Source organism: Arvicola amphibius, chromosome 12 (genome assembly GCF_903992535.2).
Source record: "Arvicola amphibius chromosome 12, mArvAmp1.2, whole genome shotgun sequence".
Taxonomy (NCBI): Eukaryota; Metazoa; Chordata; class Mammalia; order Rodentia; family Cricetidae; genus Arvicola; species Arvicola amphibius.
The window spans coordinates 17,091,477-17,163,565 of record NC_052058.2 but is presented as its reverse complement, the minus strand read 5'-3'; positions in this window follow the sequence as shown (position 1 = coordinate 17,163,565).

Here is a 72,089-nt window from a genome sequence, read left to right as displayed (position 1 = left end):
TTGCACAGGTCTCAAGGAGGTGGGCCTGGCAGTGGGGATCAGGCGTCTTCCATGCAGGCTCCCAATCTCCAGGAGGGCGCTCACAGGCCTAGATGCTGTAGCAGAACCCCCCACCTCTCCATCCCCCTTTCTTGGAGTTGAGGGGGAGGTGAGAAGGGGCTTGGCTCTGTGCCTGGCACACAGCGATCCTCCGGGAAGGTGCCAGCTATTACTACAGCTACTGTCACAGCTTCCACACCTTCTGCACCACCCACAAGCTGCTTCCTGCCAGCGCTGCGACCTGGAGGGAAGGGAGCGAGATGGGAGCTAAGAGCCATGGAGTGTGGAGGTCACTGCCATCCCAGGCCTGGCCTAGAGAGACACCCTGATGCCCTCCCCAGCCTCCCTCGTTCCCTCTGGGCAATCATTCCTACACACCATGGCATTCATTGCCCGGAACCTGAGTGTCTGTTCTCACTCACTCTGGGACTGCGAGAACTACGGCCACTTGGGCATTTGACAGCGACTCTTAAATTCCTACATCAGCTTCAGGACCTTGGTGGTCCTCAGAACTGTGATACAGAACAAGCAAGACTCTAAGGGTGAGGTGACAGGCCCAAGGTCACGGCAAAGTGATGGGTTAAGTTCTGTCCAGCCGCAGAGCTGGTACTGCGTCTGTTTGCTTAGGAATACCTGCTGCCAGTCACCGGACACAGTCACCAATATGTTACCACCTATAGGGGAGTGGATGCTTTTCCTTTGCAATTCTTAGATTCTGAGCGTTCCAGATACTTTCCAATGAGCCTGCGTTACTTCTGTGAGTGGAAATAGTGTTAGTGGTCACAACAGTGTCCTAGCTGTCTCAGGCTTTCTGTTGCTGTGAAAAGAAGCCATGACCAAGGCAACTCTGTTTTTCTTTTTTCTTTTTTTTCCCTCGAGACGGAGTTTCTCTGTAGCTTTGCAACCTATTCTGGAAATTGCTTTGTAGACCAGGCTGGCCTCAAACTCACAGAGATCCACCTGTCTCTGCCTCCTGATAAAAGGTGTGCGCCACCACCACCCAGCAAAACCTCTTGTAAAGGAAAAACATTTAATTGGGGTGGCTTACATTTTCAGAGGTTCAGTCCATTGTCATCATGGTGTGACATGGTGGTGTGCAGGCAGACATGGTGCTGGAGAAGTATCTGGGTGTCCTATATCAAAGCCCACCTCCACGGTGACATACTTCCTCCAACACTGCACCTACTCCAACAAGGCCATTTATACTCTGTGTAACCATGGGTATGGCTTCTATACAGGTACTGTCCTATCTTGGGTTTTCTTCCTCTTTTTCCTGCACCCTCCCCTGCCTCTCTCTTCTCTTCCTCCACTTATTTTGTTTGTTCTTTTGAGGCATGGAAAGCTATATGTAGTTCTGGCTGGCCTAGAACTCATGACAATCCTCCTGTCTCTGATTTTATAATCTAGCCCCATTTCCTGTTCTTCCTCTGCTTCCTGACTGCTGATAAAATATAAGCAGGCAGTCCGCTGCTCATCTCACCATTCTTTGTCCACTAGAAAGGAGCCCCACCAATTGTGAGCCTGAATTTGCCCGTCCTTTCTCAAGGTGTTTTACTACAGCAACAGGAGAAGTGACTAAGACAGAGAAGGCCATGCACACAGTGACTGTCTTTAGCAGTTCATGCTGATGGTGGGTTAAGGTGGGTCCCTTCGGAGTGGGGCTTAGTAGGAAGAAGTGAGGCACTGTGGGTGCAACCTTGAAAGGGGACTTTGGGAGCCTAGCTCCTTTTCTAGTCCTTCCACTGTCTCACAATTATTTGAGATGCCAAGCATTCCTGCCAGGATGTGCCAATCCCTCACAGGTGCTAAAGCCATGGGACTGGAGATTTCAAAACTGTGAGCCAAAACAACAACAAAACAAAACAAAACAAAACAACAACAACAACAACAAACCTTCTCTTGGTAGAAGCTGATGATATCAGTGTTCTTGTGACAGGGTTAGAAAGCTGATGGGACTCCCAATGGGTATCCACCTTTCTGTATTTAATTGCTCACACAGCCCTGACCTCTTTCTCATTGTCATTCATACATACATATATATATATATGAATATATATATATATATATATATATATATATATATATATTCATTCCACCTCCAAATGCAGAAATGTACCCTGATCACACGAGGTCTGGAGGTTACCTGATTTAGAACAAAAGAATGCAAAAAAAAGTATTACTTGGGGAAACCTCACAAAAATACTTGGAGATGTGAATTCATCTCTGTGATCCCTCCTAGGACCTTGGCAAGGACCCATGGTAGCATGGAGCCCTGAAGGCTCACCTGCACAGGCCTTAGAGTACACCCTCTCCAGTGTTGCAAGTCGATCCAAAGTTCAGTTTGATCAATACCAGGAAGTAAAATCAAACAAAGACAAAAGGCTCAACCAAACCGAAAACTCCTTCCATGAAACCTCTTGGGTCGAGAGGCAGAGAGGAAAGCTCTGACTTCTCCTATGATATGGAGGCGAGAGCCTCTATTACCAGGCTGGGAGGAGTCAGTAAGTAATGTGGACGCCCTGGCCTCGTCCCTTCCTCATAGCTGCTGAAGAAATGAAAAGATGCATGGACCTTTAGAGTCCTCTACAAAATCTAGGCTCGAGTCTTGTATACAACTGGGCATTCCACAGTTTGCTGACTGAATGGGCGGGTGGATGAGTCATTTTGTCAAGAAGGAAGTTCATCCTTGGGAGACGGCTTGGGACTCCACCTAAATGAGATTTCCAGTGGGGGCTGTTCATTCTTAGTCCTTCATGGGTGGCAGTCAACAGAAAGGCAGGAAGGAGGCGCATCTGGCTCAGGAAGCAGAGATCAGCTGGGGTGGTGGGAAGCTGTAGGACAGCATGATCGGGAAGCCCTGCTCGGGCTAGCTGAGATATGTCAGCATGCGCCCAAACCAGACAAAGCCATCAAACGGTATGCAGGAAGCTATGTCTGATGACCATGTCGTGTAATAATGGTGAAGCGCCCATGTTATTCTTGACTATATTGCTTCTTGCGGAGCAGTCATTTCGTAGACCTAATCTTGGGGAAAGCACCTTTCTGTTTGCTTCTCAAAGGACTATTATAAAGATTAAATGCAAAAGAAATTATGTAAAAATGTGTTGTAAACTATAAACATCACATAAAGGTTGTACGTTATGGTCACTATTTTCACCATTTGGACTCATTCCTCTTCCTCTCCCCCTAGGACTCCCTCCTGCACCTCCACATTCTACTTTAGAGACTCTGTGTCCCATCAGATCTCCTGACATGTCAATACTCCTCAAACATATGTGCTCCTTGACCCCAGTGACCAGTGTGACCAAGGTTGTCTGTACCATATGGTATCGGCCTATTCAGATCCTGGGCACCTTGGTCAGCTTTCTACTATTGTAACAAGACACCAGCGCTAGCTTGAAAGGGGGAACGGTTTTTTTTTTTTTATGAGCTCTTGATTTCGGAGGCTTCTGAACCTTATGAGCTGGGCTCATTGCTCTTAGGGAAGTGTGTGGTATAAGGCAAGCCTGCTCCCGTTAATGTAATGAAAGGAAAGAGGTCCTTCAATCCCTACCTCCAAGCAGACCCTGCTCTTAAAGTCCCCACCACTCAGCAGTGTCTAGCTAGGGAACATTTCTAAACACGGAGAAAGGGTCTAAATACAAACTATGGCACCGAGATCTTTGGGAACAGAAATAATAACAACCGACTTATTTTCATCCTGCAGTCTTGAGAATAATTCCTGGCGTATAGTGGAGCTTGGGAAAGGGCTTGCTGGGTAAAGAATGCTCACTTGTGATGGAGAAACGGCTCTTGTTTCATTTTCTCTGTGTTCTTCGGTTGTACGGTCTTCTTGAGGGAGGCAAAGTTAGTCCTAAGCCACTACTGATCATCCTTTATTCCTTCTAGGTCAGCAAGGCCACGCGTATTTCTTGTTACTCAATAAATCTCGAAAAGAGACCCATTTCCCTCTAGGTTCCCTTCGAAGAAAAGAAAAATCCTATTTTTATATAGCCTTAGAAGTGCCCTGGCTATCACTTGATGCAAGAAGCAGCTTTAGGCATCAATCAGATTTCTGAAGATATATGACTGCGGGTCCATGTGGTACCTAGAGCACTTTCCTCTCAGAATCTAGGTTGCTTGTCTATGTGTAGGATGATGAGAATTGTTCTGTCCAGCCTCCTTAAGGGGTTGCAGTCAAGATCAGTCGAATAAGGGTGTATTGCCCGGCCTTGCAACCTGAGGCTTCCTCAGCATAGTGCTTTGGAGACAGGTCCATGGTAGACACAGAAACATTTCTTGAGAAGTGTTAGTGAAAAGACCACAAAAGGCAATTGTAGGAAAATGTACAGTAATAGTGGACTTGGGAGGAGGGTGACTGTTGCAAAGGGTGTTGTAATGATAGTATATGGGATTATTCATGTAGCACGATGGGGCACAATACTAAGGAGGGAATTCCAGCACTTGTGCTACTAGGCTCATCCCTTCTTCATCTTCCAGAGAAGCCAGAACATCATGGCATGGCACGTGGCTCTAGACTCATCGCCTCCATATTCAACAACCCCTGCAAACCGTGTCCTTTCTCCGGATGTGCTCACTTCCACCTTAAGCAAAGCAAACAAAAACCTCCCTCGACCTCTTCAAGCCTCTGTCTACTTCTTCCTTTTACAGTTCAGCAGCTTTGTTTGTTTGTTTGTTTTGTTTTGTTTTTAGAGACAGGGTTTCTCTGTTTAACAGCTCTTGCTGTACTGGAATTAGCTCTGTAGACCAGGCTAGCCTTGAACTCACAGAGATACACCTGCCTCTGTCTCCCAAGTACTGGGATTAAAGGCATGTGCCAGCACCACCTGGCACAGTTCAGCATCTTGATGAGGCTGGGTCTGCACTCTCTCCAGGACCTCATGCCTGTCTTTGCCCACCTTATCTCTATCACTGTTATCCCGGATCTTTCTGTCTTTCTTCCTTCATGTCTTTGCTTGCTTGTTTTCCTTCCTTCCTTCCTTCCTTCCTTCCTTCCTTCCTTCCTTCCTTCCTTCCTTTCTTCCTTCCTTCTTCCTTCCTTCCTTTCTTCCTTCCTCTTTCTCTCTCTCTTTTTCTATTACATCTCTTAGAAGAACCATGGTGTCCACATTTCTAAGTCCCACCAGCATATTTCCATCTTCCTCTTATTTATGACAACCACACTTTTCTTCTCAAAATGTGCCAGTGGGTGAGTCCTTGGGGTACATGTGACAACACAGTCGCTTGCTTCTTCATTTTCCTGTGGCTGTGCGTCCTCATGCCCTCTCATGGTTTGGGCTGCATTCCTAAAACGACAGACTTGAGTCCTGCTACCTGACAACACGAACTCGTATGGAAATGGAAGCTTTACAGATATAATCCAGTTAAAATGGGGTCATTCTTACAGTCCAGCGTCTGTAAGAAGAGGGACATTTGGGGGAAGTGATGATGGAGGCCACAGCTAGTGGAGCCCCCAGAATCCAGGCAGAGGCAAAGTAGGGTCCTGTCCCGAGTGCTTAGGGAAAGCACACTCAAGGCTCCAGCTGGGGTTCGGACCCCCTGCTTCTGTCACTGTGGGAGAACAAATTTCTCTCGTGCAAGGCCCTAAGTTTGTGGCAATTTACTAAACCAGCCTTGGATAGAGTCTCCTTCCAGGATCAGCTGACAATGGATGTGGATTGTCACCGGCTATGTTGGTTTGTGAAGGGTTCATTTTGACTTACGACATCAGAGGGTTCAGTTTCTGGACAGTGGTGAGGGACACCGCATCATAGAACCAGATCTGTCTATCTCATGGTCATCAGGTACCAGAGAAAGGTCAGGGGAGAGGAAGGAGCCAAGGTAAGGCCCAAGGACGTGCCCCCAGTAACCTATATCCTCCAAATAGGCCCCATCTCCCCAGTTTCCCAGTACCTCACAATATAGTGCCACCAGATGGGACCAAGGCTTCAGCACTGAGCCTGTAGGGCACATTCCGGTCAAACTGCTGGCCTAACGTTTCTCTGCACACCTTCCTCATAGGCGACTCCCTCCTCCTGCCCTCCAGAAGCAGCTTCTCTCAGGGGCAAATCCCATCCTAGTCCCACTGAGACCTTCCCCACAGGGAAGCCTTCTGTATCAGAGGGTGCTGGCCTTCCTCCCTCTCGGCCCCCTCCTTCCCGGGCCTGCTTCTAACTGTAAGCTCTTATCCTCTGTTCTAGAGCTTTCTCTGGCTTGCAGTAAGTAGTTTGGGGTCAGGCCAGAAGGCTGTAGATTTAATGCCGCCAGGAGCAGCCCTGTTAAGACAGTGGAGTTGGAGACATACGACCCGGCATCCTTGCCCTTCCTATGGTTCCTCACTATCCCGTCCTACCCTGCTTACTAACTGACTCCATCCTGACCTTTTCTTCCTTTCTCACACCCCACTCTTTTACCATGCTCCCCAGTCAAGATTACCTGCCCAGAGTTTGCTTGCCCGGATCTCTGTTATCTTGGGGTCTGTTTGGAATAAGGGAGGGCACATTTAAATACCTCATCTCATCCAAGTTGCCAGACTGTGGTGGGCTCTCGGATGGTTCTTTCCAATAGAACACAAGACTCAGCCACTCAGACACAAGGGCAGCTGGTACACATTCTTGTGTGGTTATTACCCATCAGTGGTGTAAGAACAAGGGTCAGCAAAGACAGCTTTCTGGCCAAATTCAGCCATGACTGTCCTTCTCCATGTTGCCTGTGGCTCCTTGTTGGTGGCAGCATCAGAGTCAAATAGTTTCCACAGAGGACTGATGGTGTACAAAGCTAAAACTGTCACCACCTGACCCTTTACAGAAAAAGCTTATTAGCCCTAGTATAGGCTGAAAGCTTGTACCAGTTAGCTTTGGCTGCATAAGAAACTGCCCCCAATACTTAATTGTTTAGAACAACTACAATTTTTTAAGCTTAAAAGTCTATGAGTTGGTGTGATATATTTTCAGATCTAAGCCTAGTTAGCCAGCTTCTGTAGGATCTCTTATGTGTCTGGTAGATGGACTAGCAGTGATTTTTTTCTTCTTCCTTTGAGACAGGGTCTTTCTGTGTAGCACTGGACGTCCTGGGACTCACAACTCACTATGTGGATCAGGATGGCCTCAGTTTCATAAAGATCTGCCTGCCCCTTATTTCACAGAGAGCTGGGATTAAAGGTGTGTGCCACCACGCCTAGTAGTGATTTTAATGAAAATAGTCTTGTTCTATCTATCTATCTATCTATCTATCTATCTATCTATCTATCTATCATCTATCTATCTATGTTGATGGTTGTTGGCCAATGAGACCATGGGGCTAGCTTGGCTTTCTCATGTGGTCTTGGTGGCTTTGTGAGCAGCCAGACAGGACAGCATGCGGCATGCTTCATGTCTGTATACATTGTGTTGACCAGAGTCAGGGTGATGGCTGACTTCATGTTGGGTGGGGGGAGGTAAGGAGGAGCATTAGCAGGGGACGCCAGATGTAGCCAGAAAGTGGCTCACTTTCCAAGTTCAGTGGGAACATAGTTGTGCTTGGTTACCTTCCTATGGAGAAGTGAGCAGCATAGTGCCTGACCCAGAGGCTTTGGACCCCCTGCAACTGGAAGGTTGCACAGGAGGTTGTGAAACAGATATCCACTGTAGGTTCTGGGAGCTGAAGCAAGATCCTCTGCAAGACCAGTACCCTCTTCCAACTGCTGAGCCATTTCTTTAGCCCTTATACTTTAAAAAGGATTTATTATTTTATTTTTAATTGTGTATATGTGGGGAGGTGTAGCACACGAGTGTATGTGCTTGCAGAGGTCAGAAAAAGGCACCAGGTCCCCTAGAGTCAGAGTTATAGGAAATTATAAGCTGCCAGCGTGAGTTCTGGAAACCAAATTTGGGCCTGCTATTAACTGCTGAGCCATCGCTACAGACCTGTGTCTTTCATTGCAAGTATCTTCGACTGAACCTTGTTACACAATTGGCCTACCTTAGCAGCGTAACGTGCAGTCTCTGATGCTTGCTGTGTTGCTGTATGTTGCAGTCTGGAACTGAATGTCCCTTCACATGCCCGTGTGTTAAAGGCTGGGTCCCCAGGATGCTATTCCTAGGAGGTGGTGAATCCTCTAGGAAGTGGGGCCTCATGAGCAGTGACAGGCCACTGGGGGCGTTTCCTGAAGGGGATTAGGGAACAATGGCTTTTTCCTTTTTGTCTTTTGTGTCCTACCCTTGAGGTGATGCTATAGACAAGCCCCAAAGCAAGGGAGCCAAGACTACAGACTGAACCCGCCAATGGTGAGCCACAACAAACCTTTTATTTTACAAACTGGATTCATTTCAGATACTTGATATAGCAATGAAAAGGGAATAGATTGTTTGCAGTAGGTTTTATCAAGACCATCATGAGGGAAACTCTCCCTGTGTGACAGATGAAGGGACTGAAATGAACCTGTGGAACTCCCAAGCCTGGGCTGTCACCCACTACTCATAGCTCCACAATGTTGCAGTTTGGGTTTTACTAAAGCCTTCACGTTCTGTAGTTTAAAAAGTCACCCTTTATTTTGCCATTAAAACTTTTAAAGTGGAGCATCATGTTCCCTGTTCCTGCTAACCTCTTCCGCTCACCCTCCTTGGGGACCCAGAGGTCCTGTTAACACCTCATAACAAAGCTCCCAGTCCAGAACCAGGTACAGCCTTAGGTTTCCACAGTCAGCTTGTGTGGCCGTCAACAGCCCCACACTTAAAATCACTGGTTGACCGAGCAGCCAAGTTGAGGGCCAGCACTGCACTCCAGAGGGCAATAAATCCAGCCCCACATGGGCTGCTGAAAAGTGGAGAAACCATTGTATTATCTTATCACCTGGACCGTTCAGGTCTCGCATGAAGGAAACCCTGGACCAAAGTCAAAATTGTCTCCAGCCAACGTGTCTTCTAAATACCCATTGTTTATTCAGAGTTTGATAATTAATCAGCTCCACAAACATTTATTTAGTACTTATAGTATTCCAGGCATTCACTCTTCACAATGGGAGAACGTGGGTGAACAAGAGTCCCTGCTGTCAGAATGCCCAGCTAACCGGATAATTAATTATTTGACAATGTATTGAGTGTGCCGGTAGAGACATGCCCAAAGAGTGCACAGCGAGGGCAAGGAGGCTGGGTGTGGTGACACACACCTGTAATCCTAGCCTTAGGAGGTGAAGATAGGAAGACCACGAGTCAAGGCCATCCTCAGCTACAAAGTAAGTTCACGGCCAGTCTGGGCTCCTTGAGACCCTGCCTCAGTCCTTCCCAGTGCCTTGCCAAAAGGGAAAATGACCTCAATTTGATTGAGGATCCCCTGAGGGGACAGGGAAGCCTCTTGACACAACTTTTGGAGTCCAATTCAGGTTCAAACAAAACCACGTTTCTTGAACAGTACAGTTAATTGAGAGGTCAAACTCATCAACTGAGGGGAACAGATAGACTGCTATTTCTGATACTCCGGAGTGACTTTGTATTTAAGATAGAAAAGTTCCATACATTTTAATTCACTCTTTACAAAAATGAACTAAGAGAATCTCCCTTATAAAAATGTTTGTGAGGATCAATTAATATATACACACACACATATGTATACACACACACACACACACACATAAGCACATTATGCTTAATACAGTTTCGGGCGTGCAGTAAGTGTCTCACCATTGACAGGCAGTTACTACAGGCTGAGGTTAGAACGATACGTCGGGTCCCACTTCCTCACTACTTCACCCATTGGGTATATATTTGCTGAGTGTCTGCCGTAGGTCAGGCCCTATGGGGGCACAAAATGACAAGCTATGACAAAGGCTTCAGTCACTGTAGAGAGGACACACAGATCAAGTGCTGTGCTCCTGTCAGATTCAGTGAGCACCTATAGGAACAGGCCTCGGACGCTCCCGCATGCTCCGCGAGGAATGTATCATCTCATGCTTGGCGGTCTCCTTCCTGGACCATTGGGTGTCTTTCTCATTGCTCTTTACCTTATTTTTGAGGTGGGGTTTCTCATAGAACCTATGGCTCACAGATGTAGCTAGGGTGACTGGCCAATAACTCCAGGGATCTGTGCTTCTCTGCCCCACCAGGCCTAGTGTCACAGACCTCTGCAGGCACACCTAGCTTTGTATGTGGGCACTGAGAATTTAGACTCAGGTCCTTATGCTATGCAACGGGTATTTTAGACACTGAGACATGTCCCCAGCCACATCTGTGTGCATGCATGTGTATTTGTAAGTTTCTGTGGGCCACATGTGGGTAGTGCCTTCGGCAGTCAGGTGAGGGTTGTTAAATCTCCCGGAACTGGACATACATGCGGTTCTCTGAGAGAGCAGTAAATGCTCTTAACCACCGAGCACTCTTTCCAGCCCCATCGTCCTTTTTACCTCACACGCATTCCCACGTCTCATTTGCAGTCTTTCTGTTGTTTATTTGTCTCGGTGCCTGATGCAACTCCTTCTATGCCGATCAGTGGCGGTCAGGCTTTCATCTGGAGTCAAGGTTGATCATGTGATTGGAGGCCACTCTAAGTAAACATTTTACCTGATTTATCCTGAGAGGAAATCTGGCCCCAGATTCATGCTGATAGTCAACCAGAAGGCAATAAAGCTAGAGATTTAAGAGACCTGCCATCTCTTAAATTTAAGGAGCTGGTGTGATGACTCAGGGGTTAAGAGCATTTGCTGTGTTCCAAAGAACCAGGGTTTGGTTCCCAGCACCTATGTGGCAACTCACAGATGTCTGCAACTCCAGTTCCAGGGATCCAAGACCCTCCTCCAGTCTCCGCAGGCACTGCAGGCAAAGCCCTCATACAATCAAATAAAAATAAATAAATCTTGTTTAAAAAAGACTTCGCTGGGTGGTGGTGGTGCGCACCTTTACTCCCAGCACTAGGGAGGCAGAGACGGGCTCATCTCCGTGAGTTCAAGGCCAGCCTGGTCTACAAAGCAAGTTCTAGGACAACCAGGGATGTTAAAGAGAAACCCTGTCTTGAAAACAAAACAAAACAAAACAACAACAGAAACAAAAGCAAAACAACAACTAAAAAGACTTCCAAATTGGGTATGGTAGTGCTCACCTTTAATCTTGGCACTCAGGAAGCAGAAGCAGGAGAACCTCTCTGAGTTCAAGTCTAGCCTGGGCTACATGACAAGTTTCAGGCCAACCAGAGCTATGTAGTAGTGAGATCTGTCTAAAAAAAGAAAGATAGAAAAAAAAAGAAAGGGAAAAGCCTCTTCAAGGAGGAATAAGAAAGTGCTGAAGGGGAGCCAGCCTGGGGCAGACATCGCCACAGGAGATGGGTGGGTGGGAAGTAGTAGGCCCTGTGGGTCATCCATTTCTGTGCGGCCCAGAGCTCCTATTCACAGCCTCCTAACCGCCCTCATGGGTCTCTGTATTACACACACTTCTCACTAACGTTTCCACAGAGCCTTCTGACTATAAGCTGACAGTGTCTAAAACGCCATCAATTCACTTATTAATTATAGCAAACTCGTTTCAATCGTGGGAAATTAGAAGCTAATTTTTCAATAAGCCTGGTCTCTGAGGACAGTTCACAGAATCGAAGAAGAAAATACCTGGCCAATCTAATTTATTATCACAATCAAATAATGCTAACTGGCTATCTGTGGGATAAGCTTAAGCTAGGGGAAGCTAGCAGCAGCTCTCATCATTAACTGATTAGTCACTGACTGGCCAGTTTTAAATTGCCTCCAGTTTTGAGGTTATAGGTCAAACTGAGAGTCTCAGCATCCTTCCTTGATTCACTCTGCCCTGAAACAAAACATATGGCATTGTCAACCATCTGAGGTAGATTAGCCCCTTTCTCTCGGTCTTGAGGGCCTCATTTATGAGTGGAAAAAGTAATACTGGTTTTGAGGAACGGCAGCAGGAATGAAATGATATAGCACATTTGAAGGCACTGCCGATTAAGACACGCCAAGACGTGCTGACGACCGCTTAGCAAATCCTGGGAACATGAGTTCCTAACACCGCTAGGTCAGGTCCTAGTTAGCATTTAATTTTCGTAAGGCCCTATGGAGCCAGGGTTTTGCTACCATTTTCCAGATGAGAAGATTGAGGCATCATGACCTTTAATAATTGAATCCAAATTCTCAATATTAATGAGCAGTACAACACACTTTCAAGTCTCACTGTCTTGTTATCATTGGTGCTATTTGGAGATAGTCTGGCAAGTTTAGGAGGTGGGGCTTAGCCAGAGGAAGTAGTTCATTGGTCTGGCTCCCCAGAGGGAAAGATACCTTGTTCTTAGCTCCTGCCTGTCTCCTCTCTGCTTCCAGGTGAAGAATTCTACCCTACACTTCTGCTACCCAGATGTCCTACCCAATAGACTAGGACTAAGCAACCATGGACAGAAGCCCCTAAATCCATGAACCCAAACAAGGTTTTCCTCACTTAGATTGTGTCTGTCTGGCATTTGGTTCCGAAGACAAGAAAGGCTGATCTGGTGCTGGAGAGGTGGCTCAGCAGTTAAGAGTGCACGTTTCTGTGCTGCCAACCTCACTGTTTTAGGCACTCAGGGTGCTCAGGAATCATACATATAGCCAGCCCTGGGAGTCCTCGACAGATCTGTAAGCTCTCTTAAAGGCGCATGGTGACCTGAGCAACTGTCCTTCACAGTTGACAGCCTCTGGGTTTATTATAACAGGAAGTGTGTGTGTGTGTACATGTGTACTTATGTGGAAGTGAGACTCAAGGAAGGATGGTAGAAGAGAGAGAGAGAGAGAGAGAGAGAGAGAGAGAGAGAGAGAGAGAGAGAGAGATCAGCTCAAGCTTTTGCTGCTAGCATCAGCAGCCCAGAGTCTAAGGATGCAATCCTTAGGCAGCCTTTGTTGAGAAACACTTTTTTCTAATAAGCACTTTGTAAGTGATAGACTAAACTCCACTTGGCCAGCCCTGGTCTCAGAAATCAGGCCTGTACCCACTCTTTTTGGGAAATACTAGTAGGTAACAAAGAAACAAAGTCGGAACAGTTGGTGAGTTAATATCTGAAATGCAATTCAGATGAAGTCATGTGGGGACTCTGCCAATTTTCAATTGCTTCCAGCATCTTACACACCACACACCAAACCCTTCCATCCACCTCGCTCACCACACACCTCACTCCCCCAGCCACTGCGCTACAAACCCACTCTTTCAATCTCCATCTCCCCCAGCCCCCTGCCCCATCAGCTCAGTGCCCAAGACCACAGACTCAGCTTTCTTGACCATGACTGAAGGCACCCACCTTTCTTCCTCCGCGTTGCCTGCAGAGGTTAAGCCTCCTCACAGTTGAGCCTCTGCGTGGCCCTGCCTTTCCCTGATCATCTCTGTGCTCTGATGTTATTTTCCTCACTGCAGCTTGAGGCACTGCTGAGAGATACCCAGTGGATCTCGGTTGTCTCCTGGCTTGTGTACGCCTTTACCTCCAGCTCAAGAGGCTTTTATTGGACTTCACTGAGCAATTCAGGCTCTATCCTCTCTGCCCCTCCCATATGCACCTTCCACACTCTGCTTTCCCACCCAAGAGTGCTCTGCACAGATCTCAACACTTGCTGTTTCCTCCCTCCTGGTCCCTGAAGATGTGTGTAAAATACAGACATTTTAGTTGGCTAAGTTTCCATTTGGAATTCTATGATATATTTTTCCTTAATACATATTCATCTAGGTTTTCAAGATTTTTGCCAGAGAACTGCAAAAATTTGGGGACCACTAGGCCATGGCCACTTGCGGCTGTACTTTCTCATCTTATGGAGGAAAAGACGATTCTTGCAGAGTAGAGTCCACTTGTGTAATTGCAGTATCACAAGTAGACTTTTTTTATACAGAAAACAAGGAATGAGATCCAATATCCAGAAGGAGCTCCTCAGCCGGGCGGTGGTGGCGCATGCCTTTAATCCCAGCACTCGGGAGGCAGAGGCAGGCGGATCTCTGAGTTCCAGGCCAGCCTGGTCTACAAGAGCTAGTTCCAGGACAGACTCTAGAAACTACAGGGAAACCCTTTCTTGAAAAACTAAAAAACAAAACAAAAAAAACAAAACAAAACAGAAGGAGCTCCTCCTCCACCGTCTTCAGACCACATAAGTCAGCTGACTTTCTGTGATTACCAGTATGTTTCTAGCAGTCAGCCAGGAGGCGGTGGCAATGGAAAAATAAGGAGATTAATAAAACCAGGTTTTATTAACCTCCTTCAAAAAGCGTTACAGGTAATTCTTGTGACAAGTGATAGTTATGTTTGGTAACTTGCTGTAAACATTGCATTCAATGAGGACTGAGTAATTATTCCAAGCAAGAAATGTCAGGTAATATTTCTTCAAGCTTCTCACAGTTTTGCCAATTGATCATTATATTTTGTGATTATTAGCTTTCATTGTCAACTTTGTACAACCTAGAATCTCCTGGGAGAGATTCTCAAAGAGAGATTGTTTGCACTGGGGCATCCTGTGGGCATATCTGTGGGAGGGGATTGTCATCATTAAGTTGATTGGTGTGAGAATACCCAGCCCACTGTGGGTGGTACAGTTCCCTAGATGAGGGAACTTCAACTGTCTAAGAGTGGGGAAATTAAGTTGGGCATAAGCAAGAAAGCTTATCAGCACATATACATTCCTGTTATTCTTCTCTTGAGTTTGGATGTAATATGACCAGTTAACCCAAGCTCCTGTTGTTACAATGTCAGCACAGTGATGGATTACAGCTTAAAATTATGAGCTGAAAGAAACCCTTTTCACTAACGTACCTGTGGTCAGGGTGTCTTATCACAAGAACAGAAAGGGTTCCAGGACACATCCTTGTTGTAATGCTTTAGGTATATACAAATTAATTCATATATCTATATATAGTCATAAAGTTATCAATTCGCTAACTTTGAGCTCATGGCCAGCAGTGCTTTAACTCTCCTGGCTGAGCTGAAACTGGACCTAGAACAGCTGTATGAAAGCTGGGACTCCAGTGGAGTTTGGGAGAGTAGCTTCGCCGAATGGGGAACATGCTCTTCACAAAATACCTGGTAGAGTCTGGATGTGTGCCAAGGTCTCTGGGGTACAGATTTGTGTCCTTTTTGCTGGCCTGACCACCTGCCATTTGTGTGATTACAGTATCACTGGTAGTGTTGGACTGTATCGACCATCAGCAGTGAGATCCAGCATCCAGACACCAGGACAGAGGCTTCACACACATTCTCACATTTAATCATGTCCGTAGGGAACGTCATTACCCTCGCCCAAGTACACTTTATAGTAAAGGAAATTGTGCTGGCCAGTCTTTTGTCAACTTGACACAAATTAAGGCCATCTGGGAAGAAGAAACCTCACTTGGAACAATGACTCTATCACATTGGCTTGTAGGAAGTCAGTAGGGGCATTTTCTTGATTGATGATTGATGTGGATGGGCCTAGCCCACTGTGGGAAGTACTACCCCTACCCGGGCGGACAGTCTTGGGTTGTATAGCAAAGGAGGGTGAGCAAATCATAAAGAGAAAAGAGTAGGTAGCATTTCTCCACGGTCTCTAATCCTGTTCCTACCTCCAGGTTCCTGCTCTGGCTTCCCTCAATGATGGACTGTAATGTGGAAGTGTAAACCAAATAAAACCCTTCCCCCCACCCCAAGTTGCTTTTGGTCATGGTGTTTTATCACAGCAATGGAAAGCAAAGTAAGACAGCAATGGCCATTGTGGGGATCAATAACTTATCCAACTTTGCATGGCAAGGGACAAAGAAAGGTTCTGAATTCCATCTCTGATCCCCAAAACTTCCATTTGATTTAAGGTAATTATTTACTTTGATCCAGTTCATAGTTCTTTAATTCATATGAAATTGACTGCCTGATTCACCCATGGAGCCAAAGCCAACAGTCTGACGGAACCAGGTTAGCAGACAACCGTATCACATGAGACACGGAAGGGGAAGCCTGAGATGGAGGGGATGCGGATGTCCCTTGTGTTTGGCTAGCCCAAGTGCTGTCTCTTGTGTTTTTATGTCACAGGTCCTTGTAACAGCCCGGGCAATTCCTCCCTGGAATTTACTAATGGGAAATTCATTTTGAGGGAAGATGAGTGACAGATCCCAGGGAGACAGGTGGGCAACCAACGAAGGCAGGGATGGGAACTTCCTGAAATCCCAGCTCAGTGTACTCTGGCCTTGGCACTTCAGCCATCCTCCAGGGCCATTCGGAGGCAAAGCCAGTCGCCTTTTTTGATCCACAGATTCACTTTTTGTGGTTTCAGTTGCCCACAGCCAGCCACAGTCCAAAAACAAAAATGGTACATTCCAGAAATAAACAATTCATAAGCCGTAAATGGCAAGCCATTTTGAGCAGCATGATAAAATCTCTAGACCGTCCACCCTGTACCCACCACCCACCTGCTAGTCACTCAGAAGCCATCTTTGTTGTCAAGTCAACTGTCATGGTCACGTAGTCCTCAGGTGACCCTGTCACAGTCATTTCTGCCATAGCATGATACCTCCCTCTGTCATTTAGCTCCCATCTCTTCACATAGCTGTTGTATCAAATCCTATCACAAGGAGGGGGATGGGTGTGTCTCATTAAGGTATCTGGAGAGTGAGGAAGGGTATATTCCCATAAATGTAGCTTTAAATTATGGCATTTGTTCCACTTGTTCTATCTACGATTAATTAATGTTTTTCCAGGCCTAATTTATGAACTACTTTTTCTATAGTTGTAGATACATGAACATCATACCTGAGATTTGGTGCCATCTGCAGTGTCTGCATCCACTGAGAAAGTTATACCGTCTGTGTGTATGTGTGTGTGTGTGTGTCTGTGTGTGTCTGTGTGTTTCTTGTGCTTGTGTACATCTCCGCACAGGTGATCGTCTGTCTCAGTCTGTTTACTCTCACCTGGTTCCCTTGAGACAGGTTCATCATTGAGCCTGGAGCTAGGTGGGCATCCACCCAGAGATCTCCCCAACTCTGGACTCCAGCCACAGTTCTGGGACTACAGGCTTATGCAGCACCTAGTTTGTCTGTCTGTCTGTCTCTGTCTGTCTGTCTGTTTTCACTAGTGCTGAGGATTTGAACTCGGGTCCTCATGCTCAAGTCCTTGCCTGTTAAACTACTTCTCCAGCCTGACCTTTATCCTTTCAAGCTTGAGTGTACAGGCATGCATTGGCTCCACCCCCTCCCCACTCCAAGCCTCCATGGACTTGCAAGGGTTTGCTTAGCAAATGGGTATTCCTCTTAATTCTGCCCCTTTAATGGCAGGGTGGGCACACAGAGGGTTTGGAAGTATAATTAATACTCTGAATGGCATACATGACAGGAATCTGCTGGCCGTTCAGACTCAATTTGCGGGCTATTCAGCTGAGGGGATTTTCCAGCATCTCAGAACAGGTTAATTAAGTAAAATTGCTGGAGGGGGCTCCCTTGGTATGGGGAAGGGGAGGGGAAGATCACAGCAGTGTTTGAAGGCTCCAGCACCGACTGGCACCCTTACCCAGCACTGGAAGGCTCTTTGGATCTGAGAAAAAGGAGCTTTCCTTGCTTCTTGCGGCCTTGGCTCTGACCACCTCCCTCTGTCTCACAGCCAGAGCGCTGAGGCCCTCATGGGCCCCTGTCCTGTAGACGTGAAGGGACATGGGGCTCCTTCTCCTTCCAGCGATAGTGGAAGGAGTGTGAGTAAGACCCCTCCTAGTCCATGAAGATATGGTCTATTGGGGAGGGAAAGACTAGAACGGGATGCCAGCTCTGTTTCCCGGAATTAATGGTCGGCTTCTGCTGAGGCTATTTGCACTGTAAATGAAATTAAACAAAAAGCAGAGATGAAACAGAACAACCGAAATGCTCACAAAGCATTCTGGCGGTGGCTGTAAAACATGCTTCCCCGGCAATGCAAGCCCAAGTGTGTGTATCCATTGGAAGACGGCTGCGGAAGTACCCCCGAGAGGTCATTTGTCAGGGAGACAGCAGGAGCGCGCATTTAAAGAGGCGCCGGCCACTCCACGCACCAGGAGCTGTCACACATCCTAGTAGCATGGTGTGAGTTTTACACGGGACAGACAGGACCGAATTTAAAATGTACATCACTGGAGATAGATCTGTAAAAATTATCGAAGGACATGAGTAAAAATCTGGCGATTTTATTCCATTAAGTAAGGGGCAATTCTTAGCATCCTTCCGTCGCATCAAGCAGTTTTGTGATAGAAGCAGTCTATGGTAAGTTGCGTCTAGTTTTCCGTCTGCTGGGGTAGCTGCCATTAGTCAAGCTGTGCGCTACCATCCCGTCTTGGGCTGGGACTTCTGTCAGTTCATCAATACTGGGTCAGGACACTCGGGAGGATGTGCCTGAGGGGCTCTGAAGGATGACCTCCTTACACTGGGAAGCAGACTCTGAGATGGTGAACTTCAAATCTCAAAAGAAAGACCCAACAAAATCTACAAGCATCTTCTCTCTTTTCTGGCACCCTCCCTGCCCACGTGTGTTCATACTGAGGGCACCTAAGTCTCAGCTCTCATCAGCAGAATTGAGCATCATGGTCTGCACTGATATTGGGCTTCTGTGGTCTCTTGAGCACACTGGTGTTCTTTCAGGAACTCCAGAATCGTGTGAAGCCAATTTGTCTGAAGTTGCTACAGCGAACTCTCTATAGCCCTCTCACTAAAGCCTTTTCTTTATTATTTTACTCTGGTTTGAGAAAGTAATTTAAGGCTCAACAATGTTTTAAAAATGATTTGAAAGGGATCAGTTGATAAAGGTGCTTGCAGTCAAGCTGATGACCTGAGTTCAGCTCCCAGAATTCACATGATAGAAGATGAGAACTGATTCCCACAAGTCTTCTGACCTACACACACACACACACACACACACACACACACACACACACACAAACACAGACACACATACACACAAATATATACACAGATATATACAGGAACACACACATAGACACAGATATACACATATACACACACAGAAAAACACATACACAGGCACACATACACAGAGACACACAGAAGCACACACACATACACACACACACACGAATACCACATGCACATGTGCGCACACACAGAGAGAGAATTAAATAAATAAATACATTTAAAAAGAAAAGAATAATGTGAAGATTTTATGCACACATGTGCTGGACTACCTGATTTCATGGCACTATTGTAGAGAGAATTAGAACCCCAGTCCTGGAGGAAGGAAAACAGAGGTGGTAATAGACTTTCATTTTATACTTAGACAATGACAGGAAGCTTCTAAATGTGACTTAGAGGTGAACACATAATAATTTATCATATCAGAAACATCAACAAAATGATGAACTTTAATCCTATCTGCCTGGAATCCTCAACTGGTCAAATTCCTTCTTCTGCCTCTTCCCCTAATATATTCTATATCCAAGGCAAAGACAGTTGAGTCCAAGAAAGCAGATTTATCATAGCTGTGACATGGGAAATGTGTCCAAACTGACAAGTGCTTGCTTCCTGTCTCCTCATAAATAATAATGATGATACATCTAGGTTTTGTCGGGCAGTTGTTATGTGGCAGACGCTGCTGAGTGACTTACACCACTGCCTGAGACTAGCCTCATGGCCATCCCCCGGCTTAGTCATCGTTACTATTGTCTTCCGTGCGGTTGAGTTTTAAGCAACTTGCTCAAAGACAGAGCCCAGGTCTGAACCCAGGCTGTACAGCCCCAGAGCCCACATTCTGTCCTTCAGCACCCTCAACTACAGAAAGAAGGTTCTAGCGACAGGGAAGAGCTGAGAATCAGGAGGACTGAGGACTTCAAGAAAAGCATTCAAAGGCTGGGACGACAACTCAATTGGAAGAGTTCAGTCTGGCAAGTTGGCTCAGCAGGTAGAGGAGCTTGTTGCCAAGTCCCCACCTTCAATCCATGGGGTCCATCTGGCACAAGGAAAGAACTGACTCCCCCCAGGCTGTCCCTGACCTCTGCGTGAATATGATGGTATGTGTGTCCTTAGACACACAGATGAGGAAAGAAAGGGAGGGAGGAGGAAGGAAGGAAGGAGGAAAGGAGGGAGGGAAGGAAGGAGGGAGGGAAGGAAGGAAGGAAGGAAAAAAAGAAAGAAAGGAGAAAAGAAAGAAAGAAAGAAAGAAAGAAAGAAAGAAAGAAAACGGAAAAAAGAAGAAGTGTAATAAAAAAAGAGAGAAAAGCATTCATTATATTCATTTATCTGGGCAGTCTGAGGTTTCCAGGCTAACTTTGACTTACTCATGAGATGGCCAAATAATTCAGATTTATTAACACATATCCCTTTTGTTGTCTCTTTTCTAGCGTCCCTCAAATCTTAAGTATCCAGCTGGGCATCAAGATTACCCTTTCTGATGGGGTCTGACTGTTCTTCTGACTTTTGCCACCCTGAAAATTTTGTTGTCGTTCCTTCCATGGTTGTCTGGAACATCTTGGCACATCCTCACTTAGAGAACTGTTCCTTCACATTTTTTTTTTTAAAAAAGACTTATTTAAAAATTTTTTTCCTCACTAAACCAAAATTTTTTCCCTAGAAGGCAATATGGCCTTTTGTCTGTTTTTTGCTATTGTTTTGACCCTTTTCTCTCCCTGTACCTCTCCTGCCTTCATTCATCTTGTTCCTTTCCCCTCCGCTCCTAAATATTTAAGCAAGCCTCTTAGGAAGGGAACCCCCAGTTCTGGCTGTGCTTGCTAAGTCGCTAAATTCAGCATGGCTGCAAGAGATGAAGCAGCACACATCAAACTAGCTGGTAGGTTAGAACAAGCTTGTAAAATGGAGGAGAACTGTGAGGCCCCTGCGTTTTGTGGGCGAGGGACGGCTGGTCACCTCTGGGAGGCAGAGGGCTACTGATAAGGGAATGGATGGCGCTCCCTTATTCTTATGGCTTTCTACGGCTCTGTTCTGTTACCTTAGATACCAAGTTGAGCATCGCGTGCCTGTGGGGGAGGCTGCTGCTCCCGCTGTGGCTGCCCTGGCACAGCTATGACCCTTCTCTCCGTATCAGCATCAAAAGGATGTGGCTATCTCATGTGCCCAGCAAAGTCTTCCACCCCACCTCTCGGAGCTCCAGGGTGCCCCCAGATCTCTGTTCACCATGGAAATGGAAGTTGATAGAGGTAAATGCAGGAACACATCTACGCATCCCCCCCCCCCATTCTGCTTTTAGTGCTGGAAGTGGAACCCCTGGCCTTGTGGCATGATTTCATCCAGCTCCATCTTGTGCTCCGGTGAGATTTCTTTTATGTGGAGTTTCTTTTTGCTGACTATATAGTTTCAAATTCTAATGTTAATGTAACTAATTCCTGGCAGATGATGGATTTTTTTAAGCACAATTAAATTAAAGCAGATTTTCTTTGGTAAACTATTTTTAGTAAAATGCATAGGATTAAAAAAAAAAAAAACCTCCCCAGTGCTAACAATATGCTCAATCTGGATGTGAAGGCATGCTGCTAACTAAGATCCTTGACACATTTTGTTAACTTCGTTTAACTCGTGTACTGAGGTATTAATCCGAGGACAATTTAACCTTGTATAAATAAGTATGGCTGTTAAAGACTTCAAACTGTTAAAAATGTGAACAGACATTAAACAGTAGATGCACTATTTAATTCATGTAAAAATACTATTCAAGGGGTCAATATAGAACAGAAAAGCAATGTCTCGATAGAGACACTGAAACATCCAGGCTCAGAAGACACTGGGGTGTCAGGTGCACACTTCTCTTTCATCTCCTTTGGGTGGGGAGCAGTGCTGGGCAATGGTCCCATCCTCCAGAGTCTACTCGACCACCACACTGATCCTCCGGCCCTTTTATTTTTCCCAGAAGAGATGGAGTCTTAATATGTTGCCCAGGCTGGCTTCTGAATCCTGAGCTCAAGCAATCTTCCTATCTGCTTTCTCAGTAACTGGGACCACAGGTTCAAAGTCATTTTTATGTTACATGAACTTTAGGCCCACACATCCCAAGGCAGTGTGACTGGGACTTCACGTGCCTAACTGCATGCTTAGCAAAGAATAGTAAGAAGGTCCTTCCTTACAAGTTGCCCATAAAATAAGCTCTCTTTCCTCTCTCTCTCTCTCTCTCTCTCTCTCTCTCTCTCTCTCTCTCTCTCTCTCTCTCTCTCTCTCTCCCACTGAAGAGAATTATGAGTGAGAAAATGCAACCCACTGAGAAGCAAGTCCTCACTGTAAAACGCAATGGTTGGCATTCCTGACTTGATTGATTATACTGACGTCCTCCCTTCTCCCTGCCAGAAGCATCCTCACCCTGCTTAGGACCACAGGGCCATCTCTTCTGAGCTGCTCGCCAGACCCGCTATCCATTATCCCATCCTCTCAACAGCTGTTTCTTGCTTGCACTCCACACACCATGAGGTTTTTTTTAAATTTTATTTTAAGCCTTAAAAAAAGAGATGTTTATACAGTTTTTATGATTTCATTTTGGGACTAACGAAGTGGTTGTTCTCATTACTTTATTTGACACTGCATGTCTAAGAATCTGGCTGTCTCGGGGCAGATATCTCAGTGAACTGGACAGGTAGAAATGGGCCACTGAGGCTGAGGAGGGCACAACCCTCTCAGCCCTGGCTGTCGTGCCAGCTCCGTGGTCTGCATTGTGCCGGGTCCTTGCTGGAAAGTGGGATACACAAAGCACATGTCCGGAGCCATGTGAAAAGCAGGCTGCTGTATTTCTTTCCTTCCAGACCACTCCAAAAAGGGAACAAGTAGGTTCTTAAAAGAGAATAAACAGCAGAGTTGTGTGGGCTTCCTGTTTCAAAAGACTGAACACCCTACACAGAGAACCAGAGAGTCTCCATTGAACAGAGACAGAACGGAAAGCTTCCAAGTCTGTGCCAGTGTCCCTTCTTGGGAAAGAGAGTCTCCTGGTGTTTTAAATAGACTACAAGCACTTGTAAAAAGCAGTCTGACTTAAAAAAAATCATTCCAAAGTTTATCCAAAGGACATATATCTGGTTATGGTAACTTGTTTTCTGTCTGGTAGCTTTGGGAGATACAGAAACAAACTTGCTATTACATCAGCAGCCAGCAGACAGGATTGAATTTCAAGTGGATTGGTGACCCAGATCTCCCTATCCCAGCTGCTTGTGAGCTGAGGCAGGAGGGTCCCCTGAACACAGAAGTTTTTCTATGCATTTGCAAAATGCAAATGGAGTGGACATTATGAATGTAAGTCTTACCTGATAATCATTCTTATTGTCGAAAATTTTATTATGTTAGAGTTAAAACCTTTCCCTTTTATTTAGACCAAAAGGGGAAAATGTTGTAGAATAATCTTTCTGTACACTGTGGAATGATAAGTCACTGTGATTGGTTAATAAAAAACTAAACAGCCAATTGCTAGGCAGGAGGTATAGGCGGGAGTTCTGCACAGAGAGAGCTCTGGGGAAAAGGAAGGAATTCTCAGCCAGATGCAGAGGAAGCAGGATGGGCGGTACAGAGTAAAGATAGCTGAGCCATTAAAAAAACCCACACTGATTAAACAATATGGATTAATTTAACTTATAAGTTAGGAATAAACCTAAGGTAAGGCTGAGTTTTTTAATTAATAATAAGTCTCCATGTCATTTTTTTGTGAGCTGGTAGTCTAAAGAAAAAGCCTGTTACATAATTTGGGCCACATAGTGAGACCCTGTATCTAAGATAAATCAACCAATAAATACATAAATATACAAATAAATGATAGAAAAGATGAATTGGGATTGGGAGGTGATTCCTTCCACATTCTCCACTTTGATGATGCCTGATGAGCCCCGTGGGCACTAATGCTTCATAGCCTAGGAAGCCTGAGCAATGCTGCCTGCAATTCCCCAGCCTTGTATATCTTTCCATAGATTCTGAGGTCCCTTCTTGAGCAGTTTGCCACCAGATGTGTAAAGTGAGACCATTTTCCTCTATTTTCTTCCAACCTAGACATCAGATGTATAACCCAGACAGTATTTCACTACTTTGGGAAATGATTTTTTAAAGTTCTCCTTGCAGACACACAAAAACAAACCCACAGCCCTTGAGTAACTATATGTGTAATGCATGTAGTGTAGGGATTGCGTACTGAAGTGTCAAAAACCCAAATCCTATCCCTGAGTGCTTGACAGATTATACAGCTGTCGGAAGATTTAAAGCAATACAGATCATCGGAGCCAATAAGTTGATTTGGTAAGAGGAAAATGCTAATGAGCCTTTGATCTATGCAGAGGCCGGTGAGCTAGGAGCATGGCCTCGCCTCCACCCCTCACCCTGCCAGCTGTCTCACAAATGCTTGCCATTGGTCACAGGGGGGACCGGGCAACCTGGGAGTGGAGATGGATCAGCTCAAATCCATCATCTCTCCGCAGGCATCACTCAGGCGCTGGCCCTGATCGTGGCAAGCCAGCAGCATCCATTCCTAGCAGAGAGGCACACGCTGCAAAGAAGTTGGTTATTTTGTAAAATTTTGTGTTTGTTTTTTAAAGGAGACTTTTCTTGTCCTGAAAATAAACATAGACTGGTTTTTACTTCATGGCTTGGGGTTTCTGTAGGGCATATGTATGTATGAACACAGGTGGTGTTTATGGGATAGAGTTGATAAAGAGGATAAGTATCACATTTCAGGGAATGCTTGCAGGTTCTGAGACCTGATGGTACAGATGAAGGATGCCGGGCACACAAGGGCAGCAAAGAGCAGCTGGGCTCCAGTGGGGAGGCAGACACAGCCGCAGCAGCTGGACAAATGCAAGAGGTCAAGAAGTGTTTGTGGACTCTGACTTTTTCTATTCATCTCTGAACCATGGGCGCCATCAAAGCCCTGTAGCCAGGAAGGATGCCCAAGGCGGTGTCTGTGTGTAACACTTCCCACTCCCGAGGTGCTGTTCCAGTTCCACATCCAGAATGGAGCCACCTTCTAACGTGAGCTATTTTTAGAAGTAGGTTTTGATGCTGGAGAAAACAGCCCATATTCCAATCATATCAAAAATGTAAAATGTGAAAGAAGTTTTCTTAGTTGTCCACTATCTTCTCTTCTGTTGACAATGCCTTTTAACATTCATGAGATTTTGCTTAGGTTCCTATAGTATATCGGGTATGAAGGGCCAGGGTGACAATACAGATTCTCATGTGGGTTGGGTTCTTAAAGATTCCCATGTGGATTCCATATTATATGCCCTTTCCCTTATGACTACTTATTTTGATATTATTTCAGAATATATAATCTTGTATGTATTTACTAACTGGAGACCTATTATAAGGATAATCAGGAAAACAGTGTTAAAGAAAGGCTAGGGGTTAAAATGAATGATCACCTTTTTTTTTCAAATTGCTTATTGTCCAAATAGATGGAAATGATGGAGATACACAGGGTAATAGGTAGAGACCAGCGCCCAGGGACACAAGAACAAGAATTAAAAGCAATATTACAAGGTTGTGTGCAAAGGGCTTGAACCCAAGATAAGTCAGCAGGTTCTGGCCTGTTGTATAACTGAACCCAGTTTTTGATGAGCTGGGTTCCAAGACCTGGCTTGGGAATCTGTTGTGTGGAAGTTGAGAAACATACACGTTGTCAGGGCTTCTCTGACGATACCTGAGGATGCCTTCTTCCTCTCTGGCATGGCCTCAGAACCCCACGCCCCACCTCACATACCCTTTGTCTGCTGTTCCCTAGCTCATGCTGCCCCAGCTACGCTGACTCAGTGTCTCATAGTCTCACTAGGTTGTCTCCATCTCAGGACCTTGTCCTCAGCCCCATGCCTTTGGTGTGAGTGCCTCTTTCCCCCTCAAAAAGATTTTCACTGGGCACGTCGTACCTCAGCTCTGACATTACCTCCGGTCAGCTCCTTTCCACTGAGGCTTTTTCTCTTCTTGTCACCACCCTAGACACTGTCTCTGTGTGCTGCTGGTCCCTCCCACCAGATGTGGCTCCCATGGCAGAGGTGCTGCTCCAATGTGTTCTCTGCTTGCTCTCAGCACATAGACTGGTGTGTGACATGAAGTAAGTGTCCAGCAAATACTGTTGAATAGACCTGTCTTGAAAATATATCTTAAGCAAAACTTGGAGCCCAAAAACCCACCTGTGTGGCCCTGAGCAAATGGCTCTTCCCACATCTGTTCTGTCCCTGGGGAAGCAGGCGTTTTCAGCCGGCCACAAAATCTGCTGAGATGAACAAACGGAGTCTGTTTGTGAAATGCCTTGACACGTTCCCTCTCCAAGCCACGGGTCTTCATCTGTAAAATCGGAGCATCGCGTTAGCTTCTTCAAGGTTGCCTAGTGCTATTTACACCGCGGTAATGGTGGGGGCAGAGTGGGAGCCTCTCTCCTGTTGCCTGGCACTAGCTATAATGACAGGTGATGGGTTGAGTGGTATTTTTACCCAGAGGTCTCCACTTCTGTACCCTACAGGTGTTAGGGTTCTCACTTGTGTTTTTCTGGGGTCCTCCCCACTTCCTGCATCCCTGTGCATGCAAGCCTGTATATAATGGTTGAATATAGGCTTCTGCCAGGCTAAAGTCTCCCCTGGATACACTGGAGTAGGGCCGGGGCACTGGGAAGGATGGAGGCCTTCTGCCATCTACTGCTTCAACAGAGTTCCTCTGTGGGTAGAGATGAGGCTAGATGTATTAACAATGGACTCTCCAAAGATAAGCAAGGAGTTGCATGAGAGAACAATGGGCTACCTAGCTGTTCATAGCTTCAAAGCGAACTGTGTCCACCAGCCTCGATCATGAATACTCCCTTTGAACTCCTCCGCTGTGGTGACCCCTCAGCCAAAAGTCCCACCTCTCCCAGTCACCTGGAATGGCCCAGGGGAGCCGCCCAGGCTGCTCACCAGCCCCGACATCTCAGCTTTCACGTTCATCTTGTAGCCCGAGCATAAATGGAAATTTAAATTCCTAAGATTTATTTTAACTTTTCTTTTTATATGTCAAGCAGACTTCCCCTTATAAATCCTGAAATCACCTTTGAAATTTCAGACAAGGGCAGACGTCACTTAGTGTGACCAACAAATGTTCCACACGCCATTTGTTGTGTGCGCTCCTTGTTATTCCTTTTGCTTCTTTTCCCCTTTTTTTTTCTTTCTTCTTTTTTTTTTAAATAGCCATCACACTATAAAACCAATTAAAACAAACTTTGCAAAGATTCTCATTTCTGGCTACGATATTCCAACCTCTGACTTTTTCTGAAACACGAGATAAGACTTTCTGATTAACTGGGGGTGGGATGTTTATCCAATCTGTTCATTTTATACATTATGAATACTGCTTTTTTTAAATTTTTATGCCATGCCAGTGGCATATACTTTCTGAAATTAATAAATACAATACATGCTATCAATGTGTGAAATTTAAAAAAACCCACAGATTTCCATAGTTTGACATACAGAAAATGTACTCACACACTCTTGAAATCTACTGTCAAATCATTCCACATCTGCACCTAAAGCAAACAGACATAATGCTAACAGCTTGTTCGAATTCAGAAATGCCACCCGCTAATCAGCCCACCTGTAGCATTCTCGGGCCATCTTGCAAGCTGCGTAGCCGGCTGCCAAGAAGCTTGACAAGAAAATGTATATTAAATTATTGAATAAGATTGGGAGTGTTGTACAGTGTGGGAATAAAGAGAGTGTGCGGCGTGTGGCCAATGAACACACTGTACCCTCTCGCTCTACTGTCTGCTTGGAGGTGACCTAGCTCCATCCCTGGACGCAAAGTTAGCAGCGAGGCCTTTTGGTTTCATCATTCCTGGGGGCGGGGGTTGGGGGGGCAGGTGATGTGTGACTGGCATTGGGTAAAACAGAAAGCGAGGGGAAAACGCAGAAAACAAATTCCGAACTGAGTTGCATAGAAATCGTCCATCTTCACGAAGAAACAAACCTCCTTGCACAGTGAAGACATGAAAACAAAGGTTTTTACCACCCTGACAATCTTAGAAGTCAGAGCCACCGATACTGCCAACCAAATCCAACCATTTTAGATATTATTTAGAATCCTAGAAGAAAATGGCCTTTTGATGTTTCTCGTGCATGCACGGCTGCGGTGGAGGGTTGGGGAGGGGGCGCACAAATAAATGTAAAAGTGAAATAAATCTGCTGGGACGCTTGGAGCAGAACGGGGGCATCAGGACCACCAAACAGACCATGGGGACCCCACTGGCCACTGGGACCCGGAAGCTTGTGAAGTTGGCTTGTGAACGTGACATTGCACAAACCCGTTAGATTTTAACACATGATTAGTTTCACTACTATGGACTGGGAGTGCTCTCCGGAATGATCTCTGGGGGTCTGTGGGTAAGAAACGTTAGTTTAGCATCTGTTCTTTTAAGGCTGTTTGCTCTGGGAAGGCAGTGTGTTTTGCCATAAATTTAGGTCATTAATTTGTATCTGTTCTTTGTTTATTTAAGAAACAGGACAAAAGGGCAGCTGCTGAAACATTTGGCTGTGCCGAGGGGTAGTGGGCTGACATGCTGGAATTCCGCACATGACCAGCTTGAGTTTGTATCCACAGCTACAGGACGGAACTTTACGGAAGCACTTTGCCAAGCCATGTGGTGCTCTGTTTCCCTCTGCATCAATACCCTTTTAATTACCTGATCCTGGGGTGGTGGGGGGAGTTAGAGAAAGTATCTGAGGGAGAGACTGGGACCTTCAGAAAGTCAGAGTTTTCTCACTTCTAATAATAATAATAACAAACCACTGTGATCCAGCGTCTTGTAATTATTCTACAGAACACTGATATAAATTCTGCAACTAGCCGGCAAAGGTAACACCGTGACCTCTATAATTTGATATTTATAAATGGAAGCACAGTGATATCCAGTCAATTGATTGTTAACAACGTTTAATGCTCTGAAATTGGCCATTAAGCGCAGAGTCGTTTGAAAGGCGTTCCTGCTATTATGAGGTATTGCAGAGGTTTTATTTATTATCATAAACTTAATGGATGCAGTAAATTGGGTGTATTTAGAAAGGTCACTTGGTGCTTGTTGATACTGAATTCTGAGCACTTTAATTCAGATGAACGGTGAAATGGAGCAGTGTTTCTCAAGGATAGTCCATGCTGAAGCCACTATGAGTGAACGGCAAGGAAGCTCAGAGCCTTGAACTTAAAATTAATAATAATAATAATAATAATAACAATAGCAGCAACTATCACCATTTGGTAAGAACAGTAGGACTGTTGAAATTCCATATTTCAAAATGATTACGTTTTTAACCTAAAACTATGTTTTAAAAACAAAAGAAACAAAGCAGGATTTGCCTTGAAGGGATTCTATGCAACAAAGGAATCTTCACCCAGAGCCCCGCTTCTCGTGAAGAAACTGTGATGTCCTTCTTCTCCTACAGGCTACCTAGGAAACCCCTCACAAGAGGGTGTGGTCCCTCTGCCACTCTCTCTCAGGCTGCTTGTGTCACTTGGGGACCCTTAGCACAAGCCACTTATGGTGTTGGGGTTGCAAAGGCCTGTGGGAACTCAAATACTCCGTGGGCTGAGAGATGTGTATTCTTTCTGTTGAATATTTCTTTTTGTGTGAGGAGAAATGGTTTTGGATTTTTTTTAAAAAGGAAACCTTCATGAGGAAATTGTAAATGAAAATTTGGTTAGAAATGAGGACTGCTTTTCCAGAGCAAAAATCACCTTACAGGCCAGTCTGTGGAACTCTCTGGAAGCTGGCGGAGCTTGAAGGCATTTGTGGTGAGGAGCCTCTGGGTCACTTCAGGCAGCTGTGTGTATTCAGACATGAGGCTGTGAGACTCACACCTCAGCGAGACCCAGCTTTTATTTTTTCTCCCTCCACCTTTGGACTCAGCTTGGAAAGAATGTTCGCTAGTTCAGAGGAAGAATGTGTTCTTTGCTGTCATTGCATCGCTTTGTGCTCAGGTGGAGGAGACGAAGATCTATGTGTCAAACTGCGTTACTCTCAGGAAGAGCTGAAAAGACTCTTTTCAAGGTGGGTAAAAGAAAGGAAGGAAAAAAAACTGCAATCAGTTAGATGTGAGATCTGACTGGGTTTCCTTCTCAGGATTCTGGGTGCTCTGAGACCGTGTGAGCAGGAGAAAACCCAGCAAGACGCTCGGGTGTGTACAAGTAGATCACATGGTCTCACGTGGGTGCTAGGTTAAGTCCTTTAGCAAAGAGTTGCATGGCACCCAAGTCAGTGGCTAGCTCTTCAGCACCTACTGGGTGAAGAAATATACTACATACTGTAATATCCACGGACACCTGAATAATAAGATAATTTTATCAGGAACCTTGGGGCACTGAGAATATCTAGACTTTGGTGGCATGGTGGTGGAGGTGGTGGTGGAGGTGGTGGAGGTGGTGGAGGTGGTGGTGGAGGTGGTGGAGGTGGTGGAGGTGGTGGAGGTGGTGGTGGAGGTGGAGGTGGAGGTGGAGGTGATGGTGGTGGTGGAGGTGGTGGTGGTGATGGTGATGATGGTGGTGATGGTGGTGGAGGTGGTGGTGGAGGTGGAGTTGGTGGTGGAGGTGGAGGTGGAGGTGGAGATGGTGGTGGTGGAGGTGGTGGTGGAGGTGGTGGTGGTGGTGGTGGTGGAGGTGGTGGAGGTGGTGGTGGTGGTGGAGGTGGATGTGGAGGTGGTGGTGGAGGTGATGGTGGTGGAGGTGGTGGTGGAGGTGGAGGTGGTGGAGGTGGTGGTGGAGGTGGTGGAGGTGGTGGAGGTGGTGGTGGAGGTGGTGGAGGTGGTGGAGGTGGTGGTGGAAGTGGTGGAGGTGAAGATGTTGATCTAGACTTTTCCAGAACAAAGAGAAATGGGTGCACACACCAGCACACCCAGTTACTGTGGAGGCTGAAGCAGGAGGATCTTCAAGTCCAGGAATGGAGATCAGCCGGGACATCATCATGAGGCTTATCTCAATAAATAACTAAATAGCGAGTAAATTACTATTTTAAATGTTTCACACAAAAGAAACTGACTTTGAGGAGATCAGAAAGCATTTGCCTTAAAGAAACTGATCACCGTTCTTCACTGAGTTGGGCACAGAACTCTTGGGGCTTGACCCATGAGCGTTTCAAGTCTATCCCTTTTTGCATGCTTTCATCTGGGTCTAAACCCATCTAGACTCTTGTTCTCCTACACAGGTCTCTGCTTCCCAATGACTTAATGAATTTAAAAGGCAAACACACATAGAAAGACACCTGAAGCCGCCCACAACCTGCCCTGCAGCCTAGGCAAAAGACATCTATTTAGTTCTTTATGGGTCTCTCAATGGCTATAAAAGGTATTTTACACATACAAAAATAATATACTATTGATAGAGCTATCGCTCAGGCTTCTCTCCTGATGACTAGGTTTCCTTGTTTCCATCTCCCCCCTGTGCCCCCTGACTGCTCTGCTCCTCTGCTCTTCTCATGGGGCTTCCTTCCTTAACCAGCTCACATGCCCTCTGCACGTGATCATCTCCCCCAGGGTTGTGGTGGCCTTTGAGATGTCGTGTAGGTGTGAAAGGAATGATTATTCATTGTGATCTCCAAGCACAGAAGCTCTCCTTTTTCCATGGAGGCTCCACTCCCAAGAGAGCAGCTTGGCAGCAGTTTTCTCAAAGTGGAATAAAAATGCATCATATATACATATAGCACACACACACACACACACACACACACACACACACACATTCCACATGACATCTCTCAGGAGATTTTTGATGCAGGTTCCATTTCTGTCAAGAGAAGAGGTAACTACATTGTAGGGGAAAAAAGGGCATTGAACCATGACCTCTTCCTGACTTTGCTCATTAATTACCTGGCATCACCCACAAGTCCCTTAACCCTTTCGATGTCTCAGGTTCCCAGCACAAAACTAGATGTCAGACCCAATGAGCACCAAGATCCTCCCTGCTCTGATCTACCCTGAACTTGGGAAACAGGATCCTGAGCCTTTCAAGGAAAACTTCTGCCCAGGGTTTGCTGGGAGGGAGCAAATGACCCAGGTTCTCCCTTCCTGATATCCTGCCCTGAAGTCACAGCAATTTGTCCCCTTGTCATGATGCTTCTGTAGGAAGAGCATCTATTCACAGTGTAATTTCCCTGAATAAACTGGTGGTTTTGAGTTTGAAATCAATGCTGCTCCTTTTCTTGCAATGCCTCTGCCATGAGGAGTGACAGAGAAGAGAGAAATGGCCGGCCTTGTAATTGTATCTGCTTGATTGGAGATACTTTAATGAGTGAGGCATACTCTGAGAAACTGTGTGTGTGTGTGTGTGTGTGTGTGTGTGTGTGTGTGTGTTGTATATGGGTGTACTTGCTTGTGTGTGTGCACTGTACATGTGTGTATGTTAAATACATGTGCACACATTCATGCTGAGGTCAGCCCCGATGTCTCCTTCATTTACTACCTACCTTGGTTTTTGAGGCAGAATCTCTCACAGAACCTGGGCTCACAGATTCTGCTCCACGGGCTGGCTACCAAGCCCCAGGGATCCTTTTGTGTTTCTTTCTGATTCCACAGCTACAGTTGGATCAACTGACAATCTCTCCTATGTATCTATAAACACACTTAAATATACACAAGGTTCATACTATTTAAAATATAATTAAATTTCTTTCTCATTTTGTTTCAATAACTATCTCATTCAATACTTTGCATTGATAAGTTTTTATCCTGGGCACGAATTTCAAATCTGCTTGTGGACCTGTAAAGGGTCAGAAAAAAGGAGCAAAACTGCAAGGTCTTTTGCAGAAGTGGGGAGGGGATAGGGGTAAGGAGAGACAGGGATGCATGTTTGCTAGCTCTTAGAGCACATGGACACTCGTAAGATCGTGGTACCTGTGTCTGAGGCATCTCCATTTCAACTACTAAGGCTGGTTATGCAGAAACTTTGGTGATATGGGAAGTTAGGTACTTTCCGAGCACATTGAGAACATTGTGCCCGTTATGTGATGTAAACCGAGAAAGTCCTTTACAAATGTCCTCTGAACCTTAGCACTTTGGAAAGGAGAGGAACAGCAGGGAGCGTGTTCCCGACTCCTGCTCACCGCGACTGAGCATACCACGAGCCTTCTGAAATGGGTGTTGGAAAACTCTCAGCACAAAGGCTGTCTGTGAGTGTGCTCCCGAGGTGCCCCAGCCCTGCTCTCGCCCCCACTGGTCGTTCCACATTTCAGAGTATCCATTTCAGGACCAACCGATTCGAGCTGCTCCCTACACTTCAGTCTCCCCTTCTTCTGGGGCTCCCTCAAGGCACAGGATCCTTCTTCTGTCACCTGGCATGCAGGGCCCTGCCCTAATGAGGCTCCTCTCCCAAAGTCCTGGAGTTATTTCTCCCTCTGTTTGTGTGAACCTTGCCAAAGCCCCAGAGTACTGTTGGGGCTTCTATACTACAGGAAATGACGCAGGCACGAAACAAAATCCATCGGGCTTCACACGAACCAATGTCAAATAGAACCTTAGATGTCACATGGTTTTGAGGGTACATTTTAAAAAGGCCAATTCTCTGAACTGTCTATGGTTATTCCCCAAATTGATGATAGCTCAATGTCTAAATTTATGGGTATTGACTAACATGTATCAAGTGTAGACTGTGCATAGACGGAGAACTAAATACTTTCTGTGCACTATAAAACTGAATTTTCTCAACTATTTCTTTTTCAAACAGGACTTTAATATGTAGTTCCGGCTGCCATTAAACCCAGAATCCTGTCTATATTTCCTGGGTGCTGGGTGATGGGATTACAGGTGTCCCCGGTCACAGTCAGCTTTTTCAACAGATTTCTGAGGGAGGTGTTAGGAGATTCCACCCCTATAGGGTGCAGCTGACTCCTGATCACATGTCCAGAAAAGTCATGGCTAGAGAAGGGACCAGAGCTGTGACACCTCTGATCACCACATGAGACATGGCAATATTAAATTCAGACTCTTTTAAAAAATATATTTGTGTGTGTGTGTGTGTGTGTGTGAACATGTATGCCAGAGGAGACATAGAGTATTCTGCTCTAACACTCTCCTTATTCCCTGAGACAGGGTCTCTCACTGAACCTGGAGCCAGGCTAGCAGTCAGAAATCCCCAGCAATCCACCTGGCTCTGCTCCCTAAGTGCTGGGGGTCATGGTACTTGCTGCCACCTTAAGTGGATGCTGAAGATTTGAACACAGGCCCTCACACGTACACAGCAAACCCTCACAACCGTGGAGCCATCTTCCCAACTTCCAAACTCAGATTCTTAATGTAGCAAATGTCTCTAATGGGAGCATTTGTGCAGGATGGTGGGGGACGAGGAAGCCGTGGGAAGAAAGGGCAGAGGGCTAATTGATTCTCTTCTCAAAACCAACCGTGCTGTGCAGAGGATGGCCACACACTACTCACAAACTGTTCCAAGAGCTGATCACATCAGGAATATGAAAGATTTTGGTTCAATCTACAAAATACTTTTCCAACATAGGGAATGATGAGACCATCTTGCAGAAATTCTTTTAAAAAAAAACACAGGTTTTCCTTTAAACAGAAGTGGAGTAGGTCCATGGGAAAAGTCCAAGACTTGATCCCTCTAAGACTGTGACATTATCATCCTTTGTGAATTGTCCCCTGGCATTTTGATTCTGTAGGAGTAAGTCATTCGAGCTCATTCATGGGAGCCACACATCTGCAGACTTCTGGGAGCCAAATACGGGTCTCATTCCATTATTTTCAATTTGACGAGCACAGTCCAGAGACAGATCACGGCCAGGGAAGGCTGTGATAAGTAAGAGGTCTCTGGGTTTCATATCTGCTAATTAAGAACAGTTTCTTTCCTAGTCCCAAAGTATAAGACTAGTGACTCCTCTGTGAAACCACTGGGGTAAACAATTTTCATTGAATCTAGAGGAAATTGTAATTAGTTGTCCATCTGGTCCCCCGTCTGTGTGTGTGTGTGTGTGTGTGTGTGTGTGTGTGCGTGTGTGCGTATGTGTTGCATTCACCAGAGCATTCACACGGAGGTCAGAAGACAATGTCTAGGAGTCACCCCTCTCCTTCCATCATGTGGGTCTCAGTGATTAAACGCGGGTCATCAGGCTTGACGGCCGGCAAGCACCTTTACCACTGAGCCATCTTGCTGGTTCACATTAAGTCTCAGTCCCTCAATTGGTTCTTACATTGGTAACTCACTTCTGTTTTGAACGCTAAAAAATTAGGTTTGGGAAATAAGGAAGCTTTTTAAATGTTGCTTCCTAAAGCAGTTTTCCTGTCAATCAAAGAATACCTCTACGCACACATCAGTGTGCTCTAGATAGTGATTTCTTGTGTCTGAATTCTTTGGGGAGACAGGAGGGTCTGGGGGTATCACTTCTGATATGTCAGGTTAAAAGGAAGCAGGAGTTTGGGTAGGACTTGGGAGGCTGATCGGCAGAATTTCTCTTTGGTGGCTCGTTAAGGTTCTCCTGGCCTACCGCTTTTAGAGGCATCATTACTTTGACATTTAAATATGTGGAATGGCCTGAGAAAACACTGCAGGATGGAAATTGCTTGTATGGTGAAGCTCTAGTTTTGAAACTAATGCATTGGAGAAGACCATCATTTCCTTTCTTCCTTGACTTTCAATCATAGGAAACACTATTCTACACGACGGGGACTGAAATTATCTTTTTAATTAACAATAAAAAAACAGTTACCCAATACCCCAAACATAGTTAAACACACTAGGAGAATTAGACATGTGCTATAGATCTACAGAAATCCCACTTTGGATCCAGATTATAAGTTCAATAGCTTGGTTATAACTCAGTGGTGATGCACTAGTCAAGCCTGTACAAAGCTTTAGAATTAATCCCTACTGCTAAATAAATAAAATTAAAACAAATAAGTCACCTCAAGATCAGGTTGAAAGCATTTGGCTTTGCATCCCCCCCCCCCCGCCCCGCTCCTGGACTCTCGCAGAGGTTCGGATTTAGAAGAGCCTTCCACATCGTTTCTGTCCTTTTGACTGATTTTTAATCTTTTAATTTGCAACCCGAGACTGGTTATCCAGCTTTTTGTGCAGCAGCACATTTTCCCCCCCTCTCTGTTTAACACATCGCAGAGAACTGGGTGTCAGGTTTCTATCTCATATGCTCCACCATTCTGTGTTCTGGTGGGATGCCGGCAGAACCAGTGTAATTGGAGACAAACACTAATCTTTCCAAGTTCCATAAAACAAATGCTTATAATTTATAGGTCTTAGAAATGCAAATACTGAGAGGCCTGGCCTAGCACGTGGCTACCTTTTCACAATTTCAAAGGCATGGGAACTGAACTGACCTGGCCCCTCTCTCAGAACTGCAGCTCGCATTCTCGATTTTGTGAGAATAAAAGGAACGATTCCCCTCAGAAAGGAGACAGAGAAAGAGAAAGCGCCATCACCCTGACACATCATGTGTTTTGAGTCCGGGAAGATGCCCACAAGGTTCTCAGAGCTGTGCCCTCTTTCCGTATGCCCGCTGAGGATCACAAAGTGAAGCAGCATCTAGGTGAGCATGAGCGCTGATCTGCCAGTTGGGAAGGTCTCTCCTGTTGATGCCAACTGTGTTTTCCCAAATGTCTTCAAAAATCTGTTTAAATAAAAATGTCAAACACTCATGATTTCTAAAGTTGTGCAGGGCATCCGAGGTGATTTTCATCCCAGAGACAACATCTTAAGAGTCTACTCGCCCCCTTGATGCCTGGTGCAGCACTTGGTTCAATAATAATGTGCTCAACCTTGGACTTAATGGATGATCTGAGTTTCAGGGATATGACAGAGCAAGCATCTCATCTTTACTAGTCTTACTTACTAGTCCTCCAGCTAATCTAGTCTATGATGCTTTACCTCCAAGAGCTCCAGGGCCACCCCTGCCCCGCCTTCATCCCCACGCCCTAGTGTAGCCCAAGTTTGTCTGCCTGCAGCTGTCACCCAGCGCTCCTGGTCCCTACATGCAGAAAGCATTCTCTTCTCTTTAGCTTGACACAGCACAATGAATGTTTTCTGTTAGTTGCTGTGTCTTTCTTTAGGTGTCTCCAGAATGGCTCTTCCCAGACCTTCTACTATTGCTTGTAGGGGAGGCTTCACTAGAAACGAAAGAGTTTCTAGACTGAATGCTTAGCATACATCTGTGTCTTGCCTTTAATTATTATGAATTATGTGACCTTCGGTGAGTCCCTTGATCACAATGGTCATTTATAGAGCCATAAGATGGAGTGCTAACATTCATCCCTGGTGGTACTTTTGGGTGAGCCAACACTCTAAGAATTATCAGTTTTTATACAATAAGGCTGGTGGGGGGTAGGGGTAATAGATCTGGAAGAAGTTATGGGGAAGACTGGGGGTGGACATGATCAAAATGCATTATATGCCTGGGTGGGATTCTCAAAGAATTACTAAAAATATCGCATAACAGCAAAAAGATAGTATTATTATGAGACATAGTTTCTAGCTAACTCATTAGCTAGTGCCCTCTCCCTACCAGTTTCTACAGCTGGTCCAGTCCTCCTAGTGCATAGTGTCCAGGGTTAAATTTGCTGCTCACCCACCCATTGTTGGCCTCATGCAACATACAGTCGGAAGGAAAAGGAGATGCAAATGCACTCTGTAGAGCACAGCATGCGTCGGACCCTCCTTCCTTTCTTCAACGCATTACTATAGTAACCCCAGGGCTAGGCATGCAGTTAGGTGGTGAAGTCAAAAGCAGAACAAACACACAAAAAACTCTGACATTTCAAGCCATTGGCTCATATCACCCGTGTCAAAGGACTCCTGCTCTTTCGGCTGCATCAGGTTCCCAGTGATTTCTATTCTTCCCGGGAACGGTGGGCTCTGCTTCTACAACGGGAGTGTGAGAGGGTGACATTTCCCCTGGGGAGCAGGATGCCAAGCCATATTAAACCCGCAGCAGCTCAGGGCTTGATCGCGGGCGTCACTCTTGTTCTGTTTCCCATTCCTCTTGCATACTCATGGCAGGTGTGGGGGACCTGAATTCAAGCTCTGTGCCAAGCTTGAAGTGATCCGACATTATTCACACCCTGTGTCTGTTTAATAATTCATTCACAGTCTTCATATGGAATAAGCATCAGGGTTATATTTTTTTCATCTTTCCTATGTCTTGTTATTCCTCTTATAAAAATGGAGACATTTGTTCATCTGTCTTCCCATAATTCCCTTATTCTCATTTTTCCATCTCTTTCTGTTTCCCTTCCTCCTAATTCCCCTAAGAGGATTAACAAATATAAAGCATTCAAAAAAGGGTTTGGCAGAATCAAGTACCCAAAACACTGACTATGAGCATCCATTTAAAAAACACCAGTGAAGTAATTGCTCTGTGCCAAGGATTGTGACAGGTGCTGGGTATATGTTGGTGACGGAAAGGGAAGAGTGCATAACCTATGGATTTGCAGCTGTGTGTGTGTGCGTGCGTGCCTGTGTGTGTGTGTGTGTGTGTGTGTGTGTGTGTGTGCATGTGTGTGTGTTAAACCTCAGGGTGATCAGTTTCCCCAAGGAGTGATGTTAAAGCCACAGAATGAAGAACAAAGACTCATACAACGCTAAAGTTTTGGTTTTTTCTAGTAGTCTTTAGATTATATTTGCCACTTCTCTGAGAGCCTGACATATAGACCTGGATTAAGCAACACACACATCAATAAACACACACATGGCCAAATGCACATACAGCAGCTCCTCATTCAACTTTGTCTTTATTAGTTAATGGAATGTATTCAACCATTTTAAGTAGGAAGGCAGTTCTTCCTCCTGGAGAAATTGGAAGCAGTTAGAACTAATTTGTTTCATCTTTTTCTAGCCCTAAGACATAAGCCAGGCTCTTCTTTGTTCATCGTGTCTGTCTCTAAATATGTCCAGCTGCTGTGGCTGTTATCCTGAATCTCAGCTCCTACAGTGGAAAAAAATAAGGTTCATGGAAGCATCAAGTCTGAAGCTTATGCGCATTACGTATGTGGGGAATGGGACTTTGCAAACAGGATTACAATAAGGACATGGGCTTGTCCTCGTGGCCCCAACTGTAATCACACTCATCCTTGTAAAAGGGAGGCAGAGGAAGGTCTAACACCGATGGAAGAGGGGGAGGCACTGGATTCCCAAGGCAAGCTGGGGAGACACAACTACAAAACAATGAGTGACAGGGAAGGAGAGTCCTTTTGTCCCCTGGAGAATGTGGACAGCGGCTGCCACCCTGATTTCAGCCTATGGAGTCTTATTCTATACATTCCTGTGGCGTTAAGCCATTAAATCATTGGACAATTTGCTACAGCAGCCACAGGTAACACACTCCCTTCCATCTTCTTCAAACTGATGGACTGGTTTTGTCATCTTCTGCGCTTGAACCTTCACTCTCCCTGCTTTATTTTTCTTTCTGGACATTATTTATGTTTCTATAAAATACATTCCATATGTGTTCTTGTAACATTTGAGCTCACCACACTATTATCCCTGCTTCACGCTGGTTTCCTTAAACATTGTTGTTTGGGGGTCAGAAGATGTAAGGCATCATTTGGAGAAGTAGATAAGAATTTTCAAAAGTCTTTCTGGGCTTTTCGGATATTGATGGTGTAAGAATGTTCGTCTGTTACTTTTTAACGTAGACAGTCTTTCATCCAGTAAATGAAAGGCTTGTGCTAGATGTTCTGTTGGTGACAGTACATTCAACAAGCTGATGCTGCAAGGAGGGGCCTTGCTGGGAGAAGACAGAGCCTCCTCTGCATCCCATCAGCCTTCATGGCCCTAGGGTATTTCACCTCCTCTTTTAAAAAAGCATTTGCTGGGCCAGGTGGTAGTGGTGCAGGCCTTTAACCCCAGCACTCAGGAATCAGAGGGAAGTGAATCTCTGTCAGTTTTAGACCAGCCTGGTCTACAAGAGCGAGTTCCAGGACAGGCTCCAAAGCTACAGAGAAACCCTGTCTCAAAACAAAACAAAACAGCATTTGTTGCATTTTTAAGTGTGTGTGTGTGTGTGTGTGTGTGTGTGTGTGTGTGTGTGTGAAGTGCATGTGCCCAGGGAAGATAGAGACATCAGGTTTCCCTGGAGTTGGAGATACAAGTGGTTGCGAGCTGCCCGATGTGGGTGCTGGAGATCACATTTGGGTCCTCTGCAAGACCAGTACTTGCTCTTCGCGGCTGATCCATCCCTCTAGATCCTTAATTATCCTGTCATCATCTGTCATCTCTCTGTCGGAATAGGGTAGCTGAGCAAATCCCAGTGCAACACTCGGATGCCGTGGCTTCTATGTCTTTCTCTTGTTGGAAATGTGTATTTGTTAGCTTTTTCTCTTTGTGACAAAAGAGAGAGAGAGACAAAGGGAGAGAAGGAGGGAGGAAGGAAGGGAGGGAGGAAGGAAGGAAGAACACCTGACAGAATCATCTTCAAAGACCAAAAGGGCTTGTTTTAGGTTTTGGGTTTAGTCTGAGGTCTCTTGGCCCTGTTACTTTGTACCTCTGGCTTCACAGAAAAGCTCGGTGGGTTCATATGTGAGAGGGAACCCATCTTTCATGGTGACCAGAAAGAAAGAGAGACCTCAAAGAAACAGGAACAGGCTGGGTCCCCATAGTTCCCTTCATGGACACACCCTAAATCTCACTGAGCCCCAACTTCTAAAGGTTCCATCAGCTCTGGAGAGCGTCACTCTGGGGGTCAGCCCTTGAACAAATGGGCTCCTGGGACATTCAGGATCCATGATATGCTGGAAGTATATTTCTTATTGACCCATTTAGCATTCAAAGTAACCAAATCTCAGAGAAATTATTGCATCTTAGAAGAACAGCCTATATATAAAGTATGAGTTTGTTCTACACACACACACACAAAAACATATACACAGAAACTATCTAGCAGGGTATACACACAGAAGAATAATTTATTGGCACAAAAAATGCTTCATATTTACTATTGTGTTGGGAAGGCTGTTGTTCATCTTAGGGACAAAGAAGGGGATTTGGGTGGGAAAAGATAAAGAAGTGGCTGGAAGGGGGGAGCAAGGAAGGAGAGAGAAAAGGACATAGGTGAGAAAGAAAGCAGGTTTGACCCAGATTCCCAGCTGCCCACTCTCTGGACATCAGAACTCAGTGCAGTGCTACCAGGAAGGAGCAGAGAGCAGAACTTCCAGAAGCCTGAAGTCCAAGGGTCCAAATGCTCGACCCACTAATTTCCAGATAGCATCAGCAGGTCCTGTTCAGCTCCCAAAGAGCTGCCTTTGGGCTCACATCTGCCTGCCTTTCTACAGGGTGTCTTCCCAGCCTCTAGCAAGATGAACCTAATTTATTCTGCCACATGCCTCGGGAAGACTGAACCTTGTTATCTGATCGCTGTGTGTTTCACACTGAGGGAGGAGGAACGGTACCCACTCCTCTTCACCGTGAAAGGACAGACAGTGTGAACAGAGAGGGTCTTCCACAGCGACGTAGGGCAGTGGTGCAGGCGGCTGTTCAGCCCAGGTCAAGTGCTCCATAGACTTACCGCCAAGTCACCACTGACCTGTCCAATGTCCGGTGACCTTCCTCTCTTTGTACCTGACAGATCTTCGCGTAGCTGACGATTTATTTGCAGACAATTTCCCATGCTTGCTAAGTGCTCAGCTACAGTCTCAGCTGCACCCAAAGCAAAACTAAGAGCACAGTAATGTAAGGATATTTGGTTTGTTTCTCCATATCTCCAACACTGGCAGGCTATTCCTACACCTCGTTGCCATTGCTTAGGTTTACATCCACCCAGCTCTGTGTTCTGGAATGACTGTGGATCTTTACTGAGCATCCACTGGTTGGAGGGCTCCCTTCTCTCTGCTGCAGAGAGTAGCATGAGAGTCCTGGTTCTAGAGAGGATCAAACAGCACAAGCCCGCAGAGGCCAGAGATAGTCTGTGGCAAAGACCCGACAGGACACTCCATAGTGGACAAGTGCGAGCTTGGTGCTGATAGTGGATTCAAGGGTGTGACCCACATGGAGTTCCCAGCCGGTCCTCCCTGGAGAAGAGGAACAAGCAGAGAGGAAGTTACAGAGAACTGAGGAGGCTGAAACCCCTGGGCTCCAGAACAAAACTTAGAGAGGGCACCAAAATCCTCAGGCATCAAGAAAAGGATTATTTGAATGCATCAGTTTTCAAATTACAGCTAAAAAAATAATAATAATGAGTTAAATGCCACAATGTTAAAGAAAGACACAATTAGTATTCTGATTTTTCCTTTTCCCCCCCAGGCTCCCCTGAGAGTCTGTGAGTGGGAGGAAAAGACTATGGCGTTGATGGCAGCGGTAGCTGGAAGATGCTAACAAAATATGAAAATGCAGACAATCCTGTTGGGGAGATGGGCCGTGCTGAAAGATGAAGGTATCTGGGTGTGGAGGCTCATGCCTTTAACCCCAGCCTTGAAAATGTGGAGGCAGTGGTGTGGAGAGTTCCAGGGCAGGCTGGATTGCATAGTGAGACCCGTCCCCCACCCCAGGAAAAGCAAAAGTAAAATAAGAAAGAATAAGAAGCAATGTTCCTACCCTTTAAAAATTAACATTTTGGTCTCATATTCTCTCTCTCCTTTCCTCCCTCCTCATCTCTGTCCATCTGTCTGTCTCTGTCTGCCTGTCTCTCTCCCTGTATATCTCTGTGTCTCTGTTTCTGTCTCTCTGTCTCTCTGTCTCTCTGTCTCTCTCTCTCTCTCTCTCTCTCTCTCTCTCTCTCTCTCTCTCTCTCTCTCTGTGTGTGTGTCTGTGTTTGTGTGTGTGTTGTTTTTGAAATAAGATATCACACTGTATCCCAGTCTAGTCTAGAACTTACTGTGCAGCCCAGGCTGACTTCAAGCTTGTGGCAAATCCTCCTGCCTCAGACTTGTTGACACTTGTATTTTGAGGTCATTGTCTCAGTCAGGATCACTGTTTTACTTGCTAGGTTTGGATGGTGCTGTTTGATCTTGGGAGTTTCAGAGGGTAAGCGGTGGGAAGCCAAGCAAGCAGGGGCAGCAGCTGCTTGTCTAACAGTTCTTAGCCGTGGTGGTGCTTTAGTCCTGAGGGGACCAGGCTCCACACAGGCCGACTAGAACCTGGGTGTCCATCACCATAAAGCTCCTCCATGAATCTGACGCAGTTATCAGGAGCCACAGTTGCAAACTGAGGCCTGTGTTCAGCTTGGCATCATGGAAGGCATCCTCATTTCATGTTCAGCAATGGATTCAGACACGATGGGTGATGAAGTCTAGAAGTGTTGACACAGTTGGTTAGATGTTTAGTATCAAAATAGCAGCATCAAAAAAGTCCAAAAGCCCGTGCTCAGCACGACCAGATAGCCATCACCTTGGTCTTGTTCCCTCCTCCCCTTCCCAGTGCAGCTTTTGCAGCAATAGTGCTCCCTCCTCCAGACTCCATCCTTAGACATGGCAACTACAGCCCCGTCAGGACTCCTCTCTCTGTCTCTATCTCTGTGTCTGTCTGTCTGTCTGTCTGTCTCTGTCTCTGTCTGTCTCTGTCTGTCTCTGTCTGTCTCTGTCTGTCTCTCTCTGTCTCTCTCTGTCTCTCCCTCTCCCTCTCCCTCTCCCTCTCCCTCTCCCTCTTCTTCTCCCTCTCTCTGGTTTTTTGAGACAGGGTTTCTCTGTGTAACCGCCCTAGCTGTCCTGGAACTCACTCTGTAGATCAGACTAGCCTCAAACTCACTGAGATCCACCTGCTTCTGCCTCCCAAGATCTGGGAATAAAGGCATGTGCCACCACAGCCCAGCTTTCAGGACTCATCTCCTGGCCACTGAGGCTGACTCAGGCTTCTGTCATCACAAAGCATTGTCTAAGCAGGAACAAGTGTATAACAAGCGCTGTCAAGCCCAGCCCAGGCCTGGTTCTGCCGGTTGTCTGTCTGTGTGTAATCCCAGCACCGTGGAGGTTGAAGCAGCACGGTTGTAGTTACTTAGGTATCAGCCTCGGGGTAGTGAGACCTTGGGTCAAAAACACTGAAGGAGAAACCCCAACTGACAAAATCCTTGATTGGATGAGAAGTGAACTAGGGAGACAATAGGGAGATCATTGGGGATGGGAGGAAGGGTCACAAATGACAACAATAGGCAGGATGTGTGAATCCCCAGGAAGGGGGAAATTCCACTGAGTGAAAGGCACATGGCAAAGAGAGGCTTTCGGTGGGGGAAGGCCATCAGGACGGGCATAAGGCACCAAAGGTGTCTGCGGAGGACCTGCTGTGATCCTGACAGAGAAACCAGTTTCCAAAGATGCTGTAGGTGACGAGAACCGCAGAGCCCAAGCACTCCGGTGCATAAGTGAGAAAGGACAAGCAGAAGATGACAGTTGCCAGGCTTCTGGCGAACGTCTGCAGGAACTGTCTATCAGGACTCCTTTGGCAGCAACCAGCATCATGATGGGTCAGGAGAGCACCAAGGGAGGAGATCAAACAGATGTCTGGGTGGGCAGGGAGGCTGCCTTGTAATATGTAGGAGACTCACCCCCAATGGAAGCAAGGGGCTCAGACTGTTCTAAGAGTGTGGTGCTGCTTGCATTTTGCCATAGCAAGCATCCATCTGTGTTCCGTAGAACAGGTTTCGGCTCTTGCTCCTCTCCCCGCCTCCTCCTCCCTCTGCTCCCCATTTAAATGCCAGTGGTACTTCCCAGCCACAGGAGAACTGGGAAGGCCACATTTAGAGACAAAACTGCCCGTGATTGTGGCTGTGGATCTTCCAACCCAAGCCCCATGATCCTAGTAAGACACCATGCCCCAGAGCCTGTGAGAGACCCCTGTCTCACAAAACAAAGAAGGCAGCTCCTAAGAAAAACACCCAAGTTTGACATCTGACTTTCACACGAGTATGCATGCACATCCACCCTGACATGAACATAATTGCAAACGTGCACACACAACACACACACACACACACACACTCTCTCAAAACGTTTATCATTGGAAAAACTCCTTTTGAATTTTGAAATTTTGCATCTTGTCATCTTGCAAGATAGCTTCACAGACGGCAACTTTGTTGCTTATAAAACCACTCTTCCTATAAATCAGTCCATGTACATGTACAAATATACATGCATAATGTGCACAGTAATGAGTTAGACTCTCAGACGGCAGTTGCTTTGCAAACAGGCATGTAACATGAACTGGTAAACGAGGGCCCTGCCTAACATACAGCTGTCTGATCACTGCCCATACAGGACAGCAGTAGCTGCTTCAGAATAACCAGACATGGAACACCTGTCCAATTGCCTTCTCTTTCCCAGGGTGTCATTACCTGCTGGCCTTCTTTTATACATTTGCCACCAGTGATCTCCTTCCCTCAGGGGCCCTTTTCTTGGGTCAGATCTTCTGCCACTTGGGGGGGTCTCTTGGCATGGCTTGCAATTCCTCTTTCCCTGAAATCCAGTCCTGGGTGTTGTTTCTTAGGACTATCTTTGTTTTGTGAGACAGGGTGTCTTCAGGAGGGTCAAGGGCTTGCTGACATGACTAGGCTGGCCAGCCAGGGGACCTCCAGGGAACTGCCTGCCTCTACCTTCCCAGTGTTGGGTTATAAACATGGCTACCAAGCATGGCTTTTTACGCAGGTTTAGGAAAATCAAACTCAGGTCCTCATGTGTGAGGGCAACAAGCGCTGTACCAACTGAACAATTTCACCAGCTCTTTAAATGGTGATTTTGAACAAGCCCTGAGCTAAAAGCAAAGCCAGGCTCTCTCATCAGCGACGTGCCCTTAAGTGTGCCCAAGCTCTGCCTCGCAGTGCTCTGTGCTCACTGCATTTGTCTTAGACATTCTGGAAGCTGGTGATGGTTCGTCCTTTAGAAAACGCTCTCCCTCGGAAGTGAACGCAAGAGTACACTTCATATGTGTGGTTTCTCATTGTGTGTAGCCTCATCTTTCAGGTGGGCATAATTTTGCATATGGTCTTTGGAATGCTCAGAGAGGACCATTTCCACTGAGTTCTGCTGTTTGTTGCTGAATCAAATGAGATCAAATGTGAATGTCTACTAAATTTCTATCAAAAATGTCCCTCAACTGTTAGTTCTGGAACACCCAGTGCCCCTCCTTTAGTAGGAGCTACAATAGTCCCCTCGATTATAAAACAAGCTACAGAATAACATCTCTAAACGTTTAAACACTACCTTTAAAAGGTCTTAATTCCTCTTTCTGAATCTGCACCATCGACAGGGGTCTTTTTTTTCTTTCTTTCTATATGTTTCAAAATTGATCTGGCCTTTTATGAATGCCTTGAGACTATCGCACAAAGCTAACAGGGGAGGGAGCAGATGCCTCATTCAATTCCAAATAGAAGGAAATCTGTTGTCTCAAATAATCCCTAAATTCAGACACTTTCAGACAGCTATTACCAAGAGACCACATTCTAAGAGCAGATGTGTTATAAGGCTGAGAAATGTTTTGAGGACTTCGTGATCTGACAAAATGATTTCAATCTCTCCAACATTCCAACATTTCATCTTTTAATAAATTAGAGATTAAAATATCCATTCTGGGGAGACAAGTTGTGTTAGTAGCTGCAAACCAGCGCTGTCACGGGCTCCTCATTTCCATGCACACTCTGCCTCATTGATGTGTGCAGGTCCCAGTTAGACACAAAGTCTGCTTGTTTGACTAAAGCAAATGGGATGTAGTTTAACCTTTGTATGTAGTCTCATGGCTCCTTGCGTAGATATTGAGCTGGTGATTGTTAACTGACATGAATCAGTCACCTGGGAATAGGGGACCCTCAATTGAAGAATTACCTCCATCAGAATGGGTCACCTGAGAAGAGGGTACCTCAATTGAAGAATTACCTCCATCAGAATGGGTCACATGGGAAGAGGGAACCTCAACTGAAAGTTTGCCTTCAATCAACGAAAAGGGTAACATGGAAGGAGGGAACCTCAAGTGAAAGAATTACTTTCATCAGAATGGGCACATGGAATCTCAGAGGCAGCAAACAGCTAAAATGGCTCTGGCCTCTTTCCGGAGGTCTGGCTATGGAGCATTTAAATGGGGGTTTGTGACCAGAGTGCTACAGCTTGCTTAATAGCAACATAGACTGGCTGTGTGCCTAAAAATGGGGCTGTGAGCAGGGCTCTCAGAGGTAGCAAACAGCTCTGCCATGTTGGACTGGGTAGAGCAAGCAGGGAGTACTGTATTCCCCTAGCAATGGTGCAGCTTAAGTTTTAAGAGCATTTAGCTTTTTAAGAAGCACTCCTGGACATAAAGAATTACAGATACACAATAGAACAGATTCAGACATAAAAGACCTTTAAATGAGTCATAGTGTTGGCTAAATGTACGTAGGCTTGGGAGGGAAAGAAAAAGAATATAGACAGTTATTAAAAAGAAGTAACTGGTATTAAAAAGGAATCAAAGTCTGTAAGAAACAGCGTCATGGCATTAAAGGAGTAAAGAAAAACAAGCCACATAAAGATGAACTATGCACCAGACGAGTCCTGGATATGTATATTATTTGTGGGTTTTTTAAAAAAATTTTTGACTGCAGAGAGACATTTGATTCTGGGGACTGCTAAGTTAAGCCAACATATATGTTTAAAGGTGTCTTGACTTCAAATATGGGTCTTAGGATATGTTGCTTTGGAAAAGAGTTTCTTCTTTTGTTTCCACAGAGCATGAGAACCTGTGCATTCATTCCAGGCTAATATGGGTTTGATGGACCAAGACCCCCCTACAAGGTCACCTTGAACACCCCTCAAAAATTACTTTGCCCAATACACAACAGGAAGAAGTTTGGACAGAACTACACCCATATTTCCAAATATTGTTTATAAATGTTTGTTTACATTTAAAGGGGGATATGATATAGAGATTTGCATTGGTATGGATTTTGGTCTATTGATACAAATTTAAGGTCAGTTCTGTTATATTTCTGCTCTTAAAGTATTGTGTGTAGCTCATTTAAAAATGTAATTATAATTAAGAAATATAGGTTAATAGATAATCATTTATATGGTCAGCTTGTAGTCATGTTAGTTAGATTTTCTAAATGTATAAAGATTATACTTCAAGTAGATAGGTATTCTTTAAACATTCCAAAGACCTAAAGAATATGGTATTTAAATGTTGTAAGAATTTAGGACTCTTCATGACAGTGAGACACATCTGCTCCTAGCAGCACAAAGCTACTTCAATAGGAAGATGAGCATTGAAGAGGCTTCTTATGGAGTTTGCTAGACATTTGGGCAAAGAAACTGCTCTTGCCTGAACTGGTTGATGGTATGATGTGTAAACTGGACATGCAGGATCCACAGAGAGATGACTGCTGAACTTGCTAAAGATAGATGATCCTTCGGGGGGTTCCTGCTACATGAAAGAGTCTGCCAGACATTCTGCAGGACAGAGAAGAAAGTGACTGACAAACTGCCAATATAGGCAGACCTGTCTTCAAAATTTCCTGCTTCATGGAAAAGTCTGCTGAATACTATGGGCCTGTGGGCTGAAGATGGATGCCCTAATGGTACAGAAGACTTTGGGTGACTGTCCAAGAAGCAAGATGTCTCTGTCAATGCTAGAGTTCCTGTTTACTTAGTAATATATATCCTTCTGGATCTTTGATGGAGTTGAAGATATATAGTAATAATATAGTTTTCCTTAGTTATGATAAAAGATAAATAGATATAACTGTAATTCGTGCTTGATACTATTTTATGTAATTTTTACTATTTAAAAGTTAAAACCTTCCTTTTTATTTAAACAGAAAAGGGGGAGGTGATGTGGGATTTCCATCTGTATGCTGTGATTAACCATTGATAAATAAAGGAACTTCTTTGGGCCTGTAGCTGAGCTATAGGGAAACAGCTAGGTGGGAAAAACTAAGCTGAATGCTGGGAAAGAGAAGGCAGAAGTCAGAGAGAAGTCATGTAGCCCCGCAGGAGACAGACGCCAGAAACTTTAGCTGGTAAGCCACAGCCACATGGTGATACACAGATTTAATAGAAATGGGTTAAATTAATATGTAAGAGTTAGCCAATAAGAAGCTAGAGCTATGGGCGAAGCAGTGGATTTAAATAATATAGTTTTCTGTGTGATTATTTCAGTTCTGAGCAGCGGGAACCAACAAGAGGAAACCTCAATTGAAGAATTCCTCCATCAGAATGGGCCACATGGGAAGAGAACCTCAGTTGAAGAACTATCTCCATTAGATTGGTATGTGGTCTTGTCTGTGGACCACCTTCTTAATTACTGATTGGCGTGAGAAGTCACAGTCTACTGTGGGCAGTGCCAACCCCAGGAAGGTGGTCCTAGGTTGTGTAAGAAAGCAAGTCGAACAAGCATGAAGACCAAGTAGCTTCCCTCAAAAATTCCTTCCTCTGTATTCTATTTGAACTGCTTCTACCACGTCCTTTAATGGTGACTGTAATGGGGGACGTGTACGCCACACTCCTCCCCCAAGCTGCTTGCTCAGTGTTTTATCACAGAACAAAATGCAAGTACATCCAACTTCAATTTGTGCCCTTTTCTGTGCCTCATTGTTCTGTACATCTTGAAGTCTGCCTTTACATGCTTACAGTTCCCATGAGGTTTGCTGGAGAATTCTGCTAGGCTAATGCCTCCTTTTCTTGTGTGAGCATGATAATCTGTGGTGGCTACTGAGCCCATTTAAGGTACACAAGACTCTTTGGGGTCTGAGTGATTATTTTTTCCAACGCTATTAAGAACCGCAGTGTGCCCTGCAATGATGAAATATGCACCCTCAACACTTTCAAACCAGGGGGTTGTGCATGGAGCTGAAGACGCCTGTGGTGCCTGGAGATTTCAGTGTCACCCTACCACTGTCAAATTAAATAAAACTGAGCTTGTAGGAGAGCATCAGCTACTGCACATCTCATAAAGAACAAGACAGGAGCCTGAGCCCTCCTCAGCAGAACTGTCCCCAGTCAGATGCATATTAGAATTTATATTCTATATCATCCTAAACAAAGGAAACAATGGAATGTTTGTTGTTGTTGTTGTTGTTGTTGTTGTTGTTTTGTGTTTTTTTTTCACCAGTTTTTCTTAATTATCTGGACTTGGTCCCCTAACTCAATGAGTTACTTGCTGGGGTGAAACTTTGGGAACACAAAGAAAATATCTAGTAGCTTCTTATGACCCGAGAAAGGTTTAGCTTTGATCATGAGAATCAGAACTTGGCAGCTAGAATTTGAGAACAAATATAATCTAAAAATTATATTAATTGCCAAAATCCTAAACATGAAAATGAAACACAATAAAGAGAATGCTAAGGGCCGGGACAACCAGGAAGTGCTTGCCTTGAGATGTGACTACCTGAGATCACCACAGATCCACCACAAAAATGCATGCTTATAATCACGGGGGCTGGGAGGTAGAGGTACATGCGTGTGCACACATGTGTGTGCGCGCACACGCACAGACACACACACAGAGGACACAGAGAGAGAAATAGAGAGAGAGAAATAGAGAGAGAGAGTCACAGAGAGACAGAGAAGACAGGAGAATAGGATTCTGGAACCACATTGTTGAGGTGAGAAATGTCTGGAGTGGGGTCTGCATGCTGGGTTGCTGGGCCTGCAGTGCTGCCAGGGAGCTGACCTCTGTGGCCAGGGCTTTAGTTCAGTGGACATGCATTTGCCTGGTGTGAATGAAGCCCTGAGCTCCATACCCAGAACTGAAAAACAAGTATGTTCTTCCTAGCCCAAACACTTCAAATTCTCCTCCTCCTTCTCTTCCCCCTCCTCTCCTTCCTCCCCTCCTCCCCCTTTCTCTTTCCTCCTCTTTTACCTTCAGTGTCTCTCTCTGTGTGTGTGTGTGTGTGTGTGTGTGTGTGTGTGTGTAAAACAGGATTTTTTGTTGTTGTTCTGTAGCCTAGGCTGGAGCCTGGAATTTGCTTTAAGTAAATCCCAGGATGGATTGGAACTGCCTATGTCAGCCTCCTGAGGATTGGGCTTGTGGCTGTGTGCTACCACACCTAGCAAAAACTTCAGATTTTTCCCCTAATGAAATCAAGCTTTCTGGATGACATCACCCAAAATATACTCACTCATTCATCCGATGTTGATTTAGCGCCTACTGTGTACATCATGAAATACATGTGCTTAAAATGCCTTCAGAAAACTGGTACCCAAAGGGGCTTGCTACAGATGATAAAAACGGTATTATTGGGAACCAAACTGAAGAAAAAATTAGGGAATACAGGATTGTGTATAGGAGTTAAAAGGACGTGACAGTTGGGGCCTTGTGGTTTAGAAACCATCATGGAGACTTTTGTGACACAGTTTTGTCACCAGTGTGAAAATAGCGACACCCACAGAAATGCAGCTTACACAACTGCATGCGCCTGACACAGATTCCAACCCTCCTTGTTTCCCAGGAGGTAAGAGACTTACAGCACAAGGGAGAAAGAGATGAGGAAGGGGGTGTAGATGCTACCAGAGCCGTGTTTGAATTATGAGAAAGGAAAATACATTTGATTTGAGTCTTAAAGGGAGGGCAGAATTTGGAGATACAGAAAAAGGCAAAATTCTACCCCAGGTAGATGGGGGCAATAGGGAAGAACACACGGGAAAGGGGTGAAGCATAGAAGTTCCATGAACATCCAGGATCTTTGGAAGGCCTGGGTGTTGCCTTCCTGGCTATTTTGTTGTTGCTTGTTGCCTAGTTGATTTTGTGAACTGTGCTCTTTGTTACCGACAGGGTCATGGGGAGCTTTGGTAGCTCTCAAACTCTACCTGTAACTGAGACTGGGCCTTGAACTCCCAATCCTGCTGCCTCTACCTTCCCTGTATGGAATTATAGGCGTGTACCACCACGCCTGACATTGCCAAACTCTTAATCTCAGTTCAGTCTCTAAGAGAATTCATTCAAAGAGAGGTCCTAAAGGCGTGCTAGGAGAGAGGCAGGAAAATAGCCACACAGGGTTCTGTATCAGACGAGAGCCAGGGAAGAAAAGTGAGGTGTGCACAGGCTGCGGTGGCTAACTTTAGCTAAGGGCACACCTGAATTCTCTGTGACAGGTTGGCACCTGCTGAGTTAAGGAAGCCGGAGGGATGAGACTGACAGAAAAAAACTGATGAAGATTTAGATGCTCGGTGAGATGCTTGGGAAGGATGGGAGCATAGGGAAAGGGCCAGTTCTGGCGATGGAGACAGACCACAGAGCAGTTTAAAGCAGGGGTCATGAATGCATATTGGAGCCAGACAGGACGGGGACTTCCTCAGAGAATCCAACCAAGAGAAGATGTAGGAGACAGAGACAGTAAGAGAGAGGAAGCTTGCTACAGGGCAGAGACGGGAGGGGGATCAGTGGTGAAAGACAGCGGATGAAAGCCATGAGCCTCACAGTGCTTGAGCACAGCGCTAGGGAACGACATGGATATGATTTCCTCCAGGCGTATTGTGCTAGGGATTTAATTATGTCTGGCCCAATTAAAAATGGAAACTAAGTACATTTTCATTGACTTTTAAAAGTGAATGTAAAAGTATCCAAGTAAACCTTTTTGTTCCCCTGTGTAAACGTAGATGTATTTTTGATGAAATCAAAACTTGGAAAATCACCTAACTTGAAGAAGATGAACAGATTTTAACCAACTGACCAACTCCTTTTGCCTGGTGGAGGTTACCTAGAGTTCCGTGTGTTGAAAACTCTGGGGATCAACGCGAGACACTGCCGTGATAGGTTTGGGTCCACAGGCAAGGTCACAGAAGACGCTGGCTTTGCATGCCACACAGTTAACCAGAAGGTCTGCTCTTTTCTCAGTTACACAATCAGCGTGCCACATTGTATAAATCAGTGCCTTAGCAGATCGGCTCTAATCTGAAAAGTCAGAGTTCTCTGAAATGTAAAGATTCACAGGCTTGCGTCCCCCGCTCCTGACTCTCCTCAGAGTTCTTGTGTGGAAGGCGTCCGCCAGCTAGAACAGCGTGAACAACTGACAGATTTTATCAGATGAGCTCTTATCTTAAACCAAACTCCCAGCAGAAGAAATATCTGCTGAAGCTAACAATGTTCATGGAAACCTGATCTGACACCTCCTGCTACGGAGCATAAAACAAACAACAAAAACTTTGCATTTTAATGGGTTGAAAAAAAAAACCAGATAAAAGGACAAGGGGAAGTGTGACAGTTATTTTACACTAAAAGGGAAAAGAAGAAAGTCATGTTTGCTCAGGCCTGCTTTATCAAGGCAGTTCTATACAATGGGGAACTCAGTCCTATACAATGGGGAACTCAAGCTGTCGAGATGGTTCAACAGGTAGCGGGCCTTGCAGCCAAGGACTGAGGAATCTGAGTTTGATCCCCGGAACCCAGAGTTTTCTAACGAACCAACTCCTGAAAGTTGTCACCTAACCGCTCTCCCTCCCATAACCATCATCATAATAAATTAAAACAGTATTTTTGTTTTAGAAAGGATGGAGAACTTGGTGAGGCTGGAGTGTGGAGGAACATACCTCCAAGGAGAGAGGAGAGAGGAAGACACCAGGGTTGTACCATTGACCTTGGGGCACACCTTCACCTGACCTAAAGGTATCCTCTTAGGCCCTACCCCAACATCCACCATCTCCCAGAAGGCCAGGCTGAGGACCAAGCCTCAGTACATGGGCCTTGGCAGAGGGCTAGGGTGTTTAAGACCCAAGCTATATCAGTTATTTAATGCCAAGGTGTGCTCTAAAGGTCAGGAGGTTGGAGGCATAGCTCAATGGTGGAGAACGTACCTATTGTGTGCCAGACCTTGGGCCCAGTCCCCAGCACCACAAACACACAACTCACAAGCTAACACCATGAAGGAGGGCGAGGCTGTCAGTGGATGTTAGCCGCTCCTGAGGACAGTGGAACGAGTGCACAAGAGCAGAGCAGCCCCTCGGCAACACTTGAGCAGTCCCATTCTGTTCCTTTTAGCTTCAGAGTTCACAGTTTGTCCCTTAACATCTTGATTAAATAAGACATCAGCCCAGGAAAGCTGGGGCCACTGAACCAGATGGATGCCAGCAATAAGCAGCCGTTGATCCTCTGAAACCCCAGGGGCACCGCCAGCGCGGAACCTGCAGAGTGTGTTTCCAGGGTCCACATCTAGATTGCTTCTCTAACTCAGAAAGGAAACCTAACATATTAAGTGCTTCATTGAAGGCCCCAATTATGTCTAGAATTTTTGCAGGGAGTTTATTTTCACGCGCATCCTGAAAAGCTGGTGCTCCAAATTTTCCCATAGACTGATACACAACGAGAATCTGTCTTTTTATATTTAGCTGCAGGCCACCTAACAAGTTCTTAGGCGAAACACGTTATTTTGCTAGCAGCAGAAGAATAAATACTGTATTTGGAAAGTTCCAGTGTTCTTCTTTAAATACCGTCGTTTCCATAGCAATAACATAATGTACTAAAGAGTAGAATAGGGTTTCTTTAGAAACCACGTGTATGGATGTGTGTTCCCAGGAGGGGTTTTGAAGCGCCTCACCTGCGTGTGGTCCAGAAATGGAACAATGGTAATGCATCTTAGAAAAAGTAGCGTAGCAGGTATTTATCTGTCCGCTTCAGTGAGGCCAGCTTTCCGCCGTGGGGCACTGTGTGATATCTTCTTGAGATCTATGATCTTAGCGGATGAACAACAAAGATCTGCTCCCTCGTTAAGTTAAAAACTTACCAAGAACTTTTTATATGCAGGGCCAGTTCAGGGGAGGCTTCAGTGGCAAAGTAGAGGTGACATTCTGGGGGGGGGGGGGGATGTCTCTCTAAACAACAGGAGACGTCACATCACTCAGTGCAAGGCCTCCTCAATGAGGTTAATGCTGATTTAAATTTTCCTCAAGAATAGAACATGAAAGGGTATCGAGGCAGGGATAAAGGACAGAGGCAGCAGGCGAGGGGCGGGAGAATGAGAGGGAAATTCCCAGGTTGCTCTGGCAGATACGGTGATGGGAAGCCTAGGATGAGTCTTGCTGTTAAAGTAGCAGAGGAGGTCTTAGGGGTCTGGGTAATTGAGGAATCACCTAAAAATATAAAGGCGGGGGGGGGGGGGGGGGGGGACAGACAGCATGTGCGTACATGCTCTTCAGGAAAATGCGCCATCCCCTTGGGCTCTCGCAATGATCTTTAAAAACTCCCACTAGACAGAAAGCCTCTTTGAATGCGTGCCTCCTCCTCATTCTGTCTTAGAGTCGATGCTTCTGTCTTGCTGTGCTTTCCCAAATTTGTTCTGTGAGCTCATTGTGCCTCCTCTGAGCTGCACCTTGCTCGGCAGCGACTCTAGCTCTGAGGCCCACGGCCTCCCCGGGGGGAGTGAACGGGGGAGGGAGGGCGGGGTGTCACTAGAAAGGTCGCTTCTCCGGTTAACTAATGGCCGTCTGGCATCTGGCAAGGGGGATGGAGGTCACAAATGTCTCCATGCTGGGCCCGTCACTATTCAGCAAGAGGACAGTGAAAGAATCAGACTGTCCCTACCCCTCCCCAAGCCCACACATCTTTGTCTCCCACACAAGGCTCCTCTTGTACTTCCAGGAACAAAACCTTGAAACCTTTCAAGTCTTGAGAAACCCATGTCTATCTGCCCACCTCCGAAGTCCTTTGTCCCATCTCACTGGTGCCCTCATCAGGGGCCAGCAGCAACCTCCCAGACGCTGAAAGGCGGGGCTCCGAGTCCTCGGAGCTCTGAAGAGCTGGTGGTGGCAGACACTTCCCAAGCTGCCCAGAACTCAGAAAGTGCTTGACTGGGCCAGATGTGGGTTCAAAGGGTCAGAAAAGCTCTCAGGGCATCCACTCTGTCCTGAGAGTCTGACCACCGACTGACCACCCCAGACGCCCTCAGGGACTCCGGTAATAACTCAGAGAAGCAGTAGACACAGGGCGGCTGAAACACAGGTACTGGTTTTTCAAGGCATGAATTTCAAAGTTTTACTTTCTCTCCTGTGGGGCCAAAGGTCTCAGAAGGGGCAAAAGCTTATTCTATCATAGAGGTGAATTTGGGATTGCTGCCTCCCCTTTGGGAAAAAAAAAAAAACCCACCTCTGATTCCACCCAGATGTTTTTTTTCTTAAATGCAAAGACATCATTTTCTTGCCAGAATTGAAATGATTGATCAGCCTCCTTTAAAACATTTTATGCTCTCCTTCCCCAACTGAGGGAACAGAAAGTCACATTAATATTAATATTCCTACTGTGTCCCTGGAGAGAGGAATGCTCCCTTAACTCCCCTCCCAATTACTGCCAACACCACAGGGATGTGAAGTCGGAGAAAGCTACTGAGGCAGGGGCTGCAGTTGTTTTATTAGCAACAGCTGGTAGCAGGCAGTCCCTCCCCCAAGCCTTCACTGCAAGGCCTGTCAGCCCCAGCTTCTTGAGACTGCCGTGGCAAAGGGTGAGACAAGAACAGGGCACACTTCAGCTTTTGCATGCAGAAAGGCGGCCGTGTGCTGGAGAAGGTGCAGGCAACCTCCAGGAGGGGGGCGAAGGGACTTTACAGAAGATTATGCACACTCCATACCACTCAGGTACACATCTGAGCAATTAGACATACAGATTGAGTAACTAGAACCACCTGTAGGGTTGCAAAAAAGCAATACCGTCTTTCCCTCTCATTCACCCGAGATGCTTTAAGAGAACAAGAAATGTGGGCTGCACATGTCGGACAATTATCCTCACTGTGACTTTGAATGCATCCATGATCAAGGGCAGAGTTTGCGGACACTGGGTCTCTTTCTGTGTTGGCAACAAGTCTACCATCAAAAGGAATTCTGTGCCGTTTGCCCAGCAGAGAAATAAATCTTCCTTTACTCACTTTAGTCTTGACTCCTCTCTAAGGAGCCCAAAAGGACCCCATTTCCTCTCATTCAAGTTTGGAATACCAGGTAGCCTTCCCAGGTGTGTTAAATTCACATGTGGAATGCCTTGTTTAGCAGAAGCTCTGGCCAATTAAACACGTGCCCTTGGCAGTGGTAGCGATTTTGTTTGCGCCTAGTTTTTCCTCTGATCAGTGCAGGGTGAATCTCACAGTGGTTTTAAACCATGGAGCACAGTCCACACTGTCCGAGCTTCGCAAGTTCTATGTTCTATGGAATCCCAGTCATATGAAAATGAGAAGACGGGAGTTTCAGGCTGGGGTACCACTCAGTGGCAGCACGGTTGCCTGTATGCACGATGCCCTGGGCTCAGGCCCTTGTAACTGCCAAAAAAGGGAAGAAGGAAAGAGGAGGAGAAGGAAGCAAAGAACGAGAGAAGGATGGAAGGGAGAAAGGGAAGATTTGGATAAGAAAAAGTATTACAGGGTTTAGAGAATTTTTTTTTGTTGTTGTTGTTTAGTTTTAAAAGCATGATTTTAAAATGTTCTGCTTGTAAAAATCTAAAAACCAATGAACATTGGGCAGAAAATGGTTAACAGAATCCAAAATGGGGATCCATAAAGCATCTGCCTCTTGGGAGGAGAGACTAGAATAATGTCAAAAAGAAAGAAGTCTTGGCTACCCTTTGGTTCTTTTCAAGTGTAGCAAATTTAGGACATACATTTCTTCCCTAAGGATCAAATATTCTTAAAAATAAAGCTTTCCGAATGCAACAGTAACTCTTTCAGGACTAATGCTAAATACCTCATGGAACCTTAAAATAGCAGTAGCGGGCGCTCTGAGAAACGCACAATTCCTGGCAGCCAGAGCTTGCTCATGGGCTGTGGATTCCCTGTCCTTTTTATGGTCAGGATATCAGAAAGGTCATGGCCAGAGAGGTAGGCGATGCTACTGCCGGTTCCCATGTCTGTCTACTCAATATTCTGGGTACCGTTTGGGGGAAATTCACTTGCTTCCCATAACTGACACCATTTTTCAAGAGGATGAATTCACCATGCCCTGAAGGACACTGGTGCTGCTTTGGGACAGTGGGGATCAAACTGAGGACCCTGCACCTACTGTCTAAGTTTCCTACCATCCCAGGCCTGGGGACATAACTTTTTACATAGTCCCAAGGATATTTTGACAAATAGAACGAATGTTTGTCTGCATCCTAATACCCATGGACACGTGACCTTATACGTCAAGAGAGACTCTGTAGATGTGACAGTCTTGGACAAATGGCCTGATAGAATAATCACGAGAGTTCTTAGAACTAAGGGGGAAGGCTGAAAAACAGCAAGAGGGAGGGGGAACAACAATCAGAGGGATATAACATGAAAGGATCCCAATTCAAGTTCTTGGCTTTGAAAATGGAGGAAGGGGACCATAAGCAAGGGATGCAGAGACCTTTAAAAACCTTAAAAGGGCAGCAAAACAGCTTTTGCACTGCAGCCCCTTTGGACACTAAGATGTTAGCCTAGGGAGACGCACCCCAGGCTCCCATCTGTCACAACAGGAAGATAACAAATGTGTTTTAAGAGGCTAAGTCTGAGGTCATTTGTTTCAGAAGCAGTAAGTGGCATCCACTTGCAGTACCTGTGACTTCTGATATCTGAGGATTCTATTTGGAATCAGTGACTGACTCTGAGACACACAGATAATGGGAAAACCCTCCGAAATCCAAAGCAAGATGGAGAAGGAAATGGCCATGGAAGAATGAAGGTACAGGCTCAAAGAGTAAGTGAAGCAGACTACTTGTGAGCACGTCAGTCTTGCTTCCCAAGAGTCCCTCAATTCTGCCTGAAAAGACAAAGCAGAAAGATCATGACGTCAAGGCCAGCCTAGGCTGCATAACAAAACCTTGTCTCGAAAAAGGGCAGATGTTCTACCTTAGGTTACTATTACAAACTTTTGATTTTCTTTAGAATTTAAAGAGTATGATAATATTCTTTCACATTTAATAACTTAGTCATCCTGAATTTTAGTACCTCCATTTTTGATCAATATGTTGATCTGACAACACACTAAATCGATGACAGCAAGAAGCTAAGAGTGGGGAAGCCCCCCCCCCCGCCCCAGATCATAAATTCACAGTTGCGAGTTAACGCCGACTGTTCCCTGCTGATTAATAAAAGGAAGGAAGCTGTAAAGCCAGACTAAATCTAAAACCCTTCCAGTCACGTATAGAGATAAAAATAATTTACTTCACGTCTAGACAAAATTTGTATTTTACATTTAAAACTTGTATCTGTGAAATCCTGATCCTAAATCTTAATCTCAGTGACTCTACCCCTGAGGATCAGGCTGAATTAGACAACCTTGAAGTAGGCAGGAATTTCCCATAATGCTGTTCATGAGATGACAAAGTCCTTAAGTGTGGCCAGTTGATGCAGCTGTCTCTTGTTTTTCCCCAGCACCTTGGCATGATGCTCTGATTTTATTTCAAGTGCAGTATTGGGAGCTGTTGACCTCAGAAATGGTATTCCTCTTGAATGGCGATATACCTTTATAGAGTACAGTTAGGATGGAAACTGGTGGGCACGGGGAGATGCCCCAGTCTTTCAGGTGTGAGGAGATGAGTTCAAATGCCAGCATCCACACAAAAGCTGGCTGCGGTGGCAAACCCTGGTCATCCCAGTGAGGAGGAGGCTGAGATGAGCGGATCCCTGGAGCTCACTGCAGAGCCAGCCTAGCCTAGTTGGCAACTCGTAGGCCAGTGAGAGACCTTGTGTGGTGGTTTGAATAAGAAATGTTCCTAATAGGCTCATTTATTCAAACACTTGGCCCAGTTGGTACAACTGGTTGGAGGGGATCATGGGACCTTTAGACAGTGGGGCCTTGCTGGAGGTGGCCTCTGAGAGTTCCTAGATTGTCCCTACTCCTAGTTTGCTCTCTCTGTGTCCTGTTTGCAGTTGAAGATGTGACCTCTTAGCTTCTTGCTACAGCCATCTGCTGCCATGTCCCCTGCAGCTTATGAACTCTCTAGAACCATAAGCCCACGGGATGTGGCTGTGGAGAACCTGACCATGTGGCTTTCGTGCTTTGGGCTGTCTTGTGGGAGGAAAATGGAAGAGTTGGGAGCTCTGAGCTGCAAAAGCCATTGTCTGCACTCGCGGCAGGTAATCTTGGTTGTCGATTTGATACACCTGGGAAGAGGAAGCCTCAGCTGAAGAATTGCCTCCATCAGATTGTCCTGCACGTACGTCTGTGGGGACATTATCTTGATTAATGATTGATGTGGGAGTGCCAAGCACACTATTGGCAATGCCACCCTGAGCAGGTGATCTTGGATAAGATGAGAGAGCTAGATGACAGTGAACAGAAGAAGCAAGTTAGTGAGTAGTGTTTCTCTGTGGTCTCTGCTTTGGTTTCTGCCTCCAGGTTTGGCCTCCAGTTCCTGCCTTGACTTTCTCTGCTGATGGGCTGTAAACTGCAGGCTGAAGTAGGCCCTGTCCTCCCCAAGCTGATTTTGTCAATGTTGTATCACAGTGGCAGAAAGCACGCTCAGACACCCAGCCTCAAAAGATAAAGGCTGGGGTTAGTGAGCTTGCTCAGTAGGGAAGGGTGCTTGCTGCCAAGCGCGATGACTTCAGTTCAAGTCCTAGAACCCACATGATGGAAGAAGAGAACTGACTCGTACACATAGTACGACCTCCACACTCACACCATGACACATGCATGAGGGCACACACACACAACACATTTGCACTTGTGTACACACCCACACATGCATGCACACACATGTGCATGAACAAATGTGAGCATGCCCACAAGTACACAAAAAAATTTAAACAAGAAAGAAATGGAAGCTACTCCAGATCAGCATAAATGGATATGACTGTGTACTGAATTAAATATCTATGTGATGAATATATAAGTATCTTAGGAGTTTGACTGTTGTCAATCACACAAGACACTGTTTTCCTTCAAAGATTTAAATCAGGTTTGGCACTTTTAACTTTAACCTACTGAGTAGAACATTTACTCAACCGACTGGCCTCTTCTTTTGGAGGGACAACACCCACGATCATGATGATCAGACTTTGATCAGAAAGACTGACATCATCATAACAGATGTAATGTTTAATAGAGTAGAACATTGTGCCCATGCAGACGTCTGATTGGTAGACTCTCCTGTGATTTGGGGGGGTGTCCATGGCCTTTGGGGTTCTCCAAAGGAGTTTACAGAGTAGGAAATCTCTGATACTGTCAGTGTCTGAACCTCTGAAACTGTGAATCAAAACAGACCTTTCTTCTTAAGCTGAGCATCTCAGGTGTTTTGCCACAGAAGAAGGCTGTGGTTAGCATAGTGTCGAGTTCCGGGAAAAACCTTCCTTTTTTCCTCCATGCTTTTTGCAAATGACAACAAAATGCTTTCTTTTGTGAGTTTGGGTGTATGTGTGTTTGTGCGCATGTTCGGGAGTGGAAGTGCTGCACATGTGTACACATGCTTGTGGAGGTCAGAGGGCAGCCTCGGGTGTCATTCCTCACTTGTTGTCCATGGTTTTTGAGATAGGGTTTCTTAATGACCTAGACCTCAGTAAGCAGGCTAGACTGACTGGCCAGGGAGCCCCAGGGATCCATCTGCCTCTACCTCCTCAGAACTGGGGTTACAAACCTGATGCCACTGTGCCCAGCTTATTATTTTGGGTCCTGAGGATTGAATCCAGGTCCTTATGCATGCACACACTTTACCAGCTGAGCCTTCTGCCCACCTCCAAATGCTTTCTGTCTGAAGTTCAAACTTTATACTTACCCTGTAGAAAGTCATTATACTTACAAGGATGAGTAAAGAATATAATACTTTCTTTTGTGCCATGAATAAAAAGTCTCCTAGCTAGTTAATGGATAACTCAAAACTTTGGTGCTGATGAAATTAACAGATGTTAAGCAGCAACAGACATACTCTCAAAATTATTGGTCATGTCTCAGAGGTGAGCACATGCTGGCATCAAGGGTGATTGAACATGATGGTATATTGAGCCTCTTTATTTACCAAGAAAATAAACCAGATACATCAAAGCTAAATGTATATCAGTGAGTATTAAGATTTTGTACCTATGTCGCGTCTGATTAGTACAGTCTACTCTGGTTTTGGAGATGTCCATCGCCTTTGATCTCTCCAAAAGGAATTTCTTATAGTATCACTGTGCATCTGATAAGTAAGAACCAAAACCTAGATGCATTGGAAGCTGGGCACAGTGGCATCAGCTTGTAACCCCAGTTCTGAGGAGGCAGAGACAGATGGATCTCTGGGGCTCCCTGGCCAGTCAGTCTAGCCTGCTTACTGAGGTCTAGGTCATTAAGAAACCCTATCTCAAAAAACATGGACAACAAGTGAGGAATGACACCCGAGGCTGCCCTCTGACCTCCACAAGCATGTGTACACATGTGCAGCACTTCCACTCCCGAACATGCGCACAAACACACATACACCCAAACTCACAAAAGAAAGCATTTTGTTGTCATTTGCAAAAAGCATGGAGGAAAATAAGGAAGGTTTTTCCCGGAACTTGACACCTTCAATGGAAAGGTGTTCAAGGAAAATGGCTTGTGAGCCAACCCCTGCATGACCTTCACCCACGGACAGAAAGACCATGTGTGTGCTCTTGGAGTGGACGGCTATGGTTGATAAAGATGCTATTTTAATACTTCTTCTCCAATCCAAGCTATAAATCTTTTGACTCTTTTCCAAGACATGTGGTTTCAACATTGTGTGTGGATTCCTTTCCTGAGGAATATTATAATCAGCTTTGAGAGATGTACAAAAACAAAGTTTTTTTTTTGTGTGTGTGTGTGTATGTGTTGAAGCAAAGCTGTGTTTTGGTCATGTTCCAACCCAAAATATCTACCTTGCCTGACACGCTGCGAAGACGAGCAGTTCTGTCAGATTCCTCTCTCTACTGGGAGGGTCTGGGCCGCAAGAGAACACGTGGCTTTGTGGCTACTGCTGTTTGTGAATGCACAGTCAGAGACACAAGCATCTTAGTTTTTTTCACTGGTTTCCCAGCCGAATATAGACCTACAGAGAAAATAGATGTTAACCTCCACTCCCTCCATCACTGTCTGCAGGGAATGAATCTTTTGCCAAACCATGGTAATGATGCCTGGGCCTGCCTTCCGTGACCAAGCAGAAGTTCATCCCTTGCCTCCTGCACACCTGAAGGGAAACAACACTGCTTTTATTTCTTATTTTTGTGTGCGTGTGGTATATGTTTGTGCACGGTGTATATGTGTGCATGTGTTTGTGTGGGTGAGCACATGTACCTCAATCGATCTCCACTTGATTTTGGGGGGGGGGGAGGGGGGCTGCTGATGAACCTGGTTCAGAGATTGAGCAGGCTATCTAGCCACGAGCCCTGGATATCCTCCTGTCTCTGTGTCCTCGCGCCTTCAGTACATGGGGCTTAAGATGGGCACCACCATGCCCAGATTTTATTTAGGGAACTCAGAAACTCAGGTTTACATGACAAGTACTTTGTCAACTGAGCCATTTCCCTCAGCCCCTGTGGGCCATTTTTAAAGAAAAATAATTATCAAAGTTAACTGGCAGGTAAAGTTTTTTTTTATTTAATATTTTAAAAATTTCCATCTCCTCCCATCCTCTTCCCCTTTCCCTCCACTCCCTTCCACCCATACCCCCACTCCCTCCCTCTCCAGGCCAAAGAGCCAACAGGGTTCCCTACCCTATGTTAATTCCAAGTTCCTCCCAACTCCCCCCAGGTCCAGGAAGTTGCTCAACCAAACTGACAAGGCTCACACAGAGACGTCCATGCTGTAGAGTCCAAGTCCATTGCCATTGTCCTTGGTTTCTCAGTCAGCCTCCACCATCAGCCACACCATCAGCCACATTCAGAGAGTCTGGTTTGGTTGCATGTTCCATCAGTCCCATTCCAAGTGGTCTTGGTGATCTCCCGTTAGTTCTGTCCCACCGTCTCAGTGGATGAACGTACCCCTCACGGTACTGACTTTTATTCTCATATTCTCCCCCTTTCTGCTCCTCATCAGGACCTTGGAAGCTCAGTCCAGTTCTCCAATGTGGGGCTCTGTCTCTATCTCCATCCATCGCCAGGTGAAGGTTCTATGGTGATATGCAAGATATTCATGAGTATGGTTATAGGATCTGGCCTTTTCCAGCTCCCTCTCCTCAGCTGCCCAAGGACCTAGCTGGGGGCATCTCCATGGATACCTGGGAACCCCTCTAGAGTCAAGTCTTTTGACAACCCTAATATGGCTCCCTTAATTAAGATATATGCTTCCCTGCTCCCATATCCACCCTTCCTATATCCCAAGCCTCCCATTCCCCCAAGATCTTCCCATCCTCCCCTTCATGCTTTTCTCTCCCCATCTCCCCTTGCCCCCATCCCACCCCACCCCCAAGTTCCCAATTTTTGCCCGGCAATCTTGTCTGCTTCCAATATCCAGGAGGATAACTATATGTTTTTCTCTGGGTTCATCTTCTTATTATCTTCTCAAGGATCACGAATTATCGGCTCGATGTCCTTTAGTTATGGCTTGAAACCGATTATGAGTGAGTACATCCCATGTTCATCTTTTTGGGTCTGGGTTACCTCACTTAGAATAGTGTTTTCTATTTCCATCCATTTGCATGCAAAATTCAAGATGTCTTTGTTTTTTATCGCTGAGTAGTATTCTAATATGTATATATTCCACAATTTCTTCATCCATTCTTCCACTGAAGGGCATCTAGGTTGTTTCCAGGTTCTGGCTATTACAAATAATGCTGCTATGAACATAGTTGAACAAATGCTTTTGTAGTATGATTGGGCATCTCTTGGGTAAAATCCCAAGAGTAGAATTGCTGGGTCCTGGGCAATAGGTTGAACCTGAATTTCCTGAGAAACTGCTACACTGCTTTCCAAAGTGGTTGCACAAGTTTGCATTCCCACCAGCAATGGATGAGTGTACCCCTTACCCCACAACCTCTCCAGCAAAGACTATCATTGGTGTTTTGGTGTTTTTGATTTTAGCCAATCTGACAAGTGTAAGATGGTATCTCAAAGTTGTTTTGATTTGCATTTCCCTGATAGCTAAGGAGGTTGAGCATGACCTTAAGTGTCTTTTGGCCATTTGAACTTCTTCTTTTGAGAATTCTCTGTTCAGTTCAGAGCCCCATTTTTTATATGGGTTAATAAGCATTTTAAAGTCTAGTCTCTTGAGTTCTTTATATATTTTTGAGATCAGACCTTTGTCAGTTGCAGTGTTGGTGAAGATCTTTTCCCAGTCGGTAGGCTGCCTTTGTGTCTTAGTGACAGTGTCCTTTGCTTTACAGAAGCTGCTCAGCTTCAGGAGGTCCCATTTATTCAATGTTGCCCTTAATGTCTGTGCTGCTGGGGTTATACGTAGGAAACGGTCTCCTGTGCCCATATGTTATAGAGTACTTCCCACTTTCTCCTCTATCAGGCTCAGTGTGTTCAGATTAATATTGAGGTCTTTAATCCATTTGGACTTGAGTTTTGTGCATGGTGATTGATATGGATCTACTTTCATTCTTCTACAGGTTGACATCCAGTTATGCCAGCACCATTTGTTGAAGATGCCTTCTTTCTTCCATTGTGTACTTTTGGCTCCTTTATCAAAAATCAGGTGTTCATAGGTTTGTGGGTTAAGATCCAGGTCTTCTATTCGATTCCATTGGTCGACTTCTCTGTTTTTATGCCAATACCAAGCTGTTTTCAATACTGTAGCTCTGTAATAGAGTTTGAAGTCAGGGATGGTAATGCCTCCAGAAGTCCCTTTATTGTATAAGATTGTTTTGGCTATCCTGGGTTTCTTGTTTTTCCATATAAAGTTGATTATTGTCTTCTCAAAATCTGTAAAGAATTTTGTTGGGACCTTGATGGGGATTGCATTGAATCTATAGATTGCTTTTGGTAGAATTGCCATTTTTATTATGTTGATCCGCCCAATCCACGAGCAAGGGAGATCCTTCCATTTTCTGGTATCCTCTTCAATTTCTTTCTTCAAAGACTTAAAGTTCTTGTCAAATAAATCCTTCACTTCCTTGGTTAGAGTTACCCCAAGATATTTTATGCTATTTGTGGCTATCATGAAAGGTGATACGTCTCTGATTTCCCTCTCTGCTTCCTTATCCTTTGTGTATAGGAGGGCAACTGATTTTTTGGAGTTGATCTTGTATCCTGCCACGTTACTGAAGGAGTTTATCAGCTGTAGGAGTTCTTTGGTGGAGTTTTTGGGGTCGCTTATGTACACTATCATATCATCTGCAAATAACGAAAGTTTAACTTCTTCTTTCCAATTCGAATCCCCTTGATCCCCTGATGTTGTTTATAGCTATTGCTAGAACTTCAAGCACTATGTTGAAGAGATAAGGAGAGAGTGGACAGCCTTGTCGTGTTCCTGAATTTAGTGGGATAGCCTTGAGTTTCTCTCCGTTTAATTTGATGTTAGTTGTCGGCTTGCTGTAGATAGCCTTTATTATATTTAGGAATGACCCTTGTATCCCTAATCTCTCCAAGACCTTTATCATAAGGGGGTGTTGAATTTTGTCAAATGCCTTTTCAGCATCTAATGAGATGATCATATGCTTTTTTTTCCTTCAGTTTATTTATATGATGGATTACATTGATAGATTTTCATATGTTGAACCAGCCCTGCATCTCTGGGATGAAGCCTACTTGATCGTAGTGGATTTTTCTAATGTGTTCTTGGATTCGGTTTGCCAGTATTTTATTGAGAATCTTTGCGTCAATGTTCATGAGTGAGATTGGTCTATAATTCTCTTTCTTGGTTGAGTCTTTGTGTGGTTTTGGTATCAGGGTAACTGTAGCTTCATAAAAGGAATTTGGCAATGACTCTTCTGTTTCTATATTATGAAATACCTTAAGGAGTATAAGTATTAGCTCTTCTTGGAAGTTCTGGTAGAATTCTGCATTGAAACTATCTGGTCCTGGGCTCTTTTTGGTAGGGAGGTTTTTGATATCAGTTTCTAATTCTTCCCAACTAACAGGACTATTTAGAATGTTCACCTGGTCCTGGTTTAACTTTGGTATTTGGTACTTATCTTAAAAAATGTCCATTTCTTTTACATTTTCCAATTTTGTGCATACAGGCTTTTGTAGTAAGATCTAATGATTTTCTGAATTTCCTCTGTGTCTGTGGTTATGTCCCCCTTTTCATTTCTGATCTTATTAATTTAAGTGTTCTCTCTCTGCCGTTTGATTAGTTTGGCTAGGGGTTTGTCAATCTTGTTGATTTTCTCTAAGAACCAGCTTTTTGTTTCATTGATTCTTTGGATTGTTTTCTGTGTTTCTATTTTGTTGATTTCTGCCCTCAGTTTGATTATTTCCAGTCTTCTACTCCTCCTAGGTGAGTCTGCTTCTTTTTTTTTCTAGAGCTTTCAGGTGAGCTGTTAAGTCTCCAGTGAGTGCTTTCTCCGTTTTCTTTAAGTGGGCACTTAGCGCTATGAACTTTCCTCTTAGCACTGCTTTCATTGTGTCCCATAGGTTTGAGTATATTGTGCCTTTGTTTTCATTAAATTCAAGAAAAACTTTAATTTCTTTCTTTATTTCTTCCTTGACCCAGGTGTGGTTCAGTAGCTGACTGTTCAGTTTCCATGAGTTTATAGGCTTTCTGGGGGTAGCATTGTTGTTGAATTCTAATTTTAATCCATGGTGATCCAATAAGACACAGGTGGTTACTAATATTTTTTTGTAACTGTGGAAGTTTGCTTTGTTACCGAGTATATGGTCAATTTTCGAAAAGGTTCCATGAGCCGCAGAGAAGAATGTATATTCTTTCCTATTTGGTTGGAATGTTCTATACATGTCTGTTAAGTCCATTTGGTTCATTACCACCATTAAGTCTTTTAATTCTCTGTTAGGTTTCTGTCTGATTGACCTGTCCATTGGTGAGAGAGGAGTGTTGAAGTCTCCTACTATTATTGTGTGTGGTTTGATGACTGCCTTGAGTTCTAGTAATGTTTCTTTTACATAAGTGGGTGCTTTTATATTAGGGGCATAGATATTCAGGATTGAGACTTCATTCTGAAGGATTTTTCCTGTTATGAGTATAAAGTGTCCCTTTCCATCTCTTCTGATTGATTTTAGTTTGAAGTCAACTTTGTTAGAAATTAGTATGGCCACACCTGCTTGTTTCTTAGGTCCGTTTGCTTGATAAATCTTTTCCCAACCCTTTACTCTGAGTAGATGTCTGTCTTTGTAGTTGAGGTGTGTTTCTTGTAAACAGCAGAATGTTGGATCCTGTTTTCATATCCAGCCTCTTAGCCTGTGCCTTTTTATAGGTGAATTGAGTCCGTTGATATTAAGTGATATTAATGACCAGTGGTTGTTAACTCCGGTCATTTTTTTTTTGTAGTAGAGTTTGTGTGTTTCCCTTCTTCTAGTTGTGCTTGTGAAGGGTTGCTAGATGTCTGAGTTATTGTGGGCATTGTTGGACTCCTTGGTTTGTGATTTTCCTTCTATTACTTTCTGCAAGGTTGGATTTGTAGCTACGTAATGTTTAAATCTTTTTTTGTCCTGGAATATCTTGTTTTCTCCATCTATGGTGAATGCAAGCTTTGCTGGGTACAGTAGTCTGGGCTTGCATCCATATTCCCTTAGTGTCTGTAGCACATCTATCCAAGACCTTCTGGCTTTCATGGTTTCTATTGAGAAGTCAGGTGTAATTCTGGTAGGTTTCCCTTTATATGTTACTTGACCTTTTTCCTTTGCAGCTCTTAATATCTGTTCTTCTGTATGTTTTGTGTTTTGATTATTATATGTCATGGGGATGCTTTCTTTTGATCCAGTCTATTTGGTGTTCTGTAGGCTTCTTGTACCTTCATAGGAATTTCCTTCTTTAGGTTGGGGAAATTTTCTTCTATAGTTTTGTTTAATATATTTTCTGGGCCTTTGAGTTGTAATTCTTCTCCTTCTTCTACCCCAATTATTCTTAGGTTTGGTCTTTTCATGGTGTCCCAGATTTCCTGGATGTTTTGTGTTAAGAATTTGTTGGATTTGTTTTGTTCTTTGATCTGTGAGTTTATTTCCTCTATAGTATTTTCAGAGTCTGAGATTCTTTCTTCCATCTCTTGTATTCTGTTGTTAATACTTGTCTCTGTAGTTTCTGTTTGTTTACTCAGAATTTCCATTTCCAGTCTTCCCTCGGATTGTGTTTTCTTCATTACCTCCATTTCATTTATCAGGTCTTGTACTGCTTCCCTTACCTGTTTGATTGCTTTTTCTTGTTTTTCTTGGGTATCTTTGAGAGATTTATTTATTTCGTCTACCTTTTTGTTTGTCATCTCCATTTCTTTATGACAGTTTTTTACCTCCTGTTTAAGGTCCTCTATTATCTTCATAAAGTACTGTTTAAGGTCGATTTCTTCTATTTCTTCTGGAGTAGTGTGTTCAATACTTGTTTTTTCAGGATGCCTGGATTCTGGTGATGTCATGTTGCCTTTCGGGTTGTTGGAGGAGTTCTTGCATTGGCGCCTGCCCATCTCTTCCTTCAAATGGAGCTAGGAGAGACTTGGTGACTTGATCTAATCCTTGCTCTGACTGAATCTGGGTGGATCTCCTCAGTGCCAGAGCAGGAGTTATTCTTTGCAGCACAATCTGAAGGAGCCTGCACTCCCTTGCTCTCCCCCCTCTGGGTAGGTGGCCTTGGTACAGGGTCAGGACACTTGAATACACTAGGAAAGGCCGTCCAGATGGGACTCCACAGCACTGAATCAGGGATTCCTGGTAGCTGAGGGACACTCCCAGATGTGTCTTCTGGTATTAAGATCCGGTGTCTTTTGCTCCCAGATGTGTCTTCTGGTACTAATATCCAGTGTCTTTGCTGGCCAGGGAGTTCCGGAGAGGGCCTACCTTGCTGCAGGCAGGCTATTGAAACAAAGAAACTCTGATGGGGCTGAGCTGGAGATGTTATGAACCCGAAGAGGGGAGGAAGAAGGGACGTTTTTTCTGGGTGCAAGCTGGGTGGGGTCGGAAGATGGAGGCAGTAGCAAGGGAGACTAGCCCCAGCCGGAAGACTAGAAAGTGTACGGGGTCAGGGAGTGGCTGTGCTCCGTCTCCCAGGCTGCTGCCGAGGGGTCAGGAAGTCACTCACCTCCCAGATGTGTCTTCTGGTCCTAATATCCAGTGTCTTTGCTGGCCCTAAAGTTTTTTTAAATGATATTTTCCAAGGCTCACCCATGAATTCCCATGCAATTGTATTGTATTTGTTTTCTTACTGTTTCTCCACTAGACTGAATTCCTGTGACCCTACCTGAGTCAGTAGCTTCTCATAAGAACCATGTAAAATAAAAGTCCTTCAGCTAGGACAGTGGTGGCACATGCCTTTAAGCCCAGCACTCAGGAGGCAGAGGCAGGAAGATCTCTGTGAGTTCAAGACCAGCCTGGTCTACAATAATGAGTTCCAGGACAGATGGAGATGTTACACAGAGAAACCCTGACTCAAGAAAAAAAAAAAAAACAAGAAACCAAAACAAGAAGAGGTAGAAAGTCCCCATTCTGTTTTGCTTACACCACCTATCTACCTCTCAGAGGAATTAATAGGAAGTACCAGCTTCATGATATATGCTTATTAAGATTTGTTAGCAGAATGAATGAGCACATATATGGGAAAATAACTTGTCAACTTCTCTCTGTCACCAGCCAGGGAAGGATCCTTGACAGAGTCATTCCAATTGGCCTGCTGAGTAAGTCTTTACATTGTCTACGACATCAGAACTCCAGACTGATGAATTTGGAAACAGAATTCAGAGTCTATGTGACTTATTAACTTATACATTGATTCTATAAGCACTGGTAATGGTAACTCATGTATTTCTTCTCATCCGTGGTGTCAGGATTACCATTACCCCCTCTGAACTTTGATTAACTCATTTATAGCATGAAAACAGTAATATGAATTTCACAAAATATACACCAATATTAAAGGTTAGAAGGTATCTAGGTTTGCTCTCTCATGCTGTTCTATACGCAGAAGGTTCTGATAAAATTCAAATGCGAATTCAAGATCATCTCACTCCCTCACTCTGACTACATTCATCAATCAACATTCTCATGCTAATTTAATCCTTCCAGAAAATTTTGATTAGAAATCAAAAGAATGAAGGAATTGATGTACCGTCCTCATTTGAAGTCAATACATGTCTCCAAATATCATGTGTTTGGCCTGGGAAGACGGCTCAGTAGGTAAAAGATTCACTGTGCAAGCATGAGAGGCTGAGCTTGGATTTTCAGCATCCATATAGAAAAGCTGTGCATATAGAGAGACATCTGAAATCCAAGACCTCCTGCGGGGAGAAAAGAGATGGAGATAGGAGAGCCCCCAGAAGCTCTGGAGTAGAAAGACTGTCATATTCAGGCAAAACAGCAAAGGCACCCTTCCTCAAACAAGAGAGAAGGCAAGGACAAGCCAGAGGCTCTCCGACCCTCACACCTGTGCCATGACAGGTACCCATGTGCACCCAAACACACCCATCACACATTCATCAATAAAATAAAATTAAAATCCTTAAAAGATTCACTTGTTTGTTTGAGATAGGATTTTACTAGCCCAGTCTAATCTGAAATTAGTTAGATAACACAAGCTGGCTTCAAATTGGCCATTTTTCTGTCTTAGTTTCTTACACATCAGGACTATAGGTATAAACACTGCCGTGACTGACATTAAAACAGCACTTTGGGAGATGGGGTGGTCTGAGGAAGATACAGGAGGAAAGCAGGCTTGGAGGGCCTGTGTGACCTTTCTTGTGGAGAGGACATCAAAGATTCAATGCCTGTTGTGATTCTCTCTCGGCCGTCTTCATAACCATGGCCTTGGTATGACAGAGCTTCCAGCAGAACTGAAGCTAGGACGGAAAGAACCCACACCATCACTGGAGCCTGGTTTTCTGAGGCCCCTGTATACAGAGCTTGACCCTCCTGAGTAACCATCAATGATTTTCATATGGAATCCAAAGTTCTGCCTCCCAGACTCCCCATCTCTCTCGGCCTCCAGCAGTTTGCAGTAGGTGGTGATCTCAGCGCCTGTAACCAGCTTGAAGCTCGCAAGCTCACAGCTCTCTTGCAGTGTCTGGACAATGACCTGCTTCACCTGTGGTACAACAGCCTCTGGCTTGGTCAGACAGGCCTTGCCATCCTTAAAGACCAGCTCCCCACACCCTGCTTGGCATCAGTAATGGAAGCCCGCAGACATGGCCTTGGAGGGCCTCGCTTTCTACCTGCAAATGGCTGGTGATTCATCTTGGAGGACTCTCAAATCACCCCATGCTTCCCAGCCAGTATCTGTTGATCCTCGTACTTGATCCACTACACACCGTCCGTCAGCCTCAACCTCAATCTCTGTTGGGATCTCCTCACCCAGGGCCTGGACTTTGACATGATGGCATCCACGTTGAGGTAGCGGCTGTTGTCTGTGGACAGAACCACAGTCATCTCCAGGCTCTGGGACCATAGCACACGGATCTCCT